The sequence below is a fragment of the Ursus arctos genome, unplaced genomic scaffold (assembly GCF_023065955.2).
Source record: "Ursus arctos isolate Adak ecotype North America unplaced genomic scaffold, UrsArc2.0 scaffold_10, whole genome shotgun sequence".
NCBI lineage: Eukaryota > Metazoa > Chordata > Mammalia > Carnivora > Ursidae > Ursus > Ursus arctos.
In genome coordinates, this window is record NW_026622764.1 from 8403295 (window position 1) to 8475383 (window position 72089).

The 72089-nt window shown below is 39.6% G+C and overlaps 1 protein-coding gene across 1 annotated transcript; it reads left to right on the forward strand.

The window, feature by feature from the left end:
* The first annotated feature begins 17998 nt into the window (after positions 1 to 17998).
* Positions 17999 to 40354, forward strand: SLC10A2 (solute carrier family 10 member 2). The gene is made up of 6 exons (XM_026493578.4): positions 17999 to 18470; positions 24992 to 25110; positions 29156 to 29244; positions 30381 to 30556; positions 32893 to 33050; positions 35760 to 40354. Exons 1-6 carry the CDS (start codon positions 18094 to 18096, stop codon positions 35879 to 35881), a joined length of 1041 nt encoding a protein of 346 aa, XP_026349363.1. The 5' UTR covers positions 17999 to 18093; the 3' UTR covers positions 35882 to 40354.
* The last annotated feature ends 31735 nt before the right edge of the window (positions 40355 to 72089 follow it).

The following is a 72089-nucleotide window of genomic DNA, read 5'->3' on the forward strand; positions in this document are numbered from 1 at the left end:
TGTTCAGAAACTGGAATATACATTTTTTTAAGAAAATCAGCAAGGAAAAGGGACTATTTTAGGCACCATCCTCTATCACAATTCTCCATTCAGATATTCCTACTGGAAGGCTCAAGTTTTCTTAAAAGCAAAATGCCTCCCTCTTTCTCTCTTGCCATTTCCTTAACTTAAAATTCCTTCTATTCTTTATTCCTCTTATTAGGATTGCCAGATTTTGCAAATAAAAATACAGGGCATCCAGTTCAGTTTGAATTTCAGATAAATAACAATTTTTTAATAATAAGTATATTCCATGCAATATTAGGAAATATGTACTAAAAAAGATTCATTGTTTATCTTAAATTCAAATTAAAACAATGAATCATTTTTTAGTGTAAGTATGTCCCAAATATCACATGGGATATACTTACACTGAAATGTTATTGGCGGTTTATCTGAAATTGAAACTGAACTGGACCTGCTATATTTTATCTGGCAGCTCTGTTCTTAGGTAAATTCTCCTATCACTCAAACCCAGATTAAATCCCATTTCTTCCATGAATGCTTTCATATCCATCTTATTTTGAAAGGATTCATGCATTTATTCATTACTCCTCAATCAAATATGTATTGAACACCTATTTTCCTCCAGGAACTGTGTTAGGTACTGGAGATAAAAACAAACAAAGGCCATAGCTCACAGGCACAGGATGGCCTTGGAGGCAGGCAATAATGACCCAGAGGAGTAAGTGTCATGAGAGAGAGAGAGTTGCACAGGGTAGACGGAAAGTCCATAGATAAGCCTCCTTGTAGGACTGCAGGCTATCTGTCCCTTTCATCTCCTATCTAACTCTATCTTATATTAACATCTGGAACTAGATCTACCACTTCTCAGCCTCTGCCTGGTGTCATACTTTGCTTATAGCAGGTACTTATATTTGTTTTGTGTAATGAAGCCCTTTTTTTTCCATTCTCTTGTTCACCATTTAATTTCTAGAAAGATAACCACAAGATTGAATTTGGTTTGCTTCACTTTAACCACGGTGAGAAACCATGCATTTTCCAATGTGCTAAATGTGCCAGACATTGCTGTGTGGGCTTCCCATAGCCCCTTAATCCTCACTCTGCCTCAGTGAACTAGGTGCTCTTTATATCCCATTTTATGAAAGAGGAAACGAAGATACAAAATGGTTTGTTAACTTGTCCCAAATCACGCAAATAATAAAAGTGAAGCTGAGATTCAGACCCAGTTGACTGGCTTCAGAATGCTGTGTTGTCACTATGATGGAGGTGGTTTTAAAAATTAATTAAATTAAATAAGCTTCTGGAATTTTCTGTGGACACTTTATTTGTTCTTTTTTAAAATTTTTATTCTTATGTTTTATGTTTTATTTTTTATTATGTTAATCACTATACAGTACTTCATTAGTTTTTGATGTAGTGTTCCATGGTCTGTGCTATGGTCTAGAGCCTGGATTCAAGAGCAAACACTGTGCACATACCCAGTTACTACTAGACAATAGCAGATCTGATTGATCTAGGAAAGCAGAGTCATGAAAGCCTTTTCAAGGAACTATTCAACTGAAGGTTAGTTATGATGTGGTTAGAAAAAGTAAAACCATTTCTTAATATATGGTAGAAAATTTAGAGAAAACCAAACATGGTGCCAAGAGATGTAGTTAGGATGGAGTATTGTAACCTTATTACCTGACTTGTAAAAATACAAACTTAAGTGTACCGAATGCTCTAAATCTTATGACTTCCAAAATGTGACCTGGAGAAGCCTACCTGATGAATGTTAAAAATATCCATTTTTCCATTTGAATAAAATGAGGATACTTAAAACATGAGATTAATTTGGAAGCACTCAAACCCCCACTCTCCAAAAAGGAGACTGTCACTTCCCTCTTCTTGATGACTGGGACTTCTAGCAAATACGTCCTGATTTAAATTTCAGCTACATGGAATACAAAGAGATTTCGGTCTTCAGGAAATCACCTACCTCTATGAATAACAGAGGCTGTTGTGGCCTGGTCTCAGTGTTTCTGTCCCACTTAGATTGGTGTAGTACATCAGGGGAAGGTTAGCTCAGTGTAATTGTTGCTAATAAATTATGGTGTTAAAATAAGTAATATTATTGAGAAGAGCTGTTTGTCCCTACATGGCATTCTGATACCAAAGCTAAGATTTCATTAATATTTTTTTAAGTCTGTGAACTAAAATATTGTCTATGGCCTCTTTCACTTTCTGAGTCAGTAAACAGTGTAGAAATGGGAAGTTATCATAGTAAATTATATTTAACACTTAATATAAATCCCAAAATTCAAAACCTCAAAAATATATGAAATTCTCTTATTTTGGGCAAATTTTCCACCATATAAATTAATGGGAGCTTCATATATAATTGATAATAGTGTGACATTTGGAAAAATATAAAATGTCGACGGAGACATCTTGAGTAAATATGTCACAAAAGTCTGTGTTTATAACAATAAAAAACAAATCGGTTTGGGGGAATAATAGAATCTCAGAGGTTAAAAGAACTTTAAAGGTTATTGAGTTTACTACCCCAAGTTTTAATATACTCCCCAGCATCTTCTCCCACATCTAGGCAGCACTGGCCCAAGTACAAGCAACTATATAGTATCACCCAGAGTTTGTACCTATGTTTCCACTTAAAAACCATCACTGAGTTTGACTTACTGACAACAAGAGAACAGGGCCAAGATCGGGCAAGGACTTCGAAAGGGACCTGTTTCCACTTGTCCCACAACAAACAACCCTTTTCATCTTTCTTTTTAACTTCCAGCCACTTTGTCCTCCAAGCCTTGGAAAGAATTTGGGCCACTGAGGAAGCCCAGCTGGGTGAACTAAGAACCACAGGCAGGAACACTGGTATAAAATGAGAGCAAGGTCAACAACAGGCATGTGCGAGAGTCAGTGGGAACAGTGCAGAATTCTCAAGGAGGGCAGCAAGTGTCTTCACCACCATCTGGAGCTGAGAAAAAGCCAGGTGATCAGAGACTTCTTTTTTTCAGTCATGGTAAAAAACATATAATGTAAAATGTACCATCTTTTCCAGTTTTTAAGTGAACAGTACATTAGTGTTAACTACTGGTGCATTACTGTTAACTACAGATATCTCGAAGCTTTTCATTTTGCAAAACTGAAATCCTACACTCATTGAACATCAACTCCCCTCTTCCCCTTTCCTCAGCCTCTGACAACCCCCATTCTATTTTCTCTTTACAAGGGTTGACTACTTCAGATACCTCATGTAAGGAGAATCATACACTATTGTCTTTCTATGATTGGCTTCTTTCACTAAGTATGATGTCCTCAAACGTCCTCCATGTTACACCATGGGACAGGATTTCTTCCTTTTTTGAGGTTGAATAATAGTCCATTGTATGCATATGCCTTCTTTTCTCTATCTGTTCATTCACTGATGGACATTTAGCTTGATTTCATCTCTCAGCTTTTGTGAATAATGCTAATGAGCGTGGGGGTACAAATATCTTTTTGCAATCTCGTTTTCAAGTCTTTTGGGTATATACTCACAAGTGGGATTGCTGAATTATATGGTAGCTCTATTTTGAATTTTTGGAAATCTCAAGGTTTCCCTTTTTTAGCTATATTGCTATATGTTCTTTTCAATTGCCAGTTCTTCCAACTCTGGCTCCTGGGAAGACACTCTTAACACTATGCAGGGACATCTGGCAACAACCTTCCTCTGACTCCTCCCACACAGATTAGCAGCAATGCTGAGAGCAAGCCTTTCTACACTGCTCTTCACAGTCCTCCAAAGATAAAACCCAGCCCAGCTATTCTTTACTTATAACCTTAGGATGGGGACTATGCAGATTCCTCTAATAATTAAGTGTTTCCCAGTTTTATTGCAAGAAAGCCTATCAGGGACACAAACACAATTTCTATTTCAAAGGAATGATCTCCTTCCCCTCTTCTTTGGAGAAAGTAACTTAGATATTTTTAGGGAAAAAAGGGTATTTGGGGGGGATATTTGATATGAAATGTGTATAAATATGTTGTTTATGTAGTATAATAATTTATGGATATAACTTATAGGATTAGGTACTGCCCACCTAAAATCTCAAATTCAGGCATCCCCTGTGAATTACATTACCGAAAAAACACATCAGGGAAAAGACTAGTTTTGATATTTCTAGGTACAATTCTGAAAAAACACGGCCTACCACCCAATAAAGACTTGACTTGTGTATTAGTCAGGATGTTCCAGAGAAACAGAACCAGGACAGAGAGAAGTTATGAGGAATTAGGAATTACCACAAAGACCAAGAAGTCCCAGTATCTGCCATCTACAGCGGGAGACCAGGAAAGCCAGTGGTGTAATTCAGTCTGGGTCCAAAGGCCTGAGAACCAGGGAAGCCAGTGGTGTGAATCCCAGTTTGAGAGGAGGAGAAAATGAGATGGGATGGACCCAGTTTAGTTACTTGAGGCAGAGGAAAAAAGGATGAATTCCTCTTTCCTCTGCCTTTTGTTCTATTCAGGCCCTCACACAATTGAAGGATGCCTACGCACACTGGGGAGGTCAGTCAACCCTACATTTGAATGGTCCATCTATTCAAATATGAATCCTATCCAGAAACACCTTCACAGATACAGCCAAAACCAATATGTAATCTACGCACCTATGCTCCTCTCAAACTGACACGTAAAATTAACCATCACAACTAGGTATCAAGAAAATTTTGCTTAATCGATAGAATTATTATTCTGCAGGAGAACTGTGAACAGCAAGGAGCGAAAGAAAGACAAGTGCAAAGCTGAGAAATTTTCCAGTGTTTTTCGAGAATAATTCAGGGGAAAAAAAAAAAAAGCAATAGTGAACCCAAGGAGGAGACATGTTGGTCTTTCTAGAGCTGGAGAATCTGAAAAGCAGGGAGAGCTCCCTGGATTTTCCAGAGCCTGGAAAAAACAGCCCTCAAGGTGATCTCTTTCTCTTCATTCAATATCAACAAGCAGAATTTTGAGTACCCCTAAGGCACCCTGACAGTGCAAAGGAGGCATCAGATTGAGGCCACTGGAAGTAAATTTTCCCCATTGTCAATAATGGTTTGTCATTAGGTTCAGACATCACTCTCTTGTGAGTTGGTTTAAGGTGTCAGTCTCTGGAACGTTGATAAACTCCAGCTACTCTGCACCCGCAAACCAGAAGACAAGACCACTTGCAGGGGACCTCTCTAAAATTCTCCACTAAAGGCATACTCCATGAGCAGCTGAGCCCTAGCATAGGATTATCTTCGATACCTAACTTCCATGTAGAGGCAAAGGGTATCTATCTATCTGTCTGTCTCACTATCTATTCAACCACTATAAAGAAATTGAGTGGGAAGATCTACCACAGGCTGTAAAGATGAAATTTGTCTCAGCCTCAGATAAAGGACAGAAACCAGAATGGTACAGGCTAAAAGCTTAGGTTGGGAAATGAGCACAATAATTAAACCCAGGACACCCAATAAAAATGAAGAAATAATTTCAATAGTCCCAAGCCATGATAGGCAGGGCTGGACAGGAGCAACAACACCAATCAGGACAGACATGACTTTGACAGGCTTCAGCCCTCCCCAGTTGGTGAAAGAATCCTATCTGCCATCCCCCTCCATTATCCCTGGATGAGAATCTCTCTTCCTCTCCCTTTTTAGGGGTAACTCTCAGGAATAAATACAAAATCAGTCATTTACACCTTAACATGATTTTAATTCTGCTCAGGGGTTCCTAGAGTGACTCATATCTTAAGCCTCAACTTGTTATTAGGTGCCACAGTAAGTTGAGCTCATGGATAATGGTAGAAGTGTTGGAGTGACCAAGTGACAGGGAAACAGATGAGGTCATCAGTAGGTAGGTTAGGCCAAGGTAGGCTAGATAAAGTTCAGAATCAAAAACCCAGGCATGTCAGAAGCTCAGATTATAAACAGTTCTGACTTCTCTGGCTGGATTTTGTAACAGACATCTGTGACTGACTGCAGCTTTTTTTTCGTTTTCTGGGTCTTTGTTAGTTTGCAGATTTTTGTCTGCCTAGTATCTCGGTGGTCACTGATGGAGAGGGCCAAAGGAGGAAGGTGCGTATTCATTCTCTGAGATGAACACAGATAGGAACAACCAGGATTCTGAATTCCAGTTTTGTCCAGGTATCAAGAATATCTATAAGCAATTCCAAAAAGGTCTGGGGGAGTCATACACACAAAACACAAGGATACACAAAATTATATTGTATTTCTTTAACATTTTGTCCCATCAGCCCCATTCTGATATGCACCTAATCTAATCTTTGCCCTCTGTTTCTTCAAACAGCCACAAAAGGATGAGCCCAAGGGAAAATCAAGCCAAAAGAGAAACAGTACAGTCCAAACACCTGCTTTGAGAAAATAAGGTAAAAGGCAAGATCTGTAGATAAAAATTGGCCCAGGCCATTTATTTTACCTTTTTCTTGCTGTGGCTATGACCCTTGTTTGTTTGTTTGTTTGTTTGTTTTATTATGTTCAGTTAGCCAACAGATAGTTATCATTAGTTTGTGACGTAGTGCTCGATATACACCCAGGGCTCATCACCCTTGTTTTTACTCAGCAATGCAAGTTCTCTACCACTTCCTAATGTATAGAAACCCAAAAAGTGACCAACTTCTTGGAATAAAGATGGAATTCTTACAGCAAAAACAGAAAAAAGTAATATCTCAAAAATTATCCTGCCACACATGCAACAAAAATTCAAAATGTTCTCCTCAATAATTATCAAATGTTAAGATAATCCTCAGTGAAACAGATGGAATAAATTATAGTCAGATATTTAAACATTTATTGATGCTGCAGCAACTTTCCAGACAGTCCAAAATTCCAGAGTAATATTCTTCAAGATGTGGCACAGATTTCTGGAGTTCTTACCACATCTGAGAAGCTCTGCTCTTTCTATTAGTTCCTCAGGAACGGGGAAGGGCATTCTGATGGACGACTTCCAAATCAATGAGATTTTCTGCTTGTGGAAACAAGATATGCCACAGGAAAATCAAGACCATGTGTGAGTAAACTGTGATGCCTCCACATCTCTTTATGGGAATTGACATCCATTGATTTTTGAAAGTATACATTTACCAGAACTCAACAATGTTTTTTAACGAGGCCTTCTTACACTGTATCATCAGCTTCAGTCACTCTGTAATTAGATTCAATTAACATGTCCCAAATGCCAGAGGGGTTAGCAATAGTGACAACACTGAGTACAGTTAATGCATAAAAATTAAAATGTTTGCTCTCCATAGCATTAAATTACATATCATAGTCCTCTTTGCTTCTCTAATGTTTCTTTGTAGGAACCTTGAGAATTATGGTTTCTTGCTGTGGGTCATTCATATCAACATATTTTATAGATGAGTTTACTGGTTGATTACATAGTAAGAAGACAAGACAGTCAACTCCTAATAAAAGTGAGAAGTTTCCAGTCCTAACCCCTCTTTCCTGTCAATTGTGGGGCTGAAAATAGGCTTCCTGTATGAGCTCATCTTTGAGGATGAAAGAAGGGTAGTTTAAAAAGATAAAATGTAATCTTCCTCAAGATATCCAATAGCCACCTCCAATTCTGTCAAATAAGGAAGATACGACAAAATAATATCAGTCATGCCCACAATATTTAGTGACTACATGAGCATGAAGCAAAATACAGCGATAACAGTGAAAGTAGACAGAGATAACAATAAATCATAGTGTCAGGTCTAGGTGGTACTCACTAGGACAACAGGCTGCCACAGTATTTTAAAAACAAAGTTTGCACATGAATTCCAATTCCACATTGACGAATTCACTGACAGAAATAAATTCACGTATAAATATCAACCAATAAAAGAAAAGAACAAAAAGGACGAGTAAAGAAATATTTGATAATTTATCAACATAAAAGTACCACAGTTACCACAGAGTAAGCAACTTCAACCAACAACCCAGTGAGATTAAAATAGGTGTAAACACCTTTTTAAAACTCCTTGAAAATATAAAAGCTAATAAGAGAAGAAAAGAGGTAGGAAGAAAGAAGTTTAGTGCCTCCAGAATGGCACACTGGGAGAGAACTCATGAACAACCTAGGGGCCGAGCCAGTTCTCTGCTTCACTGCTTGGTTTGGGATGCCCTTGGGCTTGAACTTCGGGCCCTGCCAGCCCTAACACAAAGTCAAAGCTTCCATCCTGGAGCTCTTGACTTGCACAAGGCTGTCTTCTCGCCCGTAAAATAAATAGTACTCACAGCAAAAAAAAAAAAAAAAAAAAAAAAAAAAAAAAAGAGAGAGAAGAAAAGCGGTAAAAGGAGGTTAAGAGCAAGCATGGGGGGGGGCATTTTTACCCAAGGTCCTTACAATTCTGGAGGAGAGTCAAAGGGATTAGCTGCATGATTAACAGCTTTTGAGGGAGGCAATACAGACTGCAGTCCAGCACATAATAAAAATAACCAAGAACTCACAGATGCAAGACAACCTAAATGAAACCCTGTCGTGGGGCGGGGGTGGGGGGGGGGGCAGGGAATAGAATCAGATCCATGGTGGCTCCAGATATTAGAAAAAAGTATTACTACTTTTTTCAATAAGATGCAAACGAAATTGATAGCTATCATCAGAAAACTAGACAATCTCAAAATAATGAAAATTCCAGAAATAAAAGCTACGATGACTAAAATTAGAAAGATATGAATGAGTTTAGCAGAATGAAGACAACTAAATGCAAAGAGTATTGGTGAACTGGCAGATAGGCCAGAAGAAAAGATTCAAAATGAAGGATAAAGAAAATATTACGGAAAATAACATGAGAGAGTGAGCACGTCAGAAGTCACTGTGAGAAACCTACAGTACACGTGATTTGTGTCTGAGGGAAGAGATGGGACAGAAGTAATAGTCACCAGGGGCGCCTGGGTAGCGCAGTCGTTAAGCGTCTGCCTTCGGCTCAGAGCATGATCCCGGCGTTCAGGGTTCGAGTCCCACATCGGGCTCCTCGGCTGGGAGCCTGCTTCTTCCTCTCCCTCTCCCCTGCTGTGTTCCCTCTCTCGCTGGCTGTCTCTCTGTCACATAAATAAATAAAATCTTTAAAAAAAAAAAAAAAGAAGTAATAGTCACCAAAACCATGGCTGAGAGTTTGCCAAAATTGAGGAAAGGTAGTGAACATATTTTAAAGTACTATGACGTTCTTCTAAATAAATCTTGTTCTCAAAGAAGAAATTAAAACAGAAATTAGAAAAAATGTTTAACTCATTGATATTAGAAATGCAACATATCAGAACTTGTGGAATGCAACTAAAAATGTAAAAAGGTGTATATTAGAAGAGAAGGGTTATATATTCATCTCAAGAGATGAGGAAAAAGTACAGCAGTAAAATGGAGAAACTGACAAAAAATTTACAAAATAGGAAAGTTACAGCCACTTTCATTCTTGCCTCATAAAATGTATTTGGAGAGCATTTCTTTAAGTATTTAAAATAATTCATCGGTAAAACCATTTGGGCCTAGAGTTTTCTCTGTGAGAAGATTTTAATTACAAATGCAATTTCTTTAGCAGCTATGGAATTACTAGTATTTTCTATTTTATCCTGAGTTAGTTTTGGTAAGCAATGTTGTTTAAGGAATGTGTCCACTTCATCTAAGTTGTCTAATTTATTGCCATAAAATTTTTCATATTTGTTTATTATTATCCTTGTAATGTCCACAGGATTAGTAGTGATATTGTATCTTTCGTTCCTGATGTTTATCGTCAAGTTTTTTTCTAACTTGATCAGACATTCTAGCCATTTATCAATTTTACTGATCTTTTCAAAACACTAATTTAGCTTTCCGTAATGTTTTATTCTCTTTCATAAATATCTTGTTTTTACGTATAGTATTTTGTTTTTTATCTTCTTAAGATTAAAATTTGGATCGTTAATTTTAAACTTTTCCCCTTTATTGCAAGCATCTGAAGCTAGAAACTCCGCTGGTTTGTGGCGTTTGATATTGTGTGTTTTCAATTGCATACATTTCAAAATGCTTTAAATATTTCCTGTGGTTTCTTCTTTGACCCATAGATAATTTAGAATTCTTTTTAACTTCTAAATTTTTGAAAATTTTCCAGGTCTCTTATTGGTAGTTTCTTATAATTAATAGCCTGTGGTTATATCACATACTACAGAAGGTTTGATCTTCTTATATTTATCAACACATCTTTTGTCCTGTTGTCTGATCTGTCTTGTGACTGTTTCATGTATACTAGAAAATAAAAATGTGTATTCTATTGTCGTTGGTTACAGGGTTTTTAAAATGCCAATTAGGTGAATGTGGTTGATAGTACTATTCAAATCTTCTACGACCTTACTTAATTTTTGGCTACAGGTTCTATCAATGAATTACTGAGAGAGATGTTAAAAATCACCAAGTATTTCTGGATTTCTCCCTTTAGTTCTATATTTATTTCATGCATTTTGAAGTTCTGTTAGGAGGTGTGTACACTTCAGGATTGTTACATCTCCAGAATAAATAGAATCTTTACAATTATGAAATACTTCCTTTATTGATATTTTTGCTCCTTTTCTTGAGTCCAGTTTAAATGCTATTAATAGAGCCACATGGGCTTTCTTACACTTGGTAGTGTGATATATCTTCCATCCTTTTACTTTCACCAATTTATGCCTTTGTATTATGATGGACTGAAAGTCTTTGTCCCCCCAAAATTCATATGTTGATACCCTAACCCCGGATGTGATGGTATTTGGAGGGGGTCCTTTGGGAGGTAATTAAGTGTAGATGAGGTCCTAGAGAGAGGGTGGGCTCTCATAACAAAATTAGTGTCCGTTCCACCACAATTCAGTGGTGAACATTCATAAACAACTGTTCAGGTTAAGAAATAAAATATCACCAGCACGCAGGAGCCCGTTTGTGGGCCCTCCCAACCACTACTCCCTACCTCTCTGCAAAGTAGACCTTCATTTTCAAGGTAATCACATCCTTGTTTCTCTTTAATATTTTGCCACCCAGGTATGCCTCCCTAAAGACCATAGTATGGTTTTGTTTTGCTATTAAATAAACAGACTCACAGACCATTGTTTCTGGTAATGACACAGGGGCTTATGTTGAATTCATCCTCTTACAGATATCAATTATAAATTCTGGCAAAAATATTAAAAAGAACTACTTGAAGGTAATGAATAGTCACCAAAGGCAGAACAAAACTGGAAGGTATTTGATCCTTGATAAAAGAGAACCGCTCTGAGTGAGATCTATGATTACAAAGCTCTTCCCCTCAAGGCAGCCATCCGTCCATGCAGTGTGGTGTGGTGAAATTAAAGCAGAAAGCCACACAAGCTTGAGATGTCAGAGAAAAAAGTCTGCAATTGCCAGAAAATCTAAAAATTAAGGGAGAAATCCCAGGAAGAAGGAAGATATGAGGACATTCCCCAATTTGCATATAATTTTTCCCTAAATCTTTGATGACCCCTGAGCAGCTCATGTACAAGGGAGACTCCAAAGAGTAAAGCAGAAAGAAAGAGCTGGAAGTCTGAAAGCACTGATCATAGATTTTAGCTACTGCCCACCAGAGAAGACATGGCATTGGATTTGAATTCCTACAAATTAGAGAGGTATTGTAAACACCTCAGGCTTTTCATGAAAGAAGGGCTATGCCTCAACAATAAAATCTATGTCTCAGGACTAAGAATCTAACCATAAGACTAGACTAAGTGCAAAACCAAAAGGCTCATCCTTGCAGAGTGAAAAGCCCAAACAAATTCAATTTAATAAGCCAGTAATTTAACTGCCCACTGAGTCAGCTGCCACTTAGGTCAACTACGCGAGCTACCACTCTTCAGAGGATGATTCCTTAATTAGGGTTTCTGCAACATACAGTGTACAATGTCTGGCATACACTGAAGAAAACAAAACCTAGACGTGTGAAGAAACAAGAAAATGTGATCCATACTCAAGAGGAAAAGTAATGATGCCTAGGAATAGACCTCAAAATGCCACATTCAGGCAGGAAAAAACAAAACAAAACACTAAAGAAAAAAATAATCTAGTCTGAGACTTCTCCATGGCACTGCTCAGTGCCAGAAGACAATATAGTAATGTCCATAAAGATCTAAGAAGTAATGTGAAATAAGAATATTTTATTTTCCAATAGGGAAGCAAAAAATACTCATTCATAAACAGGAAAGCACAGGAAATGCAAACTCCTAAAGTCTTTCTAGGTAAAACTAGTCAGTGGAATATACACAATCAAAAATTAAAATTAAGAAAAAAAAAATAAGAGAACTCAAAAAAATAGAAAAGTCATCTGTGGTGAATTAAAATTGGCTACAATTTTTTTTTTCATTTTCTGCAAAGAAATATGGGAGTTTTTTTCCTTCTACCTGGAATCTTCGATGGAAATGGTACTGGGCCAGTTTTAGGCTCAGCCTTTAAGGACTGGTAACCTTCAGGACGAAGGCCTCTCCAGTGGCTAAGGCTTCTCAGAGCTCCCTTCCAGATCTTCCTGAAGGATTGATATTAAGCACTAAATTCATTCTAAAAGACTAAACATCTGTGAAGATTATAGTTACAAAGCAGAATGTAAATATTATAATGATTGCAATGAGAAAAAGAACACTAACTAATAATGGCTCCCATTTCACATCATGTATTGGCCAAACGTCCTCATAACGGCCTACAAGGGATCTATGTGATCACCCTTCCATCCCGTACACTCTCTCTCCTCTTCCATTACTCTGCTCTTCATCAACTCCATTCCAGCCTGGCTAGGCTCCCCAGGGTTTCTGGACCTGCCAGGCATTCCTCAGGGATTCACTCTAGCTTTCCTATGCCTAGAATGGTTATCCCAGACACCTCTCCCACCTTGACTTTGTAATGAATGATTGGACTCCAACTTCTTCTGTCATTCCCACACGTGGCACACCTGGCCTTTTCTACCTTTGCTTTCCTACTTCTGCTTATTTTTTATTTACTAAATTACTATCAGTTTGCCTTCATTCTGTATTTCCTGTCTCCCCCTGACTACACTGTAAGTTCCACGAAGGAAAGAGTCTGTCCATTTTATTCACAGATGTATCCCAAACACCTAAAACAGCTTCTGGCTCAGAGTTAGTGCTTAACATATATGAGTTCATACAATTTGGAAGCTGGAAGGCAGGCAGGGAAGAAATGTGAGAACATCCTCTTTCCTCCCTTGTCTGCTAGGGAGTTAACATTGCATAAAATGCAATATATGTTTTTAAATGCATTCAACATCTTATGCTTTCCATAATACCCTCTCAATATTTATCTGAAGCTATATCATTCCTTTATTTGATATTTTTCTGTCAACTCACACACAATAATTTTAACACATCTAATTTTTACCAGAGCATGCAGACATGACGGCACTGTCGTAAGCTTGTCTCTTTATGCTGACAGAAAGGCCTTTTCATTCCCTTCATTTATCTGCAAAGGGACACATTTGGACCAATGCTCACTTAATATTAACAATATGTCCAACAATTTGGACATTTTTTTACTTCTGTCTTCGAACCTTTTTGCATTAAGTGAAATTTTTGTAATAAATATTTATCAGTTGTAAGAATTATAAAGTGAAATTCACAAAATAAGTTACTTACTTCCTTAATGAGTTAGCTCTACCTCTAAATGTTCCCAAAGTAGCTCATATTCAACATACACCAAAATAAGGGGGAAAAAAAAAAAGGACTGGCCTTAATCCTTTTTACCCCAACCTGTTTTCTTGGTGTCTCATCAAGGATGAGGCATGCTTATCAAATTGCAACTTGATAATTTAAATTTATCTTTGACTCCTGTCTTAACAAGGCATCTAGTTATCAAGCTTTCTCTGTTTTTAATTTTAATTAGTGTCTCAAATCCAATTCTGCTCCTTGATTCCATTGCCTGTGCTCAAATACCCTATGCAGGAGGAAGTCCAAATTCCTCCACACATCACTAAAGTATTTTGAGAATCTGCCTTTGATCACCTTTCCTACCTCAGTCCGTATCTCTCCCCAGCCTAGGCACCGGGCTTGCGTTCTGAAAAGCCCAGACAACTTGCTAATTACAGGTTTTCCTGCCCTTCATTAATTTTATTTTCTGCTTTCTTAGTCTTTACTAAAGTTCCCTTTGAAAAGCCCAACCTGTCTCAGAAGTGTGGAGGAAAACAAGGAAAGGTTGTCTGTCCATGTTTGTTTGTTTTAGTTTTCCCTCGAGCTGGAAATTTGAAAGGAGGTATAGTACACAGAGATGGTGAAGAGGTGTTGAAGGTATGGTCCTCGAAAGGGAACCAAAGGGATAAAATCTGAGGAAGGAAACACGACCAAAGGGCATATCCCACTATTGCTTCATCTGCTTAATCAGCTGTCCTGCCACTTGGAGAGATCTCTCACCAGAATCCCACCATTGCAGTTTTGGATGGCACAGGTTTTATTAAAGAGATCATTACCCTGAACTTTGTTTTACAAAGTGCCATTGAACAGGAGCCTCCTGACATGATTGACGTACAACAGGTGCGCAGTGGCCGAGCCCTTGATCCCACTCCGATGAATGGATGGCTAGTCTGGTCCTGGTCTATTCTCCCCAGGGTATTTTTGCCTCCAAGAGGGTCAGTGGACACTCCCAATAATAACTCTGAATGTAGGATTTGCAGGCTCCATAAAAGTTCAGCATGCATGAAGGAACAGGAGAGAGAAGTGAAGGAGGTTATCTCAGCCAGAGAGAACTATTCAACAGGATCACTGAAATCCCAAATGACTGTCGATCTGAATAAAGCCACAATAGGAAACAGAAGGCTTGTCTTTCATACGTGATCTTCAAGGCAAGCACTTTGTTTGGAAAGCTATTAAACGTTCACTACTCCAATGTGATCCAGATACCAAATGGAAGCCCGAGCAGTCAAATGGACCCATGACCTGCTGTGTCTCTGCCCAGGACGAGGCCAGAGTCAGGAATCTGCTGCTGGTTTCTTAAAGATGGTCTGTACCTGAGCTCAGTGCATGGAAAAGATTGAGGAGGATGACAGTGGAAATCAACCCCAGCCTCCTGACAGTGCACTCAGGTGTGCATCTGTTCCCTGATTCTGTGTTGTAATTAAAAAGAATAATTTTTACATATTTAGTTATTTTTCCATTTATCCTGATCTGATGCCTGAATTTGAATGCAGCTGAAGTTAAGGGTACTAATTAATTGTGAATCACTCCAATACTTGAATATGAGGCCTCTCGAGCCTAATGTGCAAATTTATGTAAAAACAATGTGAAAATTAGAAATGCATTGGCACATTTTTTTTAACCAGAACTGTAGCGTTCTGTCTAGTCAAACAGACTGCTCATTTGCAAGTTGTCTATATGCAAAGCGTTCTGCCCCTGGGAGCCTCAAATCTCCTTAGCAAGTCGTCTGAAATTTGAGAACAGCTTTGTTCTGAACCCGCTTTCTACTCTCTTCACTTTCTCTCCTCTGCTTCTAGCAGTGTGGACTGAAGGCTAAGTACAGATTTCACCTGGCAAACAGCAGCAAGCAGGGCCCAGAATAGGAAGCCCACCCTGAGACCAAGCCAAATCACCTGCCAGTCAGAAAGCCTCAAGTTTCCCATTGCAGGCCAGACCCGGTGAAGTGAAAGAGGCTGTTGGTGGGTAGGTCCTAGGCTAACTCTCCGGTGATGGTTGAGGTTAAGGCAGGGCAGCCGCTTTGAAAGCCCATCACCACTGCCCGTGTGTCAGGCTTTCAATTCTGCAGCTGCTCACGGCCTCGCCTGGGCGTCGTGGGAATAGCCAGAGCTGGCAGGTGCCGGGGTGCAGCGGCAGGGGGAGCATTTGGCTCCCCTGCCCTCGGCTGCCTGGCATCTGAGCCAAGAAGTGGGCCGGAGGGCAGTGCCAGAAGATGCTAGCAGGAGGCCGGCAGGGCAGGGCCAAGTCATTCCACATGTGGGAGTGGCAGGGGAGTCCTTATGGGAATTACCTAGCTAATCATTTAGCTGTGGGAGCAGAGAGGGTAGTGACAGAGACGGGAGGATTTCCCAGGAACTGGCATGTAGTCAGACAGAGCTAATGGCAACCCACCCATGCCAACAAAGGCAGCCCTGAAGCGTGACAGCTGAAGAGGGGCACCCCTGGGACAGGAGCTGCACCAACAATGAGGGTGAATCACTGTCACCCCTTAGGGACACTGCACAATGTTTTCCCAGCAGCACAATCCCAGATCGAAGGGACAGCACCGCTAGGCCCCCAGCAGGGGGGGACATCTGACACAACTGACTCCTCTGCTTGGTGCTCACAGCCCACGTTTACTCAAGGTATGAAAAAGGTAATTCCCCATACTGAGTTGCTCTGTAAATGCTGTTCTCAGTTGTAACCAGGAAGCTCAATTTCCACCAGCTTCGGTGCCATGGTCATCACCCTGACGTTGGTATTCTATGGCCTTGATACTCACAGCGTGGTCCCCTGGCTTGGCATCGTCACCATCAACTCTGAGCTTGTTGGAAATGCAAACATCCTGGGGCGCACCCTAGACTTCCAGAATCAGAATCAGCACTGTAACAAGATCCCTGGAGGATTCATGTGTTTTGAGAAGTTCTGTGCTAAGGTACTTCTCCTCATTTTCACCAAGCCAAACTGAGTTTCGTGGGGTCCAGTTATCAGCTGGGTAACTTTGACTAAAGCACTTCATTTCCTTGACCCTCAAGTCCTCATCTGTAAAATGGGTATGCTCATCCTACTTAATTTAACATGATGCAAGTAAACAACAAATTAGAATTTGTCCTATAAACTGAGAATCTTGATCTAAATACTCAATTTTAGGGGCGCCTGGGTGGCACAGCGGTTAAGCGTCTGCCTTCGGCTCAGGGCGTGATCCCGGTGTTCTGGAATCGAGCCCCACATCAGGCTCCTCTGCTATGAGCCTGCTTCTTCCTCTCCCACTCCCCCTGCTTGTGTTCCCTCTCTCGCTGGCTGTCTCTATCCTGTCGAATAAATAAATAAAATCTTTTAAAAAAATAAAATAAATAAAATAAATAAATAAATACTCAATTTTATTTTCATGCTGCATCTTGACCCAATAATTATATATAAACTCCTGAGAACAGGAACAGTCTTCCCTCTACCTTTTTTTAATTTTTCTTACACACCAAGTATAGTTTTCTGCCTACAATGAGGTTGACTACTTGACATTTACAAAAATCAACCTCTCTTGAAACCTCCAACCACCGCCCCCACCACAAATAAAAAATCTGATTTCAATTCCTGACTCCAAGCACAAAGAGCTCCTGTCACTCTGACCTAATCCTCTGAGGTTCATCCCTCTAAATAATTGTATTGTCTCCATCTAAAACAGCACTTTGTTACCATGGCGACACACACATAATCACTTGTGTAATTGAGGGTGGCTCTACTAGCCAGCCCCCTTTCCACCAGACAACACAGAAAACATTCTACCCTCCTGCATGTTACTCTCCCATAGGTTTGCTTCAAGACCCTACACGTTTCTCAAACTTACATATACTTTATGAACACTATAGACCAATAGGAGCAGACCCACGAATAAGGTAGGAAGACAATTTGGGGGAGGAAATTGGAGTCTGGGTCCCAGTTCAGAGCCTGACACTGTTTGGCAATTTAACTTGTCACAGGATACTCGACTTTTCAGGACCCCACCGCCCCCATCTAAAGAGAGGTAAGGGAACAACGGGGTTTCCTACGGCTTCACCCTCCACTGTTCTGTCATTTGCTGATTTATTTCTAAGTGTCATTAACTGACATTATTTAAGAAACCTTCTGAGCATTAAACATTAACACAGCTCTTTTTCTATGGCACGGTTCATTATCATGCCAATAAATGATTAATTACAATTCTCTGACCGGACCAATAATTTGGCAGGACGTTTATGATTCATAACTTGTGCTGTGTTGTAATGTTACCTCTGAAAACTGACATACTAGCATTTATTGTTTTTTATTGCCTCTCCCAGGTGGCTTTTGAAAGAGAAAGCCAAGTGACACATGTTTAAGAAGGGTTTAAAAGTTTGCCGTGGTTGGATTAGGCATTATTTATCTAGTGAGGAGAAGAAGATTGGTACTTCTGTGGACTTCTGTGACCATCTGAGCAGCAAATCCAGCAATGAATAATTCAACGGGCTGTCCGGCCAGTGCGACAGTGTGCAATGGCACATCCTGTGTGGTAACTAAGAAAAATTTCAATGAGATTCTCAGTGTGGTACTGAGTACTGTCTTGACCATCCTCTTGGCTATGGTGATGTTCTCCATGGGATGCAATGTGGAAATCAAGAAATTCCTAGGACACATAAAGCGCCCGTGGGGCATATGTGTTGGCTTCCTCTGTCAGTTTGGAATCATGCCCCTCGCAGGATTCATCCTGTCAGTGGCCTTCGACGTCCTCCCCATCCAAGCCGTAGTGGTGCTTATCATGGGGTGCTGTCCCGGAGGAACCGCCTCCAATATCTTGGCCTATTGGGTCGATGGAGACATGGACTTGAGGTAAGCTATCTAAACCTCTACATACTGCAATCACATTGACTTAATCTTTTCAGAAGCCCATGGCACTGTGATGTCCCTCCCACCTGCCACTGATCTAGGGTACAACTGAGGAATTAAACAGAAGAGAATGAATGGATTCCCTCACCTCCCTGTACCGCTGTTTAGCTATTGGGATTTGGGGGTGATACTGGGTAGTTGTGCTTTTTAATCTAACTCAGCTGACAGGGAGTTGGATAATTGCCGCTTCTCTTTGGGAAAAGATTCAAAGCTTTTCAAAAAAGAAATGCTTTCCGAGCCACAAGTATACCTGAGAAAGTTTCCCTTGTCGGTACCAGCAAAAAAAAAAAAAAAAAAAAAAAAAAAACAGAACAAGCCAACCTTTGTCTATGGTGATGAGAAGTTCTGAGTGCAATCATGAAATCAAATTGTTCATTACACAGTAGAATCTATGCTGAGACAATGGTCAATTCCACAAATACAGCCAGTTCTTTGAACAAGCTTTTTCCTGGTATAAAGCCTAAGGAAGAATTTGTACGTTTGCTTCACTTCTACTGGCATTAAAAGAAAACAAGAAAAAAAAAAAAAACCCTACAGCAGCTTTTTTTTAATTATGCTTACCTTACTATAAAATAAACAGAAAATGGTTTCTCTGCTTCCCACAGAGTAATCTAAATTGCAATGTTTGCCCAATTCATCCTGTGCCAGTCTGAACTAGCTCTGAGGAAAAAAAAAAAACAACTAATGGAAATAAGACGAAGCATTAATGTGATGAGACCGAGAATTTTAATGCTTTAGGTTGAATAGAAAAATGTCTTTTTCCTTACCTGACAATTCCTCATTTCCTGGGAAAGGTATGCATTTCTGCAAAGCAGCCAGGTGTTAATGTAACGAGTGCTTATTAAATACTATACAGTAGGCAATCAGCTCTGTTAATCACCAGCTACTATATTCGGAAGAGAGAAGCTTAAGGTATAGAAATGTAACCACTGCAAAATGTGAAACCATATTCCACGTTGATCCATTGCCTACTGAGCAATTGGGAGCCTGCCATCTCATCTCGGTTGGTGCTGATCCTTCCAAAGCTTTAGAAAAGCCACACCAACTGTGTGTCTGCACTTCATACATTTTTCACTTAAGGAAATACCATATCCTCCTTGCAATAGATTTTTTTTTTCCCAAAGAAGTCCTGTAAAGAACAAAGGATGGCAAGTGGTGTTCAGGGTAGCTAATCTGTGAACCACCACATAGCAATAAAGTCCTTTCAGACTTCAACTTCGTTTGATCTGGACATAAGCACTCAGAGGTGACGATTCTCAAAGCCAGCACCCACTACACCAAGGGGAGTGACCTGAATTGAATACAGGACTTTGACGCCCGCTGAACAGCTTTTACATAATATTTGCAACTTTTCAGCAAAATGAAAGAGTCTTCTACCTCAAGGTAATGCCACATGTGTAATCATTTTGTAAGATGGAAAAGTATGCGTGATGCTGGGTTATTTGGCAGTTGAAACAGATTTCTTCCTGCAGGCTAAAACTGTTGGGACCTAATCTAAAAGCTCCAACTTACACTTTTCTGTGGTCTTAAGGAAATCTTATTTGTCTTGAAACAGATGATTATGTAATCCTATCTACCTCGTATAACAATTCCTATAAAAAATAAAAATATTAAAAAACAAGAACCAAAGTAGAATTTGAAACCTTGATAGGAGACATCCAGTGTATATGAATCGTTCAGCAAGTAAGTCAGAATTATCCCTGAATGGGACATAAGGCACTGAAATTTTTAATTTTCGTTCTGGAAAGTGTGTACTCCACAGATCCCCCTTGTCCTGCAATAACAAAATAACACCAACGGCTCTCCGGTCCAGCTGTCCCCTTGCTAGCAATTCCACCTATCCAGAACTCAAACAAGGCCCAGTAAAAGACTCTACACAGCCAAAATAAATCCTGCTTAATCTCGTAAATGTTCCTTACACAGGGCCTTCTTAATCTCCTAACCCTAGAGCTCTACTGTGCTATTTCCCAGCACCAAGAATGAAAATAAGAAGTGGGGCGGGGAACGGGGCACCAGAGGGGCAGGCCTGTGTCCCACAGCAGCAACTGGCCCAGAAAGCCTGACCTCAAGAGAGAAGACCCAAAATGCCGGCAAAGCAAAGAAGGCAACCACAAGACACGGCAGGCTCTGCATCACTGAATCTAGAGCCAAACAGCTCTATAAACACAGCACCCAGCAGACATTGCTGTATTTCAGCAGAGCGAGTAATAACGCCTATCACAACGGCTCATAATCATTGAAAGGAGTTAAATTATGCCACTGTGTATGATAATGACATTACGTATCGCATATGTTAAAGGAAAAAGTGTTCAAATATTGCTTTAAAGCAAATTAGGAGATTATCACCTCAGCTATCGGGAACCAGTTTTCCAACACTTTCTATTCTTCTGGAGTCAATTCTGTCCTCTAAGACCTTTACCTTCTTCACTTCCACTGGAACTCCAGCAATGGCAGCCAAGATAGGATTGTTTATACCAACAGGTATCTGTCCTGGTTACTAGCTGCTGGAACAGATACGACACAATACCAGCTAAACCACTCCATCTACATCAACCTTCCTGGATGTGGTTTCTGGGAGTAGAAACCACATCATCTCCCCCTAGGACCCCCTGTCCCCTCCTCAGCCCCACTCCCATCCCCCCTTACCCCATTGTCCCCCCTCAAACTCTTGCCCCCCCATTCCTCCTCACCCTACCATTTCTTCTGTACCTGGGAAGCCATTGCATTTTGCAATCTCTAGTGGAAAAATAAATAAATAAACACAACAACAGCAAAAAAGCAGACAGTTATCCTTAACAAAATTATAGACATTGTTCATTGAAATAGAGCAGGTGATACTTCAGCTCCTTCTCAGATCACTCCAGCCTAGAAAATTGTTGCAGGAATCTGATTAGTGTACAGGTATTTTCACCTGTTCCAGCTGTGCGGTGGGTATCCTATGCACAAAATGGTTCTGGGAGAAATGAAGGTGAATCTGCTGGTGGCAGGATCCACAGCTCAGGAGACACAGAGATGTCTGCCTGCTTTGTGCCTGCTGTATTCCCAGAGATCCCCCATTTTCAAACCTTCTTTCTTTGCAATGACTTCAACCACACCATGCAAGGACTTTTCCTTCTCGTTTTCCTTTCTTTGACTTCTTCTTTGGGGAATCCCTGAATCCCTGCTTATGCATCCTTTCTTCCACTTCCCCCAATTCCTTCACCACCATCTGTTAGCTATATTCCGTTAACTATTTTCTAGTGTTAATAGTTTCTAGATTTTCCTTCCACGTCCTTTGTTCTCTGGTTAAAGATTGTTACATTTTTCATCTTCCAGGTCAGTTTTCATGGTTACTTCAGTTGTTCAAGATCCCCAAACCTCTGGCTTATCACAAACTCAAAGCAATCTCTCCCATTTAAACCACAAAAATATCCAGCTCCTCTTTACTCTAAGAGCTAACCTAACACCGTTTGACTTTTTCTGTTTTTCCCTCTAAGTAACCAAGTTTTGTTTCTCTCATGTAGTATTTATTTTTATTTTACTAGCTAGTATTGACTAGGTACTACCAGGAGTCATACACCAGTACCAGTATTCCACATACACTGGTGTATTTAATCCTCAAGATAATCCTCTTGAGGTCAGTACTATTATTTTCTGCATTTGACAGATGATTAAATTAAGGCTCATAACCTTCACCAAAGTCACAAAGGCAGTACACGTCAAAATCAGAATTTGAATCCAGACCTAACCACTTATCCCCATCCAGACTCTTAACCTTTGTTCAACATGGTTTCTATCACTTATCACATCACCAGTTTCTAGCACCACCTGTATACACTTTGTTTGATCTTTCAAATTTGGTGTTTTGCTTCTAATATGATAACACTCTTTGCATTCTTCACCACTAATGTCACCAAATTCCTCAACATTTACTGAATTCTCATTTATTGTTTTTATTTCTAAAAAGAACAAAAGAAACAGTTATCCTTGGTAGTTAATAGAGCTAAAGCCGAAAATTAAAGACAAGAGATTTCTTTTTTTTTTTTTTTTTTTTTTGCTTTTCTTACTTTTTTCCTCATTCCAATATAAACTTGTGGTAGTATTTCTATTGTTGACATCATGCTTCTTCTAAAATTTCAGATTTCATTCATATAAAATGATTTTTTTCTTTTGCTAATCTATTCCCCTACATTGCTTCCTAAAATTATAACCTGTGAATTTTTTTTCATCTCATTTTGAGTGGTTTGATATTGTTCTCATGTTACTTCAAATGGCATCAACTTCCGGGCCATACAGTCCCTTGTACTTCTGCAATGCCTCCTGGTCAAGGTGGCCCACTAAAGCTAGACCATTCCCTTCTCCAACTGCTGACTTGTCCTTCTTCATGGTCCTCAAGAAACTACTCTTGCCAAACTCAAACCATGGCACAACTTCATAAATTGCCTTAGCAATAATTCAAAATTGATGCTTTCCCAAAGAAATTTGAAAGAAAAAAACAAAGAGAGAAGCAAACTTCCTTCTAGACATTGTTCTCATAGTTTAAAACAAAAACTCTTGGCCTTCTCTTTCTATACGATCCAGGTAGTGAACACTGCTCCCTTCGTGCACCCCCTCCTGTACTCTCCACTCTGGAAAGTACACAGACATACTGGAATAAAAGTGATTTAATTACGGCGATAACATTAAATCCATTCTAATTTTTTTAAATAAAAGATAAAAAAGAGAATGTCAAAAGAAGGGAGAGATTTACAAGCTCCAGTATTTTAATTATAAGTAGGACTACTTCTGAAAAGTATAGTGTGGTTTTGGATTCTGCCTTAGCATCCCTTTTTTGTATCTAAATTAAGTTAACCTGTCACCATAATAGATGGAACTTCTTGGAAATGTTTTTCATACATCTCTAGCATTGGTTGGTGTTATACTATTTAAGCTCCATTAACACAAGTATTTTTTTCCTAAAATCTTTAAATGCATTTTAAGTGAGGTCATAACCAGTTTTTTTTTTAAAAATGTTATTAGGGAAGTTAAGCCCCCTGATAAACATTATTTCCACGACCCTTTCTTTATTTTCTTGTCAAAACTGCTTATTTAGATACATTAAAATGAAATTCCTCACCCCCAGCTGTTTTCCTTAGCACTGTGTGGTGTGGTTGTTGGTGTTTGGGGGGGGCGGGGGGGATGGGGTGGGGGCACAGGTGATGTAAATAATTTCACATTTTCTTCCAAGTCCACATATAATACCTTTAAGAAATTGCTGCTTTGATAGTCTCCAATGCTACAACTTTTGGAGAACGACCTTTCAGAAAAATTTTTCCAGTTTCCTGATTCTGTATTATGCCAGAACACCACACACACACACACACACACACACACACACACACACACACTCTGGCTGGATGGCTAAAACAGTAACTGACTTTTAATAAGAGCCTTGCATTATTCTAAGTACTGGACTCATTGGGTCATTAGTCCTCACAGCCTATGAGGTGGCGACAATTTTATCTTCATTTCACAGATAAGGAAGCTGGCAAAGGGAAGTCAAGTAAATTACCCAAAGAACGTAGCACTGATGTAGTAAGTGGCCACGCCTGCTTCCAGCCCCGGCAGTGTCTGGCTTTAATGTCTGGCCCAGACATTTAACAGCTCGGTTCCCCAGAAGGAGAATGTGCCTGTGTACACATGGCCCTTTGACAGGACCAGGAAGACCCACTACCCAAAAACCTCTCTTCCGTCCCACTGTCACATTGCTGAAAATAGCACCATTCTGTATAAATTCTTCCACGTCAAAAGCCAAAGTCCACTTACCCAGCCAGGTCTGCTCACTAAAACACAGATGCTCTCAGGAGAATAGTATCAAACCTGGTTCTTCTGAGCACACATTTGGTAAATTTCTCAGCAGAAATAGAATCCAGTCCTCCCCTGCCTGCTTGCATATTTTCTTTCATTTTTTTTAAGTCAGCTTCCTCTTTCTTTCTCAAGCCACAGGCATTGGGGCAATATTCTGTCTGCCTTCAAAAAGAGACACTGAGGCTCCCTCCCTTGGACATGTGTTCTCCTCCAAGGACCAGGGAGGCCCATCTCATCTCAGTACTGACAGACACGGCAAAGCCCCTAAAGTTTTGGCTGGTATAGATGTGTTTTCTCTTCTCTGATTGGAGGTCCAAAGGGTGGCATGTCCAAGCACCTTGTACCTTTTTTAACAATAAGTTTAAACAGTCATTAACTATCTCCCCTGATCCTCGAGAACCCATGGGGAGGGAGGAATGACCCAAGACAAAGTAGAAAAACAAATCCGGATCTCAGCATTTTGCCCAAGGCCGGGACCTGCACAAAGATGGGCACGTGTCTGTGTCCATCCATCGGCCTAGATGCTGCTGCCACCGGAGCGTCTTTTGCGGGACTTCCTAATCACGAATTGCACCATGAAGTAAGCTCTCCCCCTAGAAAGCCCAGGTGGACAAATCAACCTGCCCGTTTCCTTTCAGCATCAGCATGACGACATGCTCCACGCTGCTTGCCCTGGGAATGATGCCACTGTGCCTCTTTATCTATACCAAAATGTGGGTCGACTCTGGGACGATCGTCATTCCCTTTAATAACATAGGTAAGTAAGTCATCCTTCTGCTAGAGTTCTGAATATTCCCCTCTTATTGTCTGTTTATCTTCAGGACAGGCTCAGACCCAGCTAGTATTTACCTCCTGCGCCAGCCCAATCAGGATTTCATTACAAGTCACGCCTGCGTTTCAGTGCAGGTTGGCAGAATCTAAATGCCAAATCTTGACCCAAGGTCAAGGGAAAACTTGCTATTCCTTCATTGCAATCAGCAGAAAGAGGGGCTGACTTAAGGCACAGCCGTCTGGACCTCAGGAAGCCAAGACTGCTGGGGCACAAGAGGCTCTGTCCTTCCCGTAACCCACAGTACAATTAGTTCATGGGAACATGAGTTTCCTCCCAGACACTCAGATCAAAGAAATATTAAAAAAAAAAAAATCCACTAATGATTTAAAATTAGGGCACCTAGTAAGCAATCGTGAGTGTGGCACTGGGAAACTACCAGATGAAACATATTGCAGATAACACTCGACTGAGCCACCTCTTGATTCAGAAGTTGATTTACTGCCACAGTGTATCCCATGCCCCAGGAGTCGAGTCTGCTAGTCGTGACTCTGTCTCCACTCATGTTGCTCCCAGATGTTCACCCCCACCCCAAAGGGGCTGTTTTTCTGTTTCTGGGACAACAGATGACAGTGGGAAATTAAGTCATTTGTGTAACATGGGATCAAGGGTAAGATGAGACAGTTCCTGGCCTTCCCAAACTAGGCATTTCCCACAGAGCCGTAGTCATAAAAGATGAGATACAGGTGAGATAGCGCATACCACCAGGTACATAGCGTGCTGCATAGTCATTATTCAGCTGACGGGCTGCTTCAGGAGGTGTGGGTGTCCATTGAAGGGAGCTTGGTGTAAGCGAAGCTAAGTGATGACTCAGAAGGATATTTGTAAAGGAATTCCTGTTGGCATGGGAAGCTGCCCTGGACTCATCTAAAATCTTTTCTATTTCTACAAAAGATTGTTTCTGTGATAAAAACAGGATTGGGGTCTACACAACTGAATTAGAGCAAACTTTGAAAACACTAATCAGGGACAACCTGTATTGGCACATCTTACTCAATTTGGGATTTTTTTCTGCACAAGGTACTTCTACTGATCTGGGGAACTCCTTCATACCAGAAAGAAGCTCCTGCAAACAGGTTTTAGGGTGACCCTGCAGAATCAGTCACCTGCTATGCCTCATGCTCCTTAACTCTCAGCCTGCTCCCTGGGAGGGCATCTTCCTTCATGTCAAACCATGTAGACTGCTTGTATGGTATGCATTGTAGGTCTCTCAAAGAACGTGTCTGCTGAGTAAGGAGTTTAATTCTATATTACTTATTGTTTTAAAAAATACTTTAAGCTTTAAAATATTCTCCTCTAGATATTCATTCCTATTTGGAAAACATTCCATGGCACTATTGAATGATTCTAACTATAGTATGAATGACTTATAGCACATCCTTTAATGTGAATAAATTTTGAAAGAAAGAGAACATGAGAAAGAGTAATTAGCACCTCAGTGGAGGTAAGGGTCATCAGAAAAGAGGTCAGAGCAAAAAAGAAAGAAAATAGAAGAGGAAAATAATTTTTAAAAAATTTAATGAGTTTGAAAAACAAAGATATTAACTCTGCTTATTTACCATTTTGCCCAGACTTGTTTTCCAATCTAACTTTCTTGTTATTGGTCTGTCTAGTCCTTCAAGAAAACAAACAACCTAATTACTTCACAAGTTGTTCTCACTACTTTTCAGAGAAGTAAGTTAAGGTCCAGGGTAATGGTTTAATTTGTCCCAGATAAGCAGTGAGCTGGAAGTGCCCCCTGGGCTGCGCACGCTCTCTGTGGGCAGGACTGCCAAGCCCAGGCTCCAAACGATGCCCACCAAGCTCTGAAGGGGCAACACTCCCGCTGAGCCCTTCCCATGGGGGCGCTGGGGTGGAGGAGGGTGGCCGCACAGCTGGCATTGCTGAAAACAGCTGCAGCAGGTTGCTGCCCTGCCCCCCCCCTCCCCGCCGTCTGTTGGAGGGTGTCTAGCACCATGAACTATGCACCTGCTTCATCACCTAATTTCCATGGCAGCAGCATGAGCAAGACGTAACTCTACCCACTTCACAAACAGGGAAACCAGAGCACAGAGGGGCTGGATGGTTTGCACCGTCCCCACAGTCTACAAGGTTCCACTCTGAGTCGATCTGGCTCCCTAAGCACCCCGTGACTATCTGCCTCTCACTTTTATCCAACTTTCCTTCCTCCCATACGTGCTCTGTGAACTCGATTAAGGCCAAGTTATGGTTCACAGGGTGTAACTGCAAGCAGATGCTTTCCCATCTAACTGGACAGGCATGTGACACGGGCCGGGGGGAGGGAGGAGGTGGTGGGAGGAGTGTGCAGGCACTTAAGGAAGACGGAAAACAGCTCTGAGAAGGAAAGAGAATCTTTACCCCACTGGGGAGTCAAGAGTCACACCAACCCACCTCTCCAGGTGGGAGCCACACACTCTGAGTGTGAAGAAGGTCAAAGAGTATATTTTCTGGTCAACTTCTAGTCCTGGAAGAATTGTCCCTGGACTCATCTGGTCAGAAGAGGAAACACGGTTTGGGCAGGTGGTCCTGCTTGTGTGCTTATCCTGTAGCCTTGGGCCACCCGGAGGAGATAGACTCTTAGCGTGAGGGGCCCAACCATGGTGCGGCAGGGGGAGAGCATCGCTCCTTTCACAGGGTCAACATGTTAAAAATATATAGTGCCCAAGCCTAACCACCCTGACATTCCAAGCTCAGTATTTGCACCAATTTAAGGTACCACACTACAATCCATGGGTATCAAGATGGTTTTAATTTAAGGCCTACAAACATCACACAATTTAGGGAATAGTCTGGACACACCAGGGAGGAAGTCTCCCCCAAAGTAGCAGGATGTAAGGATACCCAAAGGGGATTTTTCTGGGGGCTCTCTCCAGTGCGCCTGCCAATGACTCTTTTCCATATCCTGTGTTCCACCATTTTCTCCCCATCCTGTCCTCCCATCTTTCTTTTTTTACTACTGTAGGTATTCCTGGCCATGACTTAATCCCTTTGAGAAATTTCTGGGAAAAAGTAACTGCTGACCTTTATATTGCCAGGAGGACCAGAAGGCTACAAAGAAATTATGTTTTCATCACTGTTGTGTTCATTTTAAATTCATATTTACAGCCCTGAAATCTAGAATCCATTTTCCAGTCCTCAATGAATCTACTCCAATGTTAAGCAAAAACCACTCTCAAAACTTTATTATTCAATTCCACTTTCCCCTACTGCTTTAAAAGGATATTTGAAAAAGAAACAGCCCATCAGGTGTTCTAAGTTGTTGGTACTATATTATATAAAAGCAGTGATTGGACCAATGAGTGTTAAGTAACATGGAGAAACAAACCACATGTCATGGGAACAGCAGTAAATTTAACACAGGGAAATTGAAGTATGACTCTTTTATCTGGTTGGGTGAGCACGTTCTTGCAAAGAATTATAATTACTTGAGAGGTCGCCAAATATATTATCTCACAGAAAATTTAAAGCATGCTTTTTCAACCTCTTCTCTCACCTCTCTGCTGTAGATTTGAATAACTGAGCTCGGTCTGAGCCAGAAGTCATTAGCCCATAGAATGCCTGGAGAATTTTGAACTTTTTGTTTTATTTCTACTACTGGGAAGTAACAGGGAGATGTAAAATATCTGTGTGTACCCCAGGACCATAAACATACACACGAACTTTAAAAAGGTATTTTTCCTAGGATATAACAATCTGAAGACCAAAGAAGCCAAGATTCCGACAAATTGAAACTAAGAAAGTGTCAGTATAAAGAGCACTAAAAAGGATTTATATCATCCATATTATCAGTGCTTTGCCAGTAATATGAAATTATTTACTGGAGTGGGTAAAGACAGAGTGTTGTTTTGCTTGAGTCTGTTTCGTGTGTTCAAGAAGGGAGACTGATCACGCTTTTTTCAAGCTGCTTACTCTGGTTTTCCTCTGTCTTGTGCTATGTGTTCTGCTGATGAAATGCCTCTTCTGTTATTTTTAGGTACATCTTTGGTCGCTCTTGTTGTTCCTATTTCCATTGGAATGTTTGTTAATCACAAATGGCCCCATAAAGCCAAGCTCATACTTAAGGTAAGCGTCCCATGCCAGGTTGCAAAGTCAAATGTTCCACAGGGTGAGTTCGAATAGTAGGTCTTTCCTGCTACCAAATTGGTTTTCTCATTATATCATAAATCTCCACCTAGGGAGACTTGACGTTGTTAGATAAGTCATCCACTCTTCTAGAACACCCTTCCCAGTCCCATCCACAGGGCAGAATTCTATGCCCACTTTGAGATACCCAATTCAAACAGTGCCTCCTGCTTTTACTCTACCCTGTACTCCCACAGCACTTGGCTCTGATCTCTGTTCTGTGGATCTGTGTTATAAAATAGACCTAGAGATCTGTTTTTTAAAACAGATTATATGTTTCTTGTCTCTGAATCCATATGGCCAGTTCAGCACCTGGCAACCGGTAGATATTAGTACCCATTAGTAATTAGTAATCATTCATTTCCCTTCACCAACTGTATTCTAGCTAGGTGAGATGGATATGGATAAAAGTGGTGTAAAGACACAGAGGATATAAATATCCAGACATTAATACAGATAAAGATATAGATAGATACAGATGTAGATATACATATATCCCACTGATCAGGACACAAAATAAGCTAGCCGGTGTTCTCTATTCCTCTGGACCAAAAAACAAAAACAAAAACAAAAAACAAAATTAAAAAAAAAAGAACAACTTATAACCTGCAATTTTTTTTTTTAACGTGAAAAGGAGAAAACAGTAACAACAGTGGTTTTGTTTGCATACGCTTTTTTAACTTTTGCAGTTTTATATCCTTTTCTCACTATCATCCTCATGAAAGGTGTCTAGGGCAAGATTTTATCCACAATTACAGATGCAGAAAGCAGGACTAAGAGAAGCTGTGTGACTTACCAAAGGAAAGAGAGCACAAGGAGTTGCATCTGAAGGCCAGGTCTTCCAGTTCTCGCTGACTGGGCTTTCTTCCTCTCCAACAAGGATAATTTGCAAGCCAGAACATCTTCTTCCGGCTAAAAGAGCACAGATATTAGAGGTCCTGCTATTTTCTTAAAAATGAGAACATAGAACAAGCACCAGAGTTTCCGGTGGGCTGACCACAGTTGTCAGGAGAGGCATACACAGAGCAGTGACTTCACTATCACAACTGTTGGGTCTGCTTGTGTCTTCCTTCCAGGTTGGGTCCATCACGGGCGCAATCCTCATCGTGCTCATAGCTGTGGTCGGAGGAATCCTATACCAGAGTGCCTGGATCATCGCTCCCAAACTGTGGATCATAGGAACACTATTTCCTTTGGCCGGATACTCTCTAGGATTTTTACTGGCCAGAATAGCTGGTCAACCCTGGCACAGGTATGGTGTTTTGGTAAATCAGACTGGGAATTTTCTTTTGTAATAACTATTGTATGCATTTGTTAGGGCTGCTGTAGGGAAGTACCCCAGACAGGGTGGTGTAAACAACAGAAATCTATCGTCTTACAGTTCTGGGGGTTAGAAACCCAAAAATCAGCCTGCCAGCTGGACAGTTCCTTCTGATGGATGTCCCAGGAATATCTCTTTGGTTTGAAGATGGCTGTTTTCACGTTGTCTTTCCTCTATGAGTGTCTCTGTGTCCAAATTTCCCCTTATTATAAGGATACTAGTCATACTGGATTAGGGCCCACCCTAATCACTTTACCTTAACTAAGTATATCTGTGATGACCCTATTTCCAAATAAGGTCATATCCCGAGGTCCTGGGCATTAAGACTTCAGCATATGCATTTGGGAGGACACAACTCAACCCATAACAGCTGTAAATACTGATAACAAATTCAAAATTTTTCACCTATAATAACACTCACCCCATTTCTGAATATGTCAAGATATAGATTCATTCATTCCTAAATTATACAAGCCCCCCAGAAAGAAAATACTGACCGCCTCTCTGTTGCTCAAATGCTTGGGGACCATTCCCCATACAATGTAGACTGAGCCCTTCCAATGTCTCATATTCTTATTCTCCAAGCAGAATAACTTCAGCAAAAGCACTTAGGCTGGCCTTATCACACACAAGGGCTCCTCCAGCCAGCAGCAGGATGGACTCACCAGCCCAAGGTGCTGATGTTAGAACTGGGGTTAGCATGTGTCTGGTACCAAATAGAAACTTTTCCTCACCTACCAGCCCTTCTGAATCCATGGGCAGAAAGCAAAGCGGGTGTCAGCATGGGAGCACATGACAGGTTGGGAAAGAGATGAGCAGTACTGAGTAGTGGGGAGTGTTACAGGTTGTCAGGCTAACCTGGGCCTACCACTTACTGACCTTGGGACCTCAGGACAGGCGCTCGCTCTTCCTCTGATTTTCTCATCTGTAGAATGGGGGCAATGACACCTACCTGGCTGATTTTTTATCAAGATTTAGTCAGAAAAACAAAACCAACTTAAAAATAAAGGAACTTTAACAAATACTCTATCTTGAGTGTTTTCTCAGCCCCTGCTCTGTGCTCTGCACTGTTACCAAGGGCATAATTGAAAAGAGTGAAATGAGCCTATTTTGAATTTATAGAACATCAATATAAATGATCCTGTTCTTGTCATATCTATATTTTTTATTTATAAATATCTGCTTTAAATGTATATGTATTATTCAATATGTAATTTTATTTATATTGAATAAATATATTACTTATTAATAAAGATTATGACATCATATAAATATTCTCTCTATATAAAAGGATATATACGTACATTGCACACATATATACATATATATATACACATATATAAAGATATACACAGACATATATAGACACACACATATAGATCTATTCCACTGCTTAGGGGGGCAAATAAGCCAGTCAGTGTTCTTTGTTTTTCTGGACCAAAAAAAAAAAAAGTGTTATAATCTCTAAATTTTTTTTAATGAGAAAACAGGAACAACAGTGGTTTTGTTTGTATATGCTTTTTTAACTTTTGTAGAGTTTCATATTCCTTTTCTCATTATCATAACAATCATAAAAGGTGACTAGGGCAGGCACAGTTGGGTGGCTCAGTTGTTTAAGCATCCCACTCTTGATTTTAGTTCAGGTCATGATCACAGGGTCCTGGGATCAAACCCACGTCGGGATCCCTGCTCTGTAGGGAGTCTGCTTGTCTCACTCTCCCTATGCCCCTCTCCCACCCGCTCTCGCGCTCTCTCTCTGTGTCAAATAGAAGGATAAATCTTTAAAAAGAAGAAAATATAACTAGGGCAGGATTTTTCTATGTATATAGAGAGAATATTTATGTAGTATATAATAATATATATTAAGAAGTTATATATCTATGTAGTTTAAGTAAAAGTACATGTTGAATAAATATATACATTAAAGCAGATATAAATATATACACATATATGTACTTTTTCCATTGTATCTGCTTTTATTTTGAGAGAACGAGAGCACAGGTGCATGAGTGCAAAGTGGGAAGAGGAGAAGGAGCAGAGAGAGAGAGAGAGAGAAAATCTTCAGCAGGCCCTACAACCAGCATGGTGCCCTACGGGGCTCAATCTCACGACCCTGAGATCATGTCCTGAGCCAAAATCAAGAGTCAGACACTTAACCAACTGAGCCACTCAGGCACTCCCACATTATATCTGCTTCCAAAGTTATACAATAACACAGCAACAAATACTGACCATAAAAGCATAAATTCTCTTAATGTGTCTCGTAGGTGCCGAACAGTTGCTTTGGAAACGGGGATGCAGAACACTCAGCTGTGCTCCACCATCGTGCAGCTCTCCTTCACCCAGGAAGAGCTCAACGTCGTGTTTACCTTCCCGCTCATCTACAGCATCTTCCAGCTGGTCTTCGGAGCAATATTCGTAGGAAGTAAGGAATAATGCTATGCATATCACTGGTGATGTTCTTCCTTGAGAAATCCTTGAGTTGCTAAGATAGCATTTTTTTTTTAAATAACCTTTTTGTAGCGGTGAATTATAATAAGTTAATTTAAATACCCTTTTTCTGGCAGGAAAATAAATGGGTGGAAAAAGTCACCTATAATGTTATCATGACTTCCCCACTACCGATGAGAAGACTGCAATTCTTTCAGAAGGTTCTAGTAAAGATTATTTATTTATTTTTAGATATTTTACATATTTATATTTTTTTATATTTATGTATTTTATATATTTATTACTTTTCAACGAAAAGTAAGAGAGGTCAATTCTCTCCATCAACTTTCTTTTTCTCAGTAATTAGGGAGGCATATTAACCCGTTAGGGCCATTTTATATGTGCCTCTCTACATGCTTCCAGGAATCCTGAACTGGTCATTTTTTCCAAAGCATCATCTTGACATGCTTTGTAAATATAGGATATTTATCCAAAACAGTGGTATACAAGGGATATTTATCAGGCTAAGTTATATTGGAAGACAGATAAATATGCCCTTGTGCATATATGAAGTAATATCCACATAATTGGAACAGTTAAAGCAAACATGTTCCTTATTTCCAGTCCTAGGAATAGCTAACCTGATTTTTAATTTTCCTCTACTGTAGCATACAGCTCTGATCCTCAGCCCCTGCCACCTGCTGGCCTTCACCTAGTTAAAGCTTTCCTTACATTTTGTTCTCCAAGGACTAATACGTTTAACCTCTATTTTTAAACTTTTTTTTTCTAAATAAAGAGACTGAGTCTTAAGCTCACTGACTTTTAAGGGAGGTTATATACTGAAGGTGAAAGACACAAATAATGGGAATGTTAAGTTATAGAATGCGCGGAGGTGCAGTGTTGTTTGGGTTTGGTTTTACTTTGTTACTTCGCTCCGATAGGTATTGCACTTGCCTGTGGGCACTAATCCTTCTCTGTGCTACTGTCTAGAACGTTATTCTCAAAGCAGAGTTTTCTTTCTTGTATAAGACTCTCTGGATCCATTCGAAACTTTCCACTGATTTATCACTCACACAGGAGACAGGATCCATGGCCTAATTACCTTGTTGTCACGTATGATAGACATACACTCAATTTGGTATACCTTGAGAGTTTTCCAAATAATTAGCTAGTGATGTCTACTAGAAAGCCAGAGAAAGTAGACTGGTTGATAGAGCAATTAAGTGAATTTACTAGTTGAATAACTAACTCAAAAGGGACACATAGATAAGCTGAAGGAATGATAGGAAGGCTGGTACTGGTATCGGTCTTATACTTTCCCATATTTTTATCAATGAGAATAAAGATGAGGAAGTCATCTTTATTAATTACATGCAATGCCTGGAAACATATTTTGGTAAAAGGATTAGAAGTCTAAATTTTTTTGGAACAAGGAAAGAAGGAACGGAAAGGGACAGAGGGAGGAAGAGAGGAAGGACACAAGGAAGGAGAGAACGAAGGAAGGAAGGGAGGAAGAGAAAGAAAAGAAAGAAGGAAAGAAGAGAATAAACAATTTGGTTAAATAAAATAAGTGGTGTGTGTTGAAGAAGTCCCAGGTGAAAACAGTTTATATATAATAAAACTGTTAGGCTATTTTAATTAACTACAAGCTCAATTCATTAGATTCAATGGCTCAGTGGCTTCAAAATTAATATAGTGCTAAAGGGACCAACAAGGAGACATGGATCGTGACATATTAAGATCTTTGGAGCAGGCCACTGTCTCTCTCAGTTGTGTATCATGAGAGTTAACACTTCCTGAGCAGTAACTATTCTCCCAGGGCCATACTAGGCACCTTACTATTTTATTTCATTTAATGTTCACAATTCCCCTCTGAGATAGACAATATTACTATACCTATTTTAAGTGTGAAGTTCCAATAAATAATACTTTCTCTCCCTCTGTTGACTTTGGAACCAATTGAGAAGTAGAAGAAAAATCAGATATGTAGATAACAAAATAGTACTCTTATTACAGATAAAACTTACGTAGAAAATATGGTTCAAAATTGTGACTACATAGGCTGATTAACACCACCCACTCCACTGCCCCCGTATATGTGCACACAGCACGCATATACGCACATACCCTGCTCATCTCCCCTTGCCAGGAAGTCTGCCCAGACGAGCTGAGCTCTCAAAGATGCTGAGAAACAGCTGCCCCCAGAGACTAGCAGCCTCTCAGAAGAGAGAAAGGCTGATCACACATCAGCCAGGGCTCCCGCTTTGTGGGAAGGAATGAGTGAAGTCGGGGAGAGACAAAGTGTTATTCCAGCCCAAGTCCTCCCACCGAGAGCACTAGACCAAGGTCCTCGACACTGCATTTTAGCATGTATCAAATTTACTGAGGACTTCCATGACTGGGACATGGTGGGAACAGGTGCCCATTACTGTTCCTGGTGAGCACCACCTGCAGGGCTGATGGCCACAGCTGTCATGTGAGCAAGTACCCCCTGCGGGAGTGCACCCAGGCTTCGTGAACTACAACCATCCCTCTCGCCATGGCTGGCTGTGGAACTGAAGACCGCCTTCTGCTTTCTCCAAGCAACATGCAGCCTACAGAAAGCACAAGCCAATTTTGAGCCATAGATTGTAATCACTGTCCAAAGAACGCTTGCAGCTACTTGTTATGAAACTCCACTAACCTCCTGTGTATTGCTTTCTAGTGTACGTGGGATACAAGAAATGTTATGGAAAAAACAATGTGGAATTTCCAGAAGACAACGAAGCAGTCTCCGAGTCATCGCTCCATAAGGTGAATGAAGGATTTCAACCAGATGGAAAGTAGACACCGAGTGAACAAAAAAGAAGAATTCTAAAGTACAAACTTCTGTGATAACAAGATTTGTTTGTTTTGATGGGATATTTGGCAGGAAAAAGTTAATGTGAAAATTTAAATTCCAATTGAATCCATATATTGGTTTTGGTACCAAGTGACAGGCGGTCCAAATCCTTAATGTGACAAATATTTATATATATACTGTCTTTGAAATATGCCCACGAAATATCCTCAGACCTCCGACTAAAACTGACATTGGTAACACGGAGAAACTCGTAACTCCTGAACCGGATTCTTACCCAGAATCTCATAACCTGACTCTTTATATCTTAATATAGATGCAATGAACTATTATTATTATTACAAAGTGATCAAGATTTTCTTCAGTATTTATGATTGTAAAAAGATTGAAATTAATATCTTCCACTGACATATTAATTAGTACTTTGAAAATGTTGCAACCTATTTATTTATATAAACTTTGTAGTGTAACATGGACAATTATCTGACTTCTTGTATTAAAAAAAAAAATTAGCCTTCTCCAGTGACAGTCCAAAAGCAAAAATAAGAGAAAAGAGTTACTAAATAGAATTCAATCACCAAATTAGAATCAGACCCATAACTCATCAGCGACATTATACACATTGGCTGCACTGCCTCAGGAGAACAATGACGCCACTGGATTTTTTAGGAAAAGCAGAATTCTTTTCTATGGCTTGAATTTGGCAAAGAGCTCTTCAAGCTGTAGAGACGGACTTCTTCAAGGTTTGCCTGCAGAAGGCAGGTCTATTCAGCTCATGGGAAGGCCACATGGTAGGCATCATGGAGCGGGGAGGTGGTAGGAGGCTCAAAGACTGCAGAAGTACTGGAAAAAACCACCCCTACTCTAGCGGGTGAATTCAGTTCCGTGGGAAATCATGGGAAATGCAAGGAAAAGCACCAATAATAAAGGCCCATTTGAAATGCATGATAGGAGTCAGTTAGATGTTATCAATAAAAAGACTTAATGAGGGAGCCACAAGGGAAGTGAGTATTAAACGGTATTTGAAGAAGAGGACATGCCCTGGGCCCAGAAGCAGGAAGGGCATTGCCAAGTGAGTTCTCTGCATGCTGTAAGTAGGTGCCACAAGAGGAACAGGGAGGATTTGATCAATGGCAGCAGGATTTAATATCAAGGGGGAAACAACTGACCATGCATTGGATCTAATTGAATTTCTTTTCCTTCATTCTGCGGCAACAGCGGGGTACATTCTTAACTCAAATCATAGGGGTTTAGTTCTGTTTTCCATTTGGACATTTTCCCTGCCTCATAGACTTCCTTTCGAATGTTTGGGTTCCAAAGGGCTTTTTGCATTTGGATGGTGTGAGTTCAGATCCTGCTGGTGTTCCTCAGCATTAAAAGGACATGAAGATCAACCCTTAGCTTTCAATAGAGGGTGAGGGAATCTGCTTTTAAAATTGTAACATTTATGCCTTTTTATACGAGGTTCACATTTACAATTGAATAAAGCTCCTGTATTTTTTTTTCATCATTAGACAAATATATTAAAAGGGACTAAAGATTTTTATGAAGGGCCAGTAGGGGAGAGGTGGTACAGATTTTCCATTAGGGAGTTTCAAAGAATACGCTTCCAATGGTGCAAAAGAAGACTCTGGGTCTTAAGTACGTCCTATGCTTTCCTCATCAAACAGAAAACAGGCAGGTGCTCTAAAGCCACACTGTGAATTCAGATAATCATTTCAACACACCCAGAGTCAAGGGCCTGGATGCCAGCAGCTGAAGCAAGCAGGCTTTTCCTCCCTATAGGATCCAGATATGTGAGACAACACTTGGCTTTCTTACATGGTATGGTACCTTGTGAGTTGTGGTTTTTTTCCTTATGTGCTAGAGGGAAGAAAAATAGCTGAGCTTCGTAAAATGACAGCTCTCTATTTTTAAATGAGTTTGAAAAGCCGATTAAATTATGAATTTTATTGCCTCTGCAAGTATCATATTAAATGAATATTTTATTTTAAAGGCTTGAATAAATGAAAATAATTTTTGTAATGTTTGGTCTATTCGAGTCTTTGTGACAACTGTCAAGATTTCTTCACTGTTCAATTGTAGAGATATAAATAAGGTGGGGTTTCTCTAATATTAAATTCTTCTCTGAAAAGTGCCTGAAAGAAACTCTTAATTAAATACTCTAATATGTAGGTCTCCCACTGATACAGATTGAGGTTGTCCCCAAGCAAATCATACTGGGGGAACATTAATCAAAGACTTAAAAACAGTGTGACAATGACAACTGATTTAAAATAATAATAAAAGTATTACATGTACTTATAAATAAGACCACCATCACCTTTTATGAAAAATTTACATGTATACATACAGTAATATATATAAATATGAATATGAATGTATATGAACATATATATATTCACTATATATATGCATACATATTTAGAGAGACACAGAGAAAGAGACTTCAATTATGGTACCAGTGCATTAAAATCTCTCACTAACAGGACTAAAGGAATTCTGGATATGAGCCCCATCCGATTCCTCAAAGACATCACTCTGTTGTCCCTCTAGGAAACTTGACTCCCTTCCAGCAGGGGACAATTTATCTTTCTTGAAATATTTGACAACCCATTGCCTCTCAAGCATTTACCTCTTCAAAAACCACATTAGTTTAGCACAAAAGTCTTCATACTATGTTATAGATACTCCTGGGAGTTCACGAAATTGTCCAAGGAGTATGCAGGCACGGATAGGGAATCAGTTTCCATTTCTTCAATTTCCGTATGCGTACTTGCCCAAAACTCCCCTGCTTGAGATGCCCCACGGCTTCACTTGCCCTGGGTTCCCCCTCTCCACCTGCCCTTTCCTGGCAAGGCTCCCCCCTTGAAAAGGAAAGCCTACTCTAGCCACCCCTCATCTACCTATAGTGGATAAGCCCAGGGGATAAGATTTTTGAACACCAACTAAAGGATTAATTCAGAATATTAGTGTCTGTGAAAGGGTTCTTATCTTTTTAATGGATTACATACATATCTATTTAAGACTTTAGGAACAGGTATTTTTACCTGTGTTGGAATATTTTAAATACAGAAATACTATCGAGTGGGAGTGAAGACAAATTTCCATGAACATGCTAGAACTTCCATCTCCAACTTTTCACCCCCCCGCCAAAAATGCCTCACTCTTGAGGATAATCCAAACCCATATTGATATATTTGTTAGAACTAAAAAATCATGTCAGATTTTTTTTTTCTGACAGAGAGAAAGTCTGATTTGGATGATTGGTTTAACGAGGGCCCCTGTTTTGTCAATTAGGAAATATGAAGGATATTTTTCATAAATTAGATGAGCTAAATCTGCAGCTACACGGTTTTAAAAAATATATTTCAAATATGTGATAATACAAAAAGCATATTTTAAAAATAATTGACATGGAATATATAAAGACTCTTACAACCCAATAATAAGAAGGTAAGTAAGTCAATTTTTTAAATGAGCAAAAAAATTTGAACAAACAAGCAAAGAATAGCCATAAAGCAAATAAGTGCATGGCAATGGCAAATGAATGCAGGAAAAGGTGTTCAACATCATTAGTAGTTGGGTAAATACAAATTAAAACCACAATAAGATACCACTTAAATACCCATAAAATACCTAAAATGAAAAATTACTGATGACGCAAGTATTGATGAGAATATAAACAGTAACTCCCATAGATTGCAGGGGGCACGGTCACTTTCAAAACCAGTTCGCAGTTTCTTATAAAGTCAAGCACCCACTAACCATACAACAGCAATCTCATTCCTAGATATTTACCCAGTTACCAGAAGTAGAACACAGTAGTAGAAAGCTCAGGAGCCAGGACCTTGCAGAGGGGCTTGACTACAAGACGCACAAGGCAACATTTCGGGGTGATGGCACTGTTCTAAACCATGATTTTGGTGGTGGTTACACAACTTCAAAGACTTGTCAAAATGCATAGAACTGTACACTTTAAATTGGTGCGTTTTATTCCATGTAAATTATACCATTAATAAAGCTGGTTAAAAATGTTGTTGTCCAAGATGAAGCAGGGAAATTTACTACATGTTTCCCCACCTCTGAGAATATTGAGTTAAATTTGGAGCCTCTAAGTGAAAGAGTAACAGGCTCTAAGAGCTGTCAGACAAGTCTACTAAAGCCTTTTGTTCGTATACTTCCTAGAAATTAAAAGCTCAAGTTCCAGAAACATTTTGAAAAATAGGTTATTTCCAATTCTTTTCTTTCAACAAAACTGAAAAAGTTTCTCATTGAGTTGTCAACTCTTGCATTTAAAAAAAAAATGTTTTGAGGATAGACCACTGTGATTTTTTAGCATATAACTTGGAGGAAGTTCAAATTTGAAGGGCTATGAATACCAAATGCCCTTCCACTGTCATCTACCTGTTTATGTGCAACAAGGTTGATCAGCACTTAAGCCTAGAAAAACAAAAAAGAGGAACAAAATAGGTGATGAAGCTTAGGCACAGAGAGTTAAGGAACTTTCTCCATATCACACAGCTGGCAAGTGCAAAACTTGGTTTGAACTTGAGAAATTTGGCCACAGTGCTACACTAGATAATATTTGTCCACATGTGTGGAATTTCAAATATTTCATAAATGTGTTACTTTAGAATAAAACTGGACGGTGGAACTGGAATTAAAATATAAATTCAAGTAGAAAGAAAAATAATGTGAACTTCCCAAATATGAAAACAGAATTTGTCCATGTTTTTTTTAATTGGACAATGAGTATCATACCTATGAGGTATGCAGCTTCCATTAGATACATTTAAAAGTGATGTAACAATTTAAAATGTTCAGTTTTTTCAAAACTGTTATTTGTAACTATTGTCAGAAATCAAATTTGCATCTATTTAATCTTATTACGAGAAATGCCAAATGTCACCTAAAAATGTACAAGGTATATACATAGATTTTAAAAATTATTTAGAGGGTATGCAATATAGTTTCTTTTTTTTTTTTTTTTTTTTTTTATTCCAGTGTTCCAGCCTTCTCTTAACTTCCCAAGTATTGCATTTAAAAGTCTGGTCAGTTTTATAAAGATGGTAAGGGAAGCTAAGGAATGATTGTCCTTTCTGGAGATAAAATACACAGACACGCAAACACAACCATATGCCTCAACTATAAGCCTTCCTAACTTATAGACCTGGTGATTACTCTAACTGGAGATTCCTTGGGTAAAAAGTTCACCACACAAACATCTGAGGAAGCAGTGATGGTGGACGAGAGGAGGCTAATAGGTGTAGGGAACCGTCAAGACACTTTCTTCATGTAAGTTTTGCTCGGAGCACAAGGTGGCAAGTTCCATAAAAGCAATGATTATAACATTCAATTTGCCGTATCTCTTATCACAAAAGTAGCTCAATACATACCTGTGAAATTGAATACATTGGCCCTGAGTCAGATGATGAAAAATATTGCTCATTTTCAAGTCAAAAGAATCTTCCCCCACAAACTTAAATTTGAAAGTAATAAATAGAAGTGGCAGATATAAGGAATAGGAAAATTTTTAAAATTATTTTCAAGTAGTTATTCCCAAGTTATGTGTTGTAATATTTCACTTTGTACCTGGCACTATCATAATTTTTATTAATTCTCCCTAGATTATTAAAATTTTTAAAGGATAATTACACTATTCACTATTTGCTGAAACAAAAACGAAATCCTGCCATGTAGCAATCGGGTGGAATTGGAAGGATAGAAAACAAAAATTAAAATTACATAATTCTGACATGCAGTAGTTGTTTTTAAAGCTCTCAGATACATATTTATGACATTGGTTTTCCAACTGCACATGGAGTCATCATTCAGACTATTCTTTGACTATTGAGTAAATATGCATTAGGTGTGATTTTAAGCACTCATTATTAATTCAGCCAACCAGAACAAACCCATTAAGAGTGAGTCTATCTGGTTTATCAAGTAGATTCTTAGGAATGTGCTTAAATGTTATATTTATTCATCAGACCTCGCTAGAATCCCAAAGTCATGTATTCATTATGTCAGAGACTTTCAATGTTCTGTGTCAAATGATGTTCTCCAAAATGCTGAAGTGATAAAACAGGATTAAGTTTATAACCCAGGTGTTCATTCTCATGACATAAAAAGGGCCATGAATGACTCACCAACATTATAAAGAGCTTTGCTACCTTTGGTCTCTAAATGCCCCATACATTGTCTTCCCATTCTTCCAGCCCCCACCTCTCCATTCACACTAGAAATGATCTCTTTCTTTTTCACCTGGAGATTCTCCTGCTGAACCTGGAGAATTTTCCTCAAATCAAATAGGCATGCCTCCTGCAGGCCACTGGACAAAAGTCCACTGCTTGAAGCTGCTCTTAAATCCACCTTCCCTTTGGGAGAATTCTCCATCTACTTAGAGCCTGAGTAGGTGAGAATAAAAGCACTTGTCCACCATGAACTGGCATCTCTAAGGGAATCATTTCATCTTACATAACACTCATCACATGAACTAAGATGATAAAAACCATTTGATTTTCAGACTTGGTTATCTCCTTAGTATTCTATATTCTCACAGTTCTTATGATCTGCACTATCATTTGGCACTTCCCAAAGACTTATTTGGTTAGTTTTCTTCCTCCTTTTCCAAGCCTTATGAAGAGTTAGGGTTTGATGAATGTTCATTGAATAATGCATATTTTAAAGTATTATAGATCTTTAAAAGATTCAAAGTGTCTTCATTCCTTTTCCATACCACCTGGCCAAAGATTTCTCATTTCTGTGTTTCAAAAACCATTAGTCCTCCAACATATTATTTCATGACTCACAAAATATACCCTGGCTCCACACATAGGTGTCAGCAGCCCACTTACAGCTATACCTTCTTGTTCACACCCAGTGTTTCCTGGCTAAACAGACAAGCATTTATCTACAGCTGATTATCTCACACTTAACTGGATTTCAAAATCCTTGGAAAGACCTACAAGAAATGACAATAGCTACCAAAGGACAAACTGTGTGATTATACGTTTCATGTGTTTAATTAGTACAAACAGGACCCTGATATTTATGGGGAAGATGTCTTCCGTGAGAAACACCACTATCTTTGCAAAGGCAAGATACATATTTGCAAAGGAGAGAACTTTTGATTATAACTTTAGTATGTGTTGTTTTCTGAAGCTTGCCTCCTTTTATTTATTACATTCTGTTCTGACAATTCAGAAAGGGCCATGTCTTGTAGTTAAAATCTAGTCAGCAGCTTCCTTCCCAAGGTAATATGCCTTAAGTACCCAGTCCCTGCCCCACCTCTTCTACAACTCCCTTTTTCAAGGACTTGAGCATTTTATAGACTTGTAAAGAAATTGTATTATATCTAATGATGATGTACATCCGTCATAATCCTAAAGTTCTGCTCATTCCACACTCCATCTTATCTCTTTTTTATGACTCTATTTTATTGTCATTGGGATTACTGAATCGTAAACCTAAGGGGGAAAAACGTTTCGTTTAAAAATATATTTTATACTATTTGGAGGTTGCACCTATATTTTGAATCTTCATAACATATTGCATATCAGTTCTTTAAAATGTCTGTGATCATATCATATGGCATTAAAATATTCAACCTCCCTTGTACTCCCCCCATCAATACGTACCCTCCATGAGGTCAGGGACGTTAATACTCAATATCGTGTAGCCTTAGCACCTAAAATAGTGCCTAGCTCATAACAGGTGTTCAACGATGTTTGTTAAGTAAAGTCTATGAAAATCTGTTATCAAAAATATTGACATGTGAAAATTTTTGCTTTTCCCATTTCCTCTAATTACTCTGCTCCTTATCAGTCTTCTCTTCGTCTTTCCATGGTCCCCTATACCAGCTGTGGCCATCTCCAATATGTATTTCTTGGCTTTATGATCTTCAACTACTATAAATCAGTAATATGTCTCATTAAGTTAAATATAAGGGCTTCAACTTTACAGTGTTGACGATTCTAATACCTATATTTCCAACACTGAGCTCTAATTTGAGCTCCAGTCCTGTATCTCTAATAGCATGAAGGGCATGACCACTATAAAGTGATGTCTGTAAAAAATAATAAATAAATAAATAAATAAATAAATAAATAAATAAATAAATAAAATAAAGTGCAGTCTGTGCTCTTCCTACTAAAGTCGATCTACTTACCTAACCCCATTCTTTCTGTCAATGGCATTCTCCAAGTCAGCCCCACTTGAAAATCTACTCTTCCTTTTCCTTTCTCCCCTATAGCCAACTAGTTACAATGACCAGTTCAGTGTTAATGCAAGAAGCCTCCCAAATCTAGTCCCTCCTCTTTGGTTCTACCACCATACTCAAACACTGTCCTTCATTTTCTCATATCTGGACAACTAACTTAGCTTCTTGGTTTCCTTCCCCCAGCTTCTTTTCCCTCCATAATCCTGTAAGCCCAAGACTTAACAGCATGTCCAACAAATATTAGGAGTCAAGCACTATTGTTCAATGAATGGATGAATCGATAAATAACGGATAAATGCTCTATCATAAAACGTACCTTATATATTTAGTTCATAACGGTCACCCCTGTCCTAATACGTCTCAACTCAGACTTCGAATCTATCTACAGTCTGACTCCAACGTTTGTCTACTATGTCCAAACTACCGCACTGTCTCCAGTAGCTTTCCAGAACCAAGTTTCTCTAGCTCTGAAAGCACCGCTCCCTTTTTTCACACATGCAAAGTTTGCCCTGTTACCTCCTGAATAGATGTCTAGAATGACTTGTGTCCCCCACTAGCCGTCCATCTTCTCTGATTTCCTATAACATTCCCTATACAATAGTAATAAATTTCGGCACTCTAATCTGCATTGACACTTCACTATTTCTTGCACATTTGTCTTTCTCCCTCAGCTAGATTTACATAATCCTGGAAGACGGACACTATGTCTTAAGGTCTTTGCTTGACTGACTACAATGATTTAAAGGATGAGGCATTTCTTTAACTCTCTACACACTTCATTTTACCTTTGTATAGTCCCTGTGAAGAATAAAGAGGAAACAAATTTTAAAGCAGAACAAAATCTACAAATAACAGGCTCCTGAAAGGAGAGAAAACTGCACATTCTACACCAACTGATTAACATGAAGCATATAACCCAAGAGGACCTTTATAAGTAGAGCTTCCTAAATGCTTACATTTATAGCCAGGAAAGAGAGTGGAAAAGTAAAAAATCAAAATTAGAAGCAGAATATTTTATTTTTTCATTCTTACTTCCCAAAAAGCCAAAATTGACTTACTATTTATTAGCAGTCAGGTTGAAATGGGAAAATATAAACTTACTCCTGCTCTTATATAATACATATGTAGAGAAGTTTATTTAATTTGATGGCTTTCTATGTACTTAAGAACAACAAATCTCTGCAACCTGTTTTTTTAAAAGCACTTAGTAATAGTAATGTCAAAAGAGAGACAATAAACAGAGATAGAAATCAGATATCAAAGAAACCACCATATAATTTTATTAAGGATGCTTGTTCCTGAAACTCAAAAGTTGAAAATGCTCTTATCAGATAAGTTTCAAAGATAAGAAGGATGACTGAAGAATCAAGTTTATTTTTTGACCCTCCAAAGTCTAGCAGGCATTTAGTAAAATATTAAAATAATAAAGGAAATAACTCACATTTTTTGGCCTCAGGAAATACCCTGTTGTTTATGGAACTAATTCCCCAATCTTTATCCCCTGTTTTTTCAGATAATTATTTCAGCATTCATTTGGCTTTGGTACTTAATAATAAAATAAGAGTTTTTGAGGAAAGATCCCAACCAAAACATTAATATGTGAACAGAGCCACCCCCAGGCCATCCTGGGAGGTGAACTGTGTATATCTTCTCCTTCCTCTGCATTCTGCTGCCCTCTTCCTGCCAGGTGCTCCCTGTGGGTCATTACAAATTTCCAGCCTTATCTTCCATCACTTTCCGAGCAGAAAACTTATTCTCCAGAAAGGTCAATCCACTCAACATTTCACAATCCCTCCTCACAGGTACTTGACTCCACACCTCCCTGTGAACCATTTCTGTCACCTTCAATGTCTTCCTCTTGCCTTACTACCTATGCAGACTTCACCCATCCTTCAAGCCCCACTTCTTCTCTGGAGTCCCCACCCCCATCATATTAGAGTCCTCGGTAATGCTGCAGAGCTGTAGTATTCATGCAAATGCTATATCTTCTCCCCTCAAGTAGGTGTGTTTGTCCTGGTGGAATGAAACTGTGTTTTATATTTCAAAGGACTAGTAATTTGGGTGAAAAACATGGGCCTACCCTGTTAAAATGCCTACCTATCCTTTTATGTCTCTCCTTCACTTTCCTGTAGGGGGTCCTCGTGTTAAGTCTTCACATCTTGCTTACAGCCTTTCGTTTTGGTTAGTTTGTGCATAGACATTTCTTATGTCCCTGACAGTAGAACCAGCTTCTTCAGAGCAGGGCTATTTTTTATACTGTATGACTCAACCACCAAGACGAGCAATATCATACATACGCCAAGAAACAGGAGGGCACTCAGATATCTGGTTCATAAAGGCAACATAGTCGTCTAGAGTTCAAAGAACTGAAATCAAATTACCACTGTGTTACTTACTGGCAGCAGCAGTGAGACGTTGGCTTTGTTGTTTACCCTCCACCAACCTCAGCTGGTGCATCTGTGACATGTAGTATCACCAGCTGTTTTCAGTACTGTTTTGGTATCCTCAGGGTTGTGGTGTTGCCAGCAGTCTCCTTTCATCCATAACCAGAAGAACAGCCATGTCTGTGGTGAGAGACAACTCTTTATTTAAGAAATCTTGCCTGTCCCGTTAAACTCTGCAGAAATTCACTGACTCTTATCACTGTATTTTTCTGAAGATTTTCTTCCAAACTCATAAAAGGAAAGTATGGGAAGGCAATAAAAATAAAAGGAAGGAAACTTTTATAATATATATGTTCACTCCTAAAAACCCAAACAAATGATACTTCAAAAGCCTTTACTGTTAAATGTCACTTTGTAATCGTTGATGGGCATCCAACCTCAGTTATGAACAATATGCTGGGTTCTGGGGACGATTTTATGGTTCGCTGCAGTCTTGGTCAAAGTCTTTAACCCATGACACTTGCTTTAGTGAGGAGGTTCCAAACCACATTCAGTCATTTCAAACCTAACAACATTTGCTTGTTTTGTGTTATTGGAGTGTTTCTGCAACATGAAGTTATACCCAAAAGGGATGTGGGCAGCCAAGTGGCAGTCCTCTGGGATGCTAATATTTGCATGCCTGAGTGACTCTCTCATTCTCACATGCCAAAACAATTAAAGAAGCAGGAGTGGGCTAAAAATTGTCAGAAATTTTTTTCTTTCTAAGTCATTGCCCACAGTTCCTATGTATAATTTGTTTTCCATTATACAGACTTCAACATCTTGTTTACCACCGCTCAGATGGAGTGTTTCTATTTAGAAAAGTTTCTGAGTTTCTATGAATTGATTAAGAGTGGGATTACAGAATATAAAGAGTCATAATTATTCAGTGTGTGAGACAAATGTGCATGCCCAGGAGGTGAACTTACTCTGGAGCTTTCATTCATCTAAACATTACTTAGTTATTGAGCAAATGTGATATCCCAGGCAGTGTGCTAGGCATTGGGAGTAGATCAATTGCTTTGCTTCAGGATCTTCTATATTGTCTTTTATATTTGCAATTCTTAATTAAGACGATCTGATTAACAAATCAAAGAGAAACACATTGCCACTCATGAAAATCATTCTGAACTGAAGGAAAAGAGTTTTAAATCAACCTTGCAACAATGAGATGTGGTCAAGTGAACTTCCTGCCCATAGTCATTGAAGGTGTTTCCATAAGACTGCCTCTCTGTCATTCTCTAACCCTCCCCAACTTCCAAGACATCAACTATATTATCTTCGCTAAAGTCGGTTAGTCATAGCCTCTATACCATAAAGGCATACTTGATTTAGCCCTTTTAAACTTTTATTTCACTATTTTTTGCCATCTTCCCTCTCTTTGGAAAACGTCCTTTCTACTCTGTCTCTGCCAAATTGAAACTGCTTTTCTCAAATTCAAACAACAGATTCATTTCTCCTATGAAATCCTTTTATACATAGTTTCAGTCACAATGTTCACTTGAATAAAGGACATTCCAATCCATCTCATGCAATAACTAGATTATTCTAAAATATAAATGTAAACATGCATTTACCATGCAACTTACAAAGAGCAGCTGTATAATTAATATCTGATGAATGCATAAAATTTCCTTTAATTTTTCATCTCTCTCCATGAAGATCTTTCCAGTACACTATCATTTTCTATTAGTGTACATTTTGGCACACCAACAGTTTTACTATGAAGAGAAACCAATTATACAAAGTTATAAGACCATTAGCAGTGCTAGAAAAATTGTGCGGGCTTTTGAAAAGAGAAAATAAAGGTTTAAGTCATTTAGCAGTGTGAGCCACTTCAAAGGGGTCTTGGATTTTTAGAAGTTAGTCCTGGAGAATATAGACTGAGACTAATATAACAGATGCTTAACAAAACTAGCCCCAGTTTCCTAAGGAAAACATACACGCACATGCACACACATACACACACACACACACACACACACACACACAAAACAATGACTGGTCAAGTCATAAATTGGTGTCGTTTGTCTAGGAATTTCAGTAGTAGAGAGATAGATCCAGGAAATTCGCAGAGAAAAACAGCTTTCCAAGTTAGTCATCCAACAGACGTGGATCAGCCGGGCAGTTACCATTCTAAACTGGCCTCCCAGAGGTCTCCTTGGCCAGAAATGGTGGAGACCAGCAGAAACTTCACAAATTATGCCAGAATCTGGGGAATGACCTGGAACAGAACCATAGGGAAGCTGGAACAGAAGCTGTTTGTTCATTTGCCAACATTTACCTCAGCATGAAACTGCCAAATAAAAAGTGCCAACAAATTTTTAAGAGAAGTACCCTTAGCCACACAAGGGTCAGAAGGCTGAGCAATGAATCAAATACACATATTTATAGCGCCCTCTCCTGAGCATTGAATCTTGCCTAATGTCTGACTGTAAAAAATATCATTTCACCAGTTTTGTGTCATAATCAACCCCAGGATAAGGTCTTAAGTCAGACCATGAAAAGCAGCTCAGACTTTTTCTCACATAGGCCCAGCAATGATGAGAAACATAAGTGTTAAAAGGGAAAAGAGCAATCTGCAGGACCTAAATCCGGAAAACGAAAGGGTAAATATATACCTTAACTTAGTAAGCTGTATCTTCCTTCCGACTGAATGTCTTGTTGAAATAATGGTAAAGTATAATGACTTGGTTCTTGGCCCAAAAATACCATTTTCTACAAAAATGTATCTCAGTATGAGGTCACTTGGGATAGCGGCTCACAATTGGGTGCTTAAGGGGTTTCAGTAAAGATGCCTTCTTTATTGCATTGCAATAAAAATTTACAAGTTAATCAAATGCCATGAAATTTTCTTTGATAATCTATGCAGCTAACAGTGCATTGTCGAGTAGCTATTTAAATTTACAACTTCAAAGCAGAGGAAGTTTGCTGACAGGTATGACACAGAACATCTTGGTAGGAAAACGCCCTTGAAAGCATTTTTTTAACCATGTTCTCAACATCCTCATTCCCACCTATGTGTGCAGCCCCAGGAACTACCGGGTCTTCAGCAATGACATACAATCTGTTAGCTTCAAACACTGAAGACGCTGAACGGGAGCCATCTTTGAACTCTAGTGCATTATCTGCCTACCGCATGACTCTCAACACATGACTTCTTGTGTCCCCTTACTCAGCTGTCCCCTTTTACGCACACCTGCTTCACTATATATCGGCAGTGAATCAGTGAGGCTGGGTTCAGGAATTCCCCCAAGTAGCTTCATTGTTGACCTTACCCAATATTATGCTAATCGGCTCTTAACGGTAAAGGAGACTGGGATGAGGGGATAAAAGCGGTATGTCCTTGGTAGTCTAATTATATTGTTATTTCAGCACATTCTGTTCTTTTCCATATTTGGCTTTTATCTTTCACTCTTATTAAACTTAATAATCTAACACCATATCTGATTTTTAAAATTCTATATATACACACCAAAAAAAGGAGTTGGGGGAGGGGAGAGGTCAGACACATAAAAGTGTGATATCTCCAGCCAGAGCCAAATTCCTAAAGGGTTAGCCCATTCAATGGCCAAGCAAAATAAGACACAATCAGTGCTAACTTCATTTTCAAAAGTTCCCACGTGCAGGTTTATAAGTGCCCAGAGGGATGAGTTACCCTCAATTGTGTCTTGTTTAATTTGGCCATTGAAAGGACTAACCCTTTTCTAACTTGGCTCTGGTTGCAGATATCACACCTCTGCATGTCTGCACTTGATTCTTAACTTGGCTTTTTCAGTGCACGTTAAGTGTTTCTGATTTGGTATCACTCTAAAGGAATTTGTAAGTGGTTTCTTTGCACTAATGTCTGGACGGATTGGGGTCAGGTGTGATTGGTGGGCTTCCACTATTAAATTATTTCACACCCCCTCTCCCCCACCTAATGGCTGTAACGTCAGAGTTCATCTTCTGTGTGGGAGGCCAAAATATTCTGAGATCACGCACTGGAGAAGTTAGATCTACATGTTGCAATTATAGCAAAACAAAAATGATATATTGCTTTGTTGAATATATGTGTTGTCTTAGCCAAGAGCTTCTCATTAACACTTTTTACTTGGAAAAAATAATGAGGAATTGCCTAATCCAGTAGATAGTATGCAGAGATTAAGTCCTGTTTCTGTCCATTTCTTCATTTATTAAATGGAGAGACTACTATTTATCACAGAAATACCTACTTTATGATTTAGTGGAAAGAATCTCAATTGGAATTAACTCTGATATATTTCCTGGAAATTCATTTTTCCCCTGAAAGGGAATAAAATTCAGCCTATAGAGATTCATAAACACAACAAGATAACCTAAGTTAGAATAAGTAAGAAAGAAGAAAACTCAAGTAAAGATTCATAAAATGGAGTAAGGAATGAGTAGATAAACCATGAATCTTAAGAGTCACAAAACAGCATTGCATTCCTGACTTACTGGCTTTCTAACCAGTGGTAAACCATTAACCTCACTGAGCCTCAATCTTCTTACATGTAAAATAGAAAGTACAATAATTTCTACCTCCCTGGGTTTTTGAGAGAATCACATAAAACTATAGATATGTAAGTATCTTGTACAGTATAAATCCCAATAAGATATTTCACTGCTATTATAAAAGAATTAGAGAATGACTAAGTGCTAAATTATGGTGTGACTATAAGAGTTCAGAAAAAAAGGATATTGTATGAATTGCAGAAGATTAGAGAGTGTTCTTGGAGCAGGTGCAACTTGAGGTAGACCTTGAATGATGTGTCCAATTTGAGAAAGTACAAGGCAAGAAGAAAGTCTTCTGGACGAGAGAAGTAGAAAGGGGTTGGGGGAGGGAGACGGCTGGGGGCAGCAGACATAGAAGCATACAGATAAAATCACTGGGTTCTGGGAGTGAGGAAACTGGAGGTGAGGGTACACCTCAGGAGAAGCAGAAGTGAGGCTGAAGAGACTGAAGGAGCCCTATGAAGGACTGAATGTTGGCATCCTCTCAAGATTCATACGTTGAAGCCTAATCCCAGTGTAATGGTATTTGGAGATGGAGTCTTTGGGAGGTAGTTAAGGTCAAATGAGGTCAAGATGGTGGGACTCTGGTCTGATAGGATTAGTACCTTCATAAGAAGAGACACAGAGAGTTCCTTCCCTGCCCACATGAACACAAAGAGGTCATGTGAGCACTCAGAGCACTCTAAGCCAACTGAAGAGACCTCAAAATAAAACCTCACTTGTTGGAACATTCATCTTGGACTTCCAGGCTCCAGAACTCTGAACAGAAGCTCTGTTGTTTAAACTGCCTGGCTTACAGTATTTTGCTGTGGCAACCCATGCTAAGTAAAACAAGCTCCAAATATGGAAAGCATCACAAATCAGACAGAGAGATTTGGCTGTAGTTTCCTGAGGGGAGTGGCAAAATGAAAGGGGTGTCTTTGGAATATTATCTTGGTAATGGTGTGCAGGGTGGACAGAAAGGAATGAGGCTGAAAGCAGAGAGTAAAGCCTGGAAGCTGTTTCTACAATCCATATATAGTGTGATTTAAAAAAAAAAAAAAAAAACGATGACTGGAAACATAGCACTGAGAGGAAGAGAATGAATCCAATGGGCAATTTCTAAGACATGCACAAAAGTATCCAGTAATAGAGAATAAAGGGAGGGAAGAGTCAGCTTGAATCCTAAATTTGACTCTTGTCTTTGTATTTTTTTAAAAACGGATAAGGGGCTTAGAGTGAGCAGGTTGAATTGCTCAAAATAAGAAACTCAAGAATTATTATGATAATCATCTTCTTCATTATTATATAGGGCACTAAGTCTTTACTTACAGGCTGGTCAAAGATTAGGAGGCTAGAACTATGCTCAATTTGACTTAATTCCAAGTCCTATCTCCAACTTCAGAGTTACATGCTACATGCCCCTGCTTCCACATCTAGTAAAATAGGAATAGCTAAACATTCTCTTCTTCATCTCATAAGTTTATTTGTTTTTTTTAAAGATTTTATTTATTTATTTGACAGAGAGAGACAGCCAGTGAGAGAGGGAACACAAGCAGGGGGAGTGGGAGAGGAAGAAGCAGGCTCCCAGCGGAGGAGCCTGATGTGGGACTCGATCCCAGAAGGCTGGGATCACGCCCTGAGCCGAAGGCAGACACTTAACGACTGAGCCACCCAGGCGCCCCTCATAAGTTTATCTGTAAATGAGTGAGACAGCATTTGTGAATAATTGGAGCCCTGCAAAAATATTATCACGCAAACATAGAAATTAGTATGCTGAGACACACAACCATTATGAATAAGTATTCATGGTCAGCAGAGCAACTAACCTTTAAAAATTAAGCATTTTTGATCAGGAACCTTAGGAATCATAACTCAGAATTTCATTATTGGGCTGTACATCAGTTATTAAAAGAGTAAACTTAAAATTAATATATTTAAATCTTAAAAGTTTCATGCTTTCTTTCTGAGAGTCTGTGTTTTTGTTATACTCACTCAAAATATATCTGAGATGGAAGCAAAAAATTGATGAACTATTTATTCTTATGTATGAATATACACATATGCATATATATACACATATATGCATATATACATACATATAGTAGATATACAAAGTCTAACTCAAGACATTAGAACTAAAAATCATTTTACAGGTCATCTAGTGTAGTGTTTTTATTTGACAGATGAAACCATTGAGACCTAAGCTTACATCTTCATATTTCACCAAAGAAAAGAACTGAGGTAAGAGAGTTAAAGGAATTTTGCAAGACCATCTCTTGGGTAAGTGACAGAGCTCAGACGAAAGCACGAGTCCAGGTTTCAGAACCTGTCCTTTCTAAAGCCTGAACACATGATCTTTTCATCATGTCACGCTGCCTGCCTGTGTCTTCCTAGCCTATAATTCTGGAGGTGACGTTAGGAACCCAAAGACACTCAAGAAGAACTGGATGAGGCCACCCTGGGCCTAAAAATTCCCAAAAAGCTCCAAGCCAATCACCTGTCCAAGAGGACCAGTTTATTTGGAGATCCAAACTCATCCAGATCCAGGTCATCTCGGATCAAATTTCTCATGCAGTTACTGAGTTGACATCAAAGGCAGATCTGAAACTGAAGTCCAGAACCAATATGTAACTCCTATTTCCTCCAACCTGCCCCTCCCTCTGACCTTCCTCAGAAGGTAAAATTGGGAGCAAAGCAAAGCTTGCCTTCTTAGCCCTCAAAACCCTCCTCTGTGCCCCTACCAAGTGCCCAGGGCCTCCTTGTTGCAGACGCACTCAGGTCTACTCTCTGCAGCTACCATGCATGCAGCCCCCACCTCACCTGACATCAGAGCCTTCATTTCCCACATCTCCTCTCTTGGGTACCAAGTGTGACAACCTAATTGTAGAAAGACAGAATTTCCCAAACTGTATTTCTCTGAACAAACAAAAATCTTCTCAAGTTCAAGTAAGTTTTGAAAATTTTGTTGACTATATTCCTTTCTTGGAGATTCACTCTACACATACTAAAGTCTTTGGGAAATTTATAGCTTTAAAAAAAGAAGAAGAAAGAGAAAGATGTAGAGAAGGAGGAGGAAGAAGAGGAAGAGAAAGTAAAGGAGGAGGAAGAAGAGGAGGACGAGGGGAGCATAAATGTGGAGGAGAAAGAGGAGAGGGAGGAGAGGGTAAAAGAGGAGGAGGAGGAGGAGGAAGAGGAGGGGAGAATAAAGGGGGGAGGAAGAAGAGAAGGAGGAGGAAGAAGAGGAAGAGGAGAGGGTAGAGGAGGAGGAGGAAGAGGAAGAGGAGTGGAGGGTAAAGGGTGGAGGTAGGGGAGGAGGAGGAAGAGAAGCAAGGTAAAATAGAATTTGTTCCCATTTAACCCAGGGTTTGCAAAGCTTATCTGACCATAGACTCCTTTGTTTACATATATTTCTCAGAGATAATAGTCTGTAAGATACAAATTTTAGAAAATGTTGCATTAAGGTCTTTATGCCTGTTGGATTAACGTGCTGTCTGCTAACATTTTGTAATTTAACTTGAACTTCCTAGGAATATAACTTAACCCAAGGAAACACTCCCTGGAGGGAGAATCTTAGGCAACTGTCAGTCCCTTGAGGGAGCAGTGAACGGCAGAACCTTTCCAGCCCCAGAAAATGTCATCAGGAAATGCAGCCAGCCCCACACAAGTCCCCTGCAGCCCCTCCATGCCTGGTCCCACGGTGAACACCTATCAGGGAGTCAGGAGTCATGGTGGCAGAGCCTTTTTTTAAATCACATTTTTCCACATAAAAGCATATGGATATAAAATCCCTGAGGAGAAAATTGAAACGATACGGTTTATCACACAGTTTTCTTTCTGCAGTGTTTATTGAAAAAGGCATTATCACATGGAATCCTTTTGAATTGCATTTTGATTTTGTAATTTTATTTATTCATGGTTTTCTGATGTCAAACTGTTATGTGAGCTTAAAATTCTATTTCAGATCCACCTAATTGTGTTTGAAAAGATCTATGAAAACAGTCTCTACCATGTGAGCTATCTGTGTTGTCTGGGCTCTGGGTAATGGCCCGCACAGCTTCCCACAGGACTCAGCCCCACAGGCGGTCTTTTTTCTTACAACCACATCCTTTCCACAACTTGCTCAAACTGAGCCACAGAAAGCCTGATCGACACACCTCAGGAGGACCTGCTCCCCTTCACGTATGCTCAACTACCTATTTGGAAATGATACTGCTTCTGACGTTTTCTTTATAATCAGTGCTGGAGGAAGCAAAGCCTATGTACGCTAGCCTGTTCTGTTTCTCCTCCTGTTTATTGCCTACAGTCCTAACTCATCAGTTACTCCATCTATTACTGCACCTACTCCTGCAGCTTCAGCGGGAGATGAGCTGGAGCATAAAGAGAGGTGACTTTCCTTTAAAGGCAGCCTCATTTGCAGCAGCAATGGGAGAGGAGAGTGACAGTGGCTTGCCGAAGCTCCAGACCAGCTTGTGATATCGTCTATTTGCTTCTTTCTAAGTCACCTAACATCCATTCATTTGTCAAAAAGAAAAATCGAGAGCCCACTTGGCGTATGCCAAGGGCATATGACAAATCACAACCTGTAGTTATCTCTCACACAGACTTTTTGATGTAGTTGGGTACACAACCTTATCACAAACGAAATGTTAATAATGACACAGTTGCAAAACAACAATGCAAGCAATGTCTCGGGATGATAGTTTATTAAACACATTCACTTTTTTAAAAAACATTATTTAGCTCCTACTATGTGCCAGGCAATAAGGTTGGGGCTAGGGATGAATGAGTGGTCAAGGTGCTCACTGAGAATCTAGGGAGAGAGAGAAAAAAATTAACCAGCGCCTACAAGACAGCGCGGCAGGATGTGAGGGCGATCTGGCTGTGACATCTATCACTGCATTGATCACCAGGGTTGATTCGGCTGATCTGGCCAACTAGGCAAGTGTCCCCTTCTTCCCTCACCGCTCCATGTGTATGCCTCCTGAAGTTGGATCTTGGTCCAAGAGGACAACCTTCCCTGATAAAGGAGAACCATTCTTCAGTCAAGGGTATATGAGTAGCTGCTCTCCCTTACTAGAACCTCCAAACAAGCTCTCAAGGCCCATTTGTAGGAAAACGTAGGGTAGTCAAGCTTCCAAGACTCCAGATACATCCAAATGATGCACTGACTGTGGCAGTCTGTGTTTCTTAAAAAAAAAAAAAAAAAAGTAGGGCAAATGCTTTGAAAGAAGTTATTTCAAGAGTGTTGTAGGAAAATAGGAATTCTAGCCAAGGGGAGTCTAGAAAACAAGAAAAATACCATGGGGTGAGTTTTGAAGACAAGAGGAATTTGGCCAGGGAGGGGAGGAAAGGGAGAAAAGCATTTAAGGCAGAGGGAGCGGGGGGGGGGGGGGGGGGGCGGGGAGGGAAGCCTCAGAAGTGAGGGACATAACGCTGAGCCCAGGGAACTGGGTGAATTGGCCATGGACAGAGCCATTCACTATTCACTGGGTATCAGGTAATAATGACAAGATAGCAGGCAGCAGTCCAACTAAAGAGGGTCTAGAATCTGGACTTTGTCCCTAAGGTGGTGGAGATTCATAGTAGCATTTCAGACAAAGAAATCATACCATTGAATATTACAAATATCACTGCAGCAGCAATATAGGAGGGATTTGAGAAAGAGTTAGTGAGAAAAGAAAGGTAGCCTGAACCGGGACAGAGCAGTGAGAAATGTAGGGTGATTTCCAAACTTGTGGCTTCAGAGAATGAGGAGGTTGATGGCTCCATGCACTAGAGAAGAATATGTTTGAGGAGAAATGATTTTGGTGATTGAGTCTGGACTGAATGAATTCAGGTTTCCTATGGGATATTCAAGTAGAAGTGTCCAGGGGGACATCAAGTTTCTAGAGATAGACTAAAGATAAACTTGAGTATATTCTGGATGTAGGTGGGAATAGAAGCCATGGGAACATGAGTTTGTCAAATGGTGCCAGATCATCCAAAGGAGATCATGAAGAAGACAGCAAAAAAGATGCAGGAGCAACTCTAGGCAACTCTGACATTGACTAGGTGAGTAGAAGACAGGAAATGCAAAGTAGCTGAGGAATAGAACAGAAGGAGCTGGAGAACTAAGTTTAAAAAAAAAATAGTGTTAGGGAAGTGGCCCCCTCACACTGCTAGCCTAAGTGAAAGGGGGATTCCTCACAGGATGTAGGCAGCAGGGACCTTCAAAGGACTGTAGAGATCCTTTGCTTTTTTTTTTTTTTTTTTTTTTTTTTGCTAGCTTGGTAGTAAATCAATGTGAAAGCAATCTGATTCATCATCTTATCGACCTGCAAATGGGGAAACATTTCTGTAGTCTCTCTGGCCCATTTAATTACCACTTTCATTTTACAGATAAAGAAGAGGAGGTTCAGAGGTTGAGACTCGGCTACATGTACAGGTAACAAGAGTTAGTGCCAGCCCTAACTCTCACCTGCCTTCAAACCCAATCGTTGTTCACTGGATACCACAGGTTCTGATGACATTTCCCCATTTGTTCTCTTTTTGTCCTTTCAAATTCTTTCTTCCAAATGAATCCAAATTAAAACTGGAGACTCCTTACAAAATTTGTCCTTGCTACCCGCACATAAATGGGAATCTCATTGCACATTCTAAAAAATGGCTTATAAAAAACACAAATCAGTAAAGAGTTTTAGTTGTTCTTCCTGTGTGAATGCTCAGTGTTGCTGTCATGTTTCCCATTCCGCTATTGGGGGGGGGGGGAATGAATGAATGAATGAATGAATGAATGAATGAATAAATGAAAACTTTGACAAATTTCAGTCAGGAAATAACTGCCTTAAGAATACCATTGATCACATTTTAACATGAAAGGAACCTGAAGAAAAATAAAAATCAATCTAGGTGAACATATATAAATGGTCTGCAAATAATATGCTATTAGAATTTTCATGACTATGTAACATATCCAGGAATGAGTCCCAGGAAAACTCTAAAAGACAACTGGTCTAAGGTTTAATATTTTGTGAGTCAAGACCACGGTAATCTCAAGTAAAATATACTGAGAATGGGATGCTGTGTAAGATTAGGTTGGATTAGGAAGGCTATCTTTGTTTAATCCAAGAGAATAACTTTTTTTTAAAGATTTCAGCATGTGTCTCCAGTGATTTAAATTACTACGCTGCAATGAGGAAAGAAATTAGGTCAAAACTCATTATCAAGTGGCATTTCCACAAGCAGCGAGGGAATACACTGTTTCCTATCAGACATTACATCCAGAGTCTGGGTAGATTTCTTTCCTGAACCTGAGCCTAAAAGACTACTTCATTTCCTCACCTTTTCCCAGCATTTTTAAGTATGCAAGTTCCAACAATGACCACGAATAGTCGACAAACTACTCCAATTCCCTAGGCTATAAAACTTTTTTGAAAAGCAACATGAAATTCAGCAGCTTGCTTCAGTTTCTTCCTGCCAACCAACAATGGTCAACCATCACCATTCTTATGGACAGACAGAGAGAAACTATCACAGTCAAAAATAATTTTCTTTTATTTATTTAGAATAAATCATTTTTGGCACACTTTGCTTCCATTTCTTCCTCTCTGGAGGGCCGTTATTATGGAGTTTAGTACTCCAGACTTGAATTATCAGCTTTGGTTTTGCTTTAGGGTCAAAACTGTAAGTTACTGAGAGCATTAATTGTGGTGTTCTTTGTTCCACTGATGTCTTTCTTCTGAGAACTCCAAGCTATGCTATTCAGTGTTTTATCTCTTGAATCCTCACAGAAGCCCTGGAAAATAGAAATACTACAATGGCTAACCTACTTTTTAAAAATGTGTACATCATTTTACCCAAAGATGTAAGATACCTCCCTATTCTTAACTTTATAATCAAATGAGAATCATAGTCTATTCCTGATATTTAAGGCTTTCCCAGAACAGATATTTTATATTGCTTATTGGATAGGTGGAGGATGGATGGATGGATGGATGGATGGGTGGATGGATGATTAGTTGGATGGGTGGATGGATGGATAACGTAAGAATGGATAGAGGAGAACTGAGTGGATAACATATCTTAGAAGAATTGAGAGAAATTAGTTCTTAGCAACAACAACAAAGTAAAGAAGTAATCTAGGTAAAATGACTCATATTATTTATATGACACTGTATTTGCTACAACTTGGTCTCTCCTACTCTATCTTAACCTATAAATCCTATTATCAATGAAGACACCTAACTGATAACTTAGGTGATAACTTAGTGAGCATATTATGATTCGTTAAAACTTGTTTTGTAAAGACATTTATCTCCGTCTATCCTTATATGACATTCTTAATGGCATCTGATCAAAATATTCCTTCTAGTGGACCCCAACAGTGCACCCAAATCACTTTTTAAGACTGTGATATTCAAGATTATAACTTTCAAAATGAATAATATGTTCCATAACTTCAAGAGAGAATACAAAGTATATATCCTTCTTGACTGCTATTTTAGGATGACCTCTAAAAGGCCACTTTGAAATGACTACTGCAGAATCACATGATCATTCATTCCTTCAACAATTACTTGAGTGCATGCTCTGTGCCAGGCACCATGATAGATAGCTCCTGCTTTCAAATACTTTACAATCTACTAAGGAGACAGACCAACAAGCAATGAAAATGTGATGCGTGGGACCATAGGGAGGTGTGCAAACATCGTGGAGACATAAAAGGACACCTCAGTCTGCTTCAGGGCGTTAGGAAGAGATTAATAGGAAGAAGTCATGTTTGAAGCAACACTTGAAGGATGAGAAATTTGCCATTCTCATTAGCAGGGCAAGAGAGTGCGTAAGAGAACAGTATGTGCAAATGTGCAAAAGTGCAGAAACATGAGAGGTGAACACATCCTCATGTGTTCAGAGACTGCAGGAACTTGAGTACGGGAGGAGAGAAAAGCTCAAATGGCAGAAGATGAAAATAGGCACATGGGCGAAAGGCAAACAATGAAGACTCTTGTTTTCCTTGCAAAGAAATTTGGACTTGGTTCTGCACACTAAGAATTGTGAGCATAGGTGTGCTGTTACCACATCTGCTTGTGATGAGCTGCTGCAAAGCCTAGCTCAGGCCCCTGATTCAAGAAAACTGCATACAATCATCAGAGCCTGCAGAATATGTAGTTTATCTCTACAGAGATGTCAGCTCGCCATTACTTCAGTAGCCATAGTATCAGCATGGTCATCTTAACTACAAAGGCTGGTTGAAGACCCAAACCATCTGAGGGTGCATTCCAATACTATTCTAATATTGTTAGCTGGCCCCTTGTAGTGTATGAAAACTTGTTCTTGTTTGAACAAATATTGTGTGCTAAATAACCTCAGTTTCTCAAACTGGGATACACAGTTGCAGACAAGTAGGGAATATCTTCCTGGTATGGCAATTTTGCTCAAAATTAGGTGGCAAAAATAAAATGTAGATATTTTGCAAAATCAACACAATATTTTAAGATTAAAAACCTGCCATTCAAATTCTTCCCCCAAACACCCACCCCAACCCCCACTCCCAGGGGACAAAGTTATTCCTCAATACTGTTCTGGGCAACAAGGTGAAAGTCTGAAAATCTAGTGCTCCCAACATTATGTATGGAAAAGACTATTCCCCTTAGGAAGAAACCTATTCGCCCCCCGCCAATAGGTTTACTCGTACATATTTTATTCTTTGCTATGATTCAACACTAGTCCGTATATAAGTTAACACCAAACATTTAAAGACAGGAATAGTAGCAGGTTGGATTTTCTCCTCAACTGTTTAGCCTCTTTCGACAGCCCTGCCTATTTCTCAAGGTTATTTTAAGGATTAAATGAGGAAATGAAAGCACTTTGTAAACTGTAAAGTGCTACCCTGATGTAATGTTTCATTAACAAATTAACTTACAAATGGCTAGGACAAGGTGCCTTCTGAATGATGGTTTTGTTCCCACATGAACTAGAAAAAAAACGGCTCTAGTGTGGTCTACCAAGCAAAATGAAGGGCTGCGGCATTCCCTGATGTCATGGCACAGATGTGCAGAATTCCAATTGTCTACATCAGACAGTAGCAATCAGGCCGTGTGTGGAAACCCATCTGGTTCTCATATTGTCTGAACGAGGTGGTGAAGTGGAGGATTTTTACTTAGCTGAATTTGAACAAATCCTCCTGAGCTTCTACTAAATGATTAAAGACAGTGCAAACTGTCCTCAACCTGGTCCCCATTCTTTGATGTACTCTGTCAGCAAACCCTAGGCTATAGCACAAGACAAAAGCTGCAGTGGTGGATGTCAGAACAGTAATTCCAGAGTTCCTGAGTGATTTTACTGAATTGTCACTGGTTCATTCAACTCAGAAGTTATACGTGAGACATTGGAGGTGAACCAAACATAAACCAGACCTACCCAATTTTTAATGTTCTCAGCTGTGTATTTGTGGGAAATATATTTCTTGGAGGCTTGCCACTTCTTTGTTGAGGGCCATGACTGGGGTTTCTTCTTAATGGTTGGGGGGGTGGGTGCTGCTGGTGACAGAAATGCAAAAGCCAAACACAGAAGCCTAGCTAAAGAAAACAAACTTTCTCTCAAGAAGACGCACACTTAGCTCCATGTGTTAAAAGAAGGAAGTTATTAAATTATTTAGTCGGGCATCCATGTCGGATGCAAAATATTTTACTTTAACCCCTTCTAAGACCACAGTTTGTTCTTATTAACAAATTATTCTGTGGGAGTAAAAAGATAGGACATTGATGGCAAATGAAGAGACACACTGACATTTTAAAGGATTAATCCTTGTTCGTGAGTGTTTAGTGGTTTTCACCAGGGCTATCCAAACTGAATCCAGATATGTAAAAATAAATTCTTACGCAGGCCCTGAAATCTACCTGGTCACTAATACATATGTCAAGACCTAGTATACATGAAAAAAGGGGGGTTTCCTTATTTATCCTATTTCCTAAAAGGTGAGACTGGCTAGGCGCTGAGGGAGCTAATATGGTCTTTATAAACAAGAAATATGTTTGGGGATATCTAATGACATTGAAAATGTTTCTCATTTAAGTGAAGTAGTGTCCTACATGAAGACTGATCTTGTGAAACCCAATTGTTGAAATGTCATATCCTCCAAGTTACCTAAACTTCAGACTGAGTTTAACCACCTGAGGACTCATCCAAACCAGGTGAAGATCCCCTTATCTTGGAAATATACATACTTGCCAGCAGTTCTGGAATTTGGTTTCACACAGCAGTTTATCTTGACATTAATTTGGACATACCAACTCCTACTTTGGAGATCTTTCTTAACTCGTGTATCTGATTTGTAATGGTTTTTATGTGTATAAATGATCCTGATCAAGATGAATACTTGTGGATATATTATGCCTGCCTTAAAAGACTGCTCTTGCACTCACACTACACACAATCAGTATGACATCTATATTAAACTGATCTTTGCACAAGGCTGACAAATGAAGGAGATTAACATCTCAAGAAATAGATGTTGATGTTTATATTTGGTCTAAACAAAATAGCAGCCTAAGAGGACAGTTCCATTCTTCAGCAAGACTAGGTTTATCTCAAAGACTCTCTTGATCAGGTTTTATCAGTATTATTATTGAGAATAAGAATAGCTAACACTTTAGAAGATATTCTATTTTACAAAGCACTGTACATGTATATTTATTGCTTTAAAAAATCTTGTAAAGTGGACATTTTTAAGATCTTCCTTTCACAGGGAAGAAAACTGGGTGCATATGAGGTGATGTGACTTGCTTAAGAACATACAATCAGTAAGTGACAAAAGAGAGACTGACCCTCAGATTTTTATTCCTAATCTCAGGGGTTTTTCCACCACGCCCATCTTTCTCTTTTTATGTTAACCATATGTCATTCTTCTACAGGTTACAGAGTAAAGGAATACAGGAATGGCCTTTTAAACTCTGAGACTTCAATGGAGAACTTCAATTGCATGAAGTGTTTTCTTGCTGTAAAGCAGTTGCTGACCCTGGTCTTTCTCATCAGTCAGCTCACTTCTAGTTTGGCTATTTTCCACTGAGAAGATCATCCTACCCTTTCTTATTACTCTTGAGAGGCCCTAGCAGAAGGGACAGGAGGAGAAAGAGGTGAATGTTGCGGTTTCTGGTCCATAGATTCTGACCCCATCACTTATGTTGCTTCCCATACATCTCATCCCATAGACACTTAATATTATATATTCTTCCTTAGGAACAAACACTAGTAGATTAAATTTGCTCACATGATCATAAATGTGAAACAGGAAGTCCAAATTGAACAATTAAGTTGCCTGCTTATCAGGAAGTCAACATCTTTTGACTAAAGAGCACTGGCCAACATGACTCATATAGTGAGAATCCCTTTGGCCTCCCATTTCATAAGGAAAGGTCAAGAAACCAGATGCTGCCTGACATTCTATGGGCTTATCTCTAAGAACAGAGATAAGTAAGGAGGTATAAGAAGAGTGGGAATCCACTTCCAAATTCTTCACCCAGCTCTGCCCCCTCAAGATTGTCTGCAGGTTGGGAACTTCCCAGTGGTCTTCAACCAGCATTAGCAAGGGAATAAAGAATGAACCTTGCCAGATTGGATGCCTTCAAAACCAAGATCTTCTGAGACCTGTCTACCATGGCAAGAAAGTCCAAGTAAATGTCCCTATGCAATCTGGGTGCTTCTATGGCCCATAAGAGCTACTAACGACCCTCATCCTCTTTATATCCAGGATCTATGACTCCAAGTCTTTATGAAGACACTTTCAGAACTTAAAGAATAGACACAAACAAACCAACAAATGACTTCTTCAGCAATATTTAAACTTGAGGTTTACACCTGGCTTAAAGTAAACTGTCTGCATATGGCCACCCACAGATTATGTGCTAAATCATGTACTCATTATAGAGAAAAACGAGCATGAACTTATGAACATCTCACACCTCAAAACAGATGCTTTCGAAAAACATGTCAATCACGGTGCTAGAGAGATGCTGACCACTGGCAGCTTCGGAAATTGTTGGGTCTATTATTCATGATGAATTGTTTTGTCTCTATTTAATCCAATGTTTTGTTTTATTTTGGTTTTGGTGTATATTAACACTTAAGTCTATTCATATAGTTCACTGAAGGATCCTGGCAGGCTGTTGAACAAAGTACCAATTTGATACTTGACAACCTTCTTATCTCAGATTCGGTAATTTGGTTTTAAACATCTGCACTATTTCGACACTCACTTTATCTCTGCTCATAAACATAATGAGAAAAAAGCCTTGCCCTCAAAATTATCAACTGCACTAAACCCTGGAACACAGTAGCCGCTCAATAAATAACTGTTGAGAGGAAGTAAAATGAAGTTCCCAGACGGAATTTAGATCCTAGTAATGATAGAGAGGAGGCATAGACAAGCCTCCCCACTATCCCAAGTGGCATTTCAAACCTCTACCTTACACAGCAGGCAAGAGTTGCCCAACACAGACTCAGATGGGAGAGATATTTCTGTCAGAATGCTCAGCAGACAAACAATGCTCTCCTTCACTTCAAAATTTCACATTTCAATTCTCTCCCTAGTAAGGCAGGTTTTTCTGGGAAGTATTTACAAAATCTTTTCTCGAATCAGAGGCCTCCTTCAATTATTTGCTTTTCTAACAGAAAGTTTACCCAAGGGAACACCCATACTTTTTTTGGTCTTTTGAAAGACTGGGAAAGTACATATGCTTTATTAAAAGAAAAAAAAAATCTCATTTGGGTGAAGGTTAAGGAGGCAGGCTGGGTGTTCTTGCCATCTCAACAAGAAGTATCCTTGTTTTTCTTTCCCTTTTTCTTTTTGGGTTTAAAGTTCTGTGATATTATGAGAAACAACAAAAGGCTTTTACATAAATCATCTAAGTGCTAAGGTGACAGACACACTGAGGAGAACAGAATTAATATTTTTGGCTCTCAAGCTTCAACAGAAGGCAGCCTTTGTTAACTTTCAGCAAGGATCCTTTTGTAAGCCATTGTCCTACTCTTAAGCATTCTTCTCCAGAAAAATAAATTAGTTAACACCGTTTAGACTCTAGATGCATTCCAAAACCAGAGCAAATGTCATGCTTTATGAAGATCTTCAAATACTGTTTATTTGAGCATACTCTAAGGTCTATCGAGCATTTCCTCTGGAACCTCAGGAAAACCCAGGGCTCTAGCCTAGTCTGGGGTCTCAGGAGCTGGACCTGTCTTCACAGAGGGGAAAAGAAAGCAGGACAGAGTGGATCACAAGAAGAGCAACTGAAATCTACAGGCCACAGAGATGATCTCCTTCTACTTTAAAGCATCCCAGAGAACACCCTAAAGATTCTGGCATAAGCAGCTGGTGTTGATGTACTAAGAAAAGAACCAGACATGATTCCATGCCCTGACCCACTTTGTGTACTGGGTCTTCCCTAATGGTCTTCAAGATCCTTCTAAGATACCTGTTTTTCACCCAGATACTGGCTGTGTTGATAGTGTTATGAAGGAGAAAGAAGAAATGGGGTGTAATGCCAACACCATATCCATATGGATGGGGTGCAGCTAGCACGTTACTTTGTGGTAGATAAGTCAGCAGTTCAAAGACATTACCATAATAAGGATTTATCAAATACCCATTTTATGTGCTGGTTTTGGCCATTTTTTTTTATGGTTGGAAGATGGTGAACAATAAATACAAATGCGGGAGGCCTCAAAGAGGGCCCTGCACCATCAAAAGACCAACACACTCTGCTGTTCAAAACCTAGGCACACAGTCTAGAGGTGTGGAAGCACTCACAGAATGCATCTGCTGTGGCTGACGGACACTGCAAATGGAGTGTGTCTTCTAAGTAGGTGTCAACTTCCACTCAAAAAACACACCATGTAGGAGGTATGAATTTCAGTCCACAAAATCAACGGTGCAAGAAATGGCACATATCTTCATTCTCTATCAACCAATTTAATTGCAATTGTGAGCCTACCCTCTTCCATACTTGGAGGAAACCTCAGTCATTCCTGGGGTCTCCCTGGCAGTCCAGGGCTGTGTATGGGTCAGTGCCTCACCCAGAAATCCAGCTGAGAAGTGCCCTTCATTTCTGCATGGTTCTCCAACAGATTTCTGCAGCTTCTGTGCCTGCCCGGGGCAGGGACACAGAGGAGGCTGTTTATGAGCTCTCTCTGCCAAGACACAGCAGGCAGCTATTTCTTTTAGGAGACCTCCTCTAAGTGCTACTCAGGGGATCATGAAAGTTCCTGCTGCCCTTCTCACCCACCAGCTTCAGGAACTTCTTGTTGTCTAGGGAAAATTCTTCTCTGGTCATAGTTCTTCCAAGCCATTCAGCTGCATTCTGTAAGGCATTCCGTCCCCCTGGGGACTTTGGCTCTTAGAAACAAACAAACAAAAATCCCAAGAATTTTGTAGACAGCTTCTGCTTTCCACCCTGCCACAGAATTTTTCTGGGACAAGAAACACAAAGTTAGGCAAACTCTATGCTAGGGTGTTAGAACCACAGAGGAAAAATAAACTAATATTTAGCTATACATTTAAGAGGGATAGACCAGAGAAAAAGTCCAGATTAACAATATTCCAGAGGTGCTTAGGAAATCAGATTTCCTCATTACAGGCCCTTATCCTTAACACGGATATCAAAAGTGGTATATAACACAACATCACCAATTTGCCGTAATATAGGGCTGACAGAACTCCCCATGGCCATGAATATCCAATGGCCTTGAATGCATAAGTGGCCACAGTAACTGGCCAGGTTATAATCACCCACCTTGCAGAGCAGGCCTTGCCAGGATTATGCCCCTCTCGAGGGGCTACCTGTGTGAAGCTGGAGCTGATTGTGCCAACCACATGAATGGCTTTTGTTCCCTGCAGTTGAACTGAATAACCATGTTTTTCCTGATAAGCATCTGCTGAGGGAGGCTGCATTAATTTCCTAGGGCTGCCACAACAAATTGCCACAAGCTGAGTGGCTTTAAATGACAGAAATTTATTCTTCATAGTTCTGGAGGCCAAGAGTCTGAACTAAGCTGTCAGCACGATCATGTTCCCTCTGAAGGCTCTAGAAAAGAATCTTTCCCTGCTCTTCCAACTTTTTATGGCTCCTGGAAATCTTTGGTGTTTGTTGATTTGTAGGTATATCACTTCCAAAATCTGCCTCCACGGCACATGGCATTCTCCCTGTGTGTCTAAATTTCCCTCTTCTTGTAAGTGTACCAGTTATATTGGATTTAGTGCCCACCCCAATCCAGAATGGCCTCATCTTAGTTTGATTATGTCTGCAAAGGTCCACTTCCAAATAGAGTTACATTCACAGGTTCCAGGCAAACATGAGTTTTGGGGGAACACTATGCAGCTGAGTATAGAGGTTGGAAACTCAAAGCAATAAGAAAAGTTGCCCTCTTTTGTTATGAACTGTGTTGTCCATCTTGCTATAGCTCCCTGGGGCTGCAACAGTCTGTGTGCCCTGTCACTGAATGTCAGCTGTCCTTGGACTAGCCTCTGTATCTCAAAAGCAGCCTTGAAGATAAGCAATTTTCTACCACTTATGGGGCTACCTTTTGGAAGAAATTAATACAGGGTTTAGGATTTTCAGATTGGGCTCTATCAGCCACTAAGCCTCTCTCCCAGCCTTGCCTGATGGAGGGGGAAATTAGAAGCCCCCTGAGAAGTGTGTGTTACTAGTCACAACTCTGTTCTCCAGTGGTTGGTGGAAGGGATAAGGCTTGGATTCAGAAGCTCAAACTTTCAGTTATAAGTTCTAGGGATCTACCGTATTGTGTAGCAATTATAGTTAATAATACCATATTATATACTGAACTTTGCTAAAAGAGTAAATCTGGTGTTCTTACCACACTCATGCAAAAACTAACTATGTGAGATGATGGACAGGTTAATTAACTTGATTGTAGTGATCCTTTTACAATGTACACATATATCAAATCATCATGTTGCGTACCTTTAAAAAAAATGCTGTACAACCTAAATATATACAGCTCTTATTTGACAAACATACCTCAGTAAAGCTGGAAAAGAAAATAAATAAATAAAATTTTCTAAAACTCAAAAAGAAGCTCATATTGATTCATGTCACAGACTGGCCTTGAATAATTTGTGGACTGGGACGGCAGAGCCGGCCGTTGCACTCCAGCATGAGCTCTCTCCAGAAGCCCACATCCCAGAGCTCCCCTAAAGGTCCAGTGTGCAAGAAAGTAACCCTAACTGTTGCTCATCACTCTGGAAATCTGGTACATCATGTGGACTGACACAATCTCATTTTCAAGAGAGTAGATGCAGAGAATAGGGTCTCTGGTGTGCAGTAGGACAGGTGATGCAAAGTCTGCAGGGTTCTGATTGATAGCAGCGACTCTGCCTGAAGGCGCATGGCAACCCACAGTGATCAGTCATTTGAATGAATACATATGGAAGGAGCCAAGATCTGGACCACACTGGGAGCGACTGCTATTTTGCAATTAGCCACCGTAGGACACAAGAGCAAGGGGTCAGCCAACAAACCTTTGACAAAAAGGGGTCAGTCAACAAGCCTTGGACAGTTTGTACCCAGCCCCCAGGTGTGAATGGGAGTCAAGGTTATGGGGAACCAAAGAAGCAGAGGGTGCCTCACAGCCATCTCTGAGGCCCCAGGACAGCCATAAGGCATTGAGAAAACCCTCCTTCCTTCCCCATTACCTTGGACAGTAAGACTCAAACAAGAGGTAAGCTCTGAACTGGCAGTTAGCAGGATGGCCCTGACACTGCAAAGGAAAACCAAAGACCAAAGCCTGGTTAGGGTGGCCTCTGGAAGCAAGAAGTCATTCAAAAGCTAGGAAGAATGTAAGGACCAAATTCATGACACAGGTACTTAAAGGAATTCGCACTGCTGGGAGAAAAAACTGAGTGGAAGAAGTCCTTTATCGCTGTAGCATTCGTCTAGGAAGGGGGGCTGAGGACAGCTGGTAGGAGGCCCAGACTCAGACTTGTGTGAAGCTGAGGGCAAGACAGGGTACCCATAAGAACTTCTCTCAGTTTTATATGGACTCGTTTCTCAAACTAAAGATGATTATGATTAACTAATCAGTAGTAAGGGAAATGATGTATTGATTTTGCCATATATGTATAGTTATCAAAATATGTGTGTCAGTTTACTCTGCCGACACACTTCATTAAGATGTGGCAAAAAGTAGTGACTCTGGTTTCTCTACAACTGCCATTCCGTCACCTTTAACTAGTATACTGAAGTAAGGAAAAAGAACAGTGATGTGATTGTTTTTCACTGCAAAATACATTTTTCTCTTCTCTGCTTCTGGATTCTTGGGGATGGGTTCCTTCTTGCCCCCCCCCTTCCCTCCGTGAATCATAATTCAGTTTAAACTTGAGTCTTCCATTCAACTTAGGGATTTCTCTCCTCTCCGGGAGTTAGTCTTCTGGGACCCCAAATGTAATATCAACTGGCTCAACAATTCCTCAGTCGTGCACAAAAAACTGATAGAAATCTATTCACTAGATAAGAAATCATGTTACAGTTTAATCCCTCCCTATCTCCGTGCCAGGTGCTTCACATCATAAAGCTGGACTCAAGAGCCTCAACACAAGCGAGATGTGATTTTTGGTAAGCCAGGCAAATCGAAAGATATGATAAAGAGTTCTCCCACTACTCAACCAAGAATATTGATAAGGCAGCAGTTTTCTGCTAATGCTCCCCAAAAGCATGACTTTGTTTAAATTCTCTATAAGTGTCCAAAAGGAAATGTTGATGCAAATGAATATAGTGTGTTTCTGTTAAAATCTGCAGTATAACTTTGTAGGAAATGTAAGCTTCATAACTTAATCGAGTAAAACTTATCAATATATCAACAAATATTTATTGTGCATTTCTGTGCCCTAAGCACTAGACAAGGCCTGTTTATGGAACAAACCTAGAAAAAATATATACCACCGTGTCCAAACCCTCAAGGAGTAAATTTTTTTAAAGTTGCATGAAAAGATAACTAGCATAAAAGCAATGGAAGAAATCACAAAGGAAAGGATAGACTGAATTAACTGCATGAAAACACAAACCTTCTATTTCTCAAAATGCAAATGATGATGATACAAAACAAAGTGAAATATTTATATAATTATTTTGCACCAAAGATAAGCTCCTTGATATATAATGAGGTTATGTAATACAATACACTAAGATCCAGCAGATAAATGGTCCATGAACGTGACATTCACAAATGAGGACGTATAGTGGCTTATACCTATTTGAAAAAATTAACCTCAGTAATTAATCAAAGAAATGAAAATTAAAACAGCGACAGAAAAGCACAATTTATCAATTTATCCAAGACATTCTTAATAATCCACCAATAATTGAGAAAATGCAATCATTCTCGCTCGAATCTTAGAAGTGAGGAAAAGAAACAAATGATCCCTTCTCTCTCCCAAGTACAGCAACAAAACGGGAGGGATAAAACCCACATCAGTAAGTAATGAAGGAGAGAATGTCTGAGAAAAAATATTTTTTTAATTGAATAGAATTGGAGAACTGAAGGTGTTTGGATGAGAGCAGATTGTAACCTGAAAATCTGTTCCATCTACTGAGAAATTAGAGGGAAAACGTTGTCAGTGGGGAGCTGGGAAGAACATGGGGATGTGGAAGAGGCTTTGTGTCATAGTGTCATACTGAGCAGGATATTCAGCTACATCCTTACTGTTGAAATAATTCTAAGTTTCAAATGGCTCTCTTTTATGTTGGGCATCACGGTAGGCTAAGAGTATCATACCAAAATTATAGTAAAGCAATTCTGTAGAGGGCTAGTACTACGAGGTTTGGGCACCCAGATCGCAGCTGATGTCACTTAACCTGGTAGATTTTGGAATATCAAAAAGAACAGATGGGCTGCAGAGTCTTCAAAATCCCCCCAATTGAGTTTCTAAAAAATACCAAGTGAGTCAGTCTGTGTTGTTCCTTAGGTACAAACCCATATGCCTTCCCAATCATGCTGGGGGTAAAGCTGACATTCCTTCAGAAAACCGTGGAGCCTAACAAGGATCCATGTTTGACGAGAAAACCATTGCTGCTCTCTGAGGAGATGAGCTGAGGCATAACTGCAGGCAGGACCGAGAGTCTCCTAAAAGGATTATTATGAATCATAAAAATAAATGAGCATCCCAGAACCCAAAGTTCTACTCCCTTCTCCTGCTCATGACATTTCAGGCTAGAAAACTTTCAGAGTGAGTATAAATGTAATTCACCTTGTTCAAAGAAAAATGTCAACAATGCACCCAGTCCACACCTTACTTAGAGCAATAAGAAGCATTCTCCTTAACAGCTATAGAGTGAACACTGTAGTGTATGAAATTCTTGTCGGATTATTTTTTGTGGGCCAATTAAATGTTGGAAAGCGAGTACTCAAAATAGTAACTTTGGTTTTAGAATATGGATCTGTGGCCCTTCTTTCTAGTGATAATTAGCTTTAGGGTCATTATGTATATTATGTATCTTCCCAGGACACTCTCAGTTCAAGATAATAAAAGCCTAATGTTATGCAAGGCTTTCTGTCTTCTCCAGGAGAAGGGAAGTTATCCAAGCCACTCAAAAGGAGTATATGCTCTTTAAGAAACTAATTGAAAAGACACCAGAAAGCATTCGTTTTTAACACACATAAAATTTTTTTTCTTTTTTTACATTTCCATCTGGCAGGATTCCTTAGCCTGTTTGAATACAACTACGGATTTATATTCATGCAGTTCAGGCTGTTTAGTCCAAAACCTACAAAATCAAAGCCTGAGGAAAAGTCAATAAACACCACATATATCCATCATTGATTCCAGATTATTGTTTTCCAAGGGACTGAAAAGGATAAAGGGAGATTAAAATAGAATCAACATATCTTAAATCCATATATATTCCTCATGAAAAGCACTGACCCAAGAAAACCAGACTTGTAGTTTTTTAAACAAGCAGCCAGCATACTATTAAACTAAAATGTCCAGTAAACAAATGAGTCTGTAATCTGACAGGATAAAATGTATATTAACGTTTTAAATAGGATTAACTGCATTTCAGATAA

Bases quoted from the DNA above. Each gene is read 5' to 3' on its own strand.
- SLC10A2 (XM_026493578.4), top strand. From the start codon at position 18,094: ATGAATAATTCAACGGGCTGTCCGGCCAGTGCGACAGTGTGCAATGGC. The intron at 30,557-32,892 runs GTATGGTGTTTT...TGTGTCTCGTAG, and splicing joins GCTGGTCAACCCTGGCACAG to GTGCCGAACAGTTGCTTTGG. The intron at 33,051-35,759 runs GTAAGGAATAAT...ATTGCTTTCTAG, and splicing joins CGGAGCAATATTCGTAGGAA to TGTACGTGGGATACAAGAAA.